The sequence below is a fragment of the Hydra viridissima genome, unplaced genomic scaffold, assembly GCF_058129835.1.
Source record: "Hydra viridissima isolate aposymbiotic clone 2 unplaced genomic scaffold, HvirCarnegie_v1 scaffold_3, whole genome shotgun sequence".
Taxonomy (NCBI): Eukaryota; Metazoa; Cnidaria; class Hydrozoa; order Anthoathecata; family Hydridae; genus Hydra; species Hydra viridissima.
Window position 1 is genome coordinate 15,896,923 of NW_028324302.1, and position 60,948 is coordinate 15,957,870.

A 60,948-nucleotide genomic window follows, 5' to 3' on the forward strand; every position below is an offset into this window, starting at 1 on the left:
AAAGATTGCTGCTGTCTGATGATGGTGTTATCGATAAAAACTATTAATTAAATAATTAAAATAATTAATTAAACCAGCGTGACAAACTGATTTCACTGAAGGTCATTAGATTGTAACTATTTAAAAATAGAAGTTGGTTAAAAAATCTTTTAAGTAAACTTAAAAAGGTTTCAAAAAAAAAAAAATTATTGGTTCAATCCATTCCGTTTTAATCCAATATGGCTACTGCCTTGCTATACATCATACATTAATGCATCACGTTGTCACACACTTTTCACGCCGTACATATTTTCCTATTTATCACACCCTGCCATTTACATCTATTAGATATCTCATTGATTATCCCTATATTAAACATGTTTCTTAGTTGTATTCCCATTTTTGAACAACTTCAATCCAAATAAAATAAAAAAAGGATAAGTTTTACAGCAAATCTTGCATCATAAAAAAAAACTGTTAGAATAAAAATAAATTGCCCTATTATAGGGGCAGACGCCAATACACTTCGAAGACGTGCACACCTTTAAAATTAATCTGCGTCTGAATTCAGATTGTTTATTTAAAACTATTTCGTACTTAAACTTGATCTTGTTAGAATTTTTTAAAAATACCTCATCAGATTAACAAATGTTGAAAAGGTCTAAAGCTCAAAACGCTGGCACGAATCTCGTAATGGTGGCAATAAAATTAAAAAAAAAAAAAACTTCGAGATGACGAAGGGAAAGAACAAAAACCCTTGATTTAATTACAAGACTTTTTCGTATCAAAAGAAAACTGTCAACTTTCATTTGCACCTCCAAGGTTTAAAAAGTTTTAAAATCGCATTTAAAAAATGATGGCGGCATTAGATTATCCTTTGTTTTTAAAAAATAGCTTTGTGTTGTCTTTATCACCCAATCATTTCATGATGCACGCATTCCGCTCCTTCATTGGATACATTCATTATTATGTCGTGATTAAGTGCATTTCTCATCATTTTGTGAGTGGATAGAGTTTTTAAAAGATGATTCATTTTTACACATCCCGCACCCCTACACCCCTACATAACTCTAGAGTTTTCTTGTTTTGAATCGTTTGAAAAAATAAAATAAATCTTTATTTACAGTTTTTAAATAATTTTATTTTCATAAATGATATTTTAAAATATTATTTTATAAAATATCATATATGATAATGCTAACGAGTTGTCATATTTATTAACTAGCAAACTTCATTAAACTTTAACCAATTCATTATCGATGACAAATCTTAAGAATATTGAGAATCTTAAGAATATTGAGAATCTTAAGAATATTGAGAATATTAAGAATCTTAAGAATATTGAGATTAAAACAACATATTTTATAGGTAAATTAGGCTGACTACAACGCGAGAAAAACGTGAATTTAAAATTCAAGATCTGAAAAGTCATTAACCCATAAAGAACAGCGGGTTATTTACTACCCAAGAAGGGTTTACTTTTACGTGCCACAGAACAAATTTTGTCCGTTTGATCTGCAACTTTAAAACATCGATCATGTTCAATTTTTGCAGATCAAACTGATACACTTTGTGTCCGTGGCATGTAAAAACAAATTCTGGTGAAATAACCTGCTGCACTTAATTTGTTAAACAGGTTTTTAAAGAGAATAAACATATTTATTAACAATGAAGATTCCGTAATACTTTTTAGTGGCTTCCTTTTTTAAACATTTCAAAGGAAGCAAGAAAGTTCCAGACTTACAGACCGACAGAATTGCCGATGATTTGCGCCGAATCAATTTTTGGATACGATCTTCATTCCAAGAACATGACAAGCATTAATGAAAATCTGTAACTAATCTCGGTTTTGTTTGGTCGTCAGGGAATAAACATTTATTAAAGTAAACACTTATGGTTTCACTAACAGAAAACATTTTACTTTAAATAAAATGTTTATTTTTTGGTATTGTTGGAACTCGAAACGAGAGTATTGTTAAACAAAACGAAGTTCAAGACCATAACAAAAAGAAAAACACGTCATTTAACAAAATGGTTAATTCTCATTTAATCTACGGTTTATGATTGTTTTGATATCCTGCCAATAAGTTTTAATTGAACCAACATCTTAAAACACTTTCCGTCTTGAGTTATCTCGAGAAACAAGTGCTCAAATAATGTTCCGGTGTAGGAGACACGGTATACTTAATCGGTAAGGATCACTGACAGTAACTCCTCCCGACGGTACAAATCGATCACGAAGTGATCCATATTCAGGTGTTAGACAATGTACTTGGGTACCGAACACTTAGCTGTTTTTTTTGCATTATAAACCAAGAAATAAACAATTGATTAGTCTTCGAACTTAAAATTTGATTTGCAGTTATTATTTAAAGTTAGTCAAAATTTTAAAAGATTTTAAGTTTTTTTTTCTTTTTATTTCGATCGTCTAAAGATTATTTTATTTCAATCAAATCATATTGTTAAGTGGTCACACTTTAAATGCTCTGTATCACAATTATAAACTATTAAAATGATATTTTGAGTTACTGCCTTTAGTTTGACTTTGTATACAGCTGATATGTAGCATGCATGGCCGCCGAGAGGGGGGGGGGTGGTGGTGGATGGGGAAGATTCCCGGGGCCCCGTGTCGGTGCAAATAATTTTTTAAAGTAATTTTTAAAAGATTTCAATAGTTTTGACTTTTAAAAGATTTAATTAACTTTTGTTTTTAATTTTTAATGAACAGAGCACACTTCTTTTGGGTATATAATTATTAATAATGAGGGCCCCTTAAGAAAACTTCCCCGGGGCCCGAATTTTCTCTCGGCTGCTATGGTGGCATGTTAATTTCAACACACACAACGCAGTCTTCGGGTTAAATCATTTACTTGAAATCTTAGTAGCAAATTGAAAAAGTTAAAAAAATATTTATCTTTCTTTAAAATTAGTAAACTTAAATTCAAGTTCACATGAAAATGTATCATTAATAAAAAGTATAAACAAAGTTATAAACAATTTCACCCCTAGTTGGCCTTTTAAATTAGAGAAAAGACTTACGATGTTTTTGCAAACGTATCAATTAAATATTAAAACTACATCCATTCGTAAAATTAAACAAACGAAACAATCAACGTCATTAATTAAATTGTGAAATGAAAACTCCAACGAGAGATTGATTCAATTAATTCGTAACTTCAATTAACTTCTCGAAATTTTTTTTTGCTAGGGCTGACGTAACTTTAATTAACTTGCTCGAAATGTTTTTTTTTGCTAGGGCTGACGTAAATCAATTAACTTGCTCGAAATTTCGCAACCGGCCATTTTTACGAAAAACTACTACCGAAAGCTTTTTCTACTTAATCATTTTTTAGTAACCTTCTTTTAAAGAATATTATACGCATACATTAAGAATTGTTTGATTCTTATTTCGGTTTTCATGAAAATATTCAGAATTTTAAAGTCCAAATAATTTTAAACTATGTAAAAAACTATTAATAATTATAATAATTAACTATTTTGTACATACTGAAATATTTTCAAAATAAATGCATTTTTGTAACAATCACAATTTGTCATTCGAATGCATTGGCCTATTTCTTCTCGCATCGTCTCACTTGTTTCTTGGCTAAGACCTTGACATCTTCTCTGTTGCTGAGAACTGAGGCTAAGAGGTGCTTTGAGTCCCAATGCTCCTTTGCTGGAGCCCTCATCATCTTCTCTTCCTCTGAATCAATGGCCTCAGCATACAACTTTAAGTATCAAATACCATCTTCAGCACAAGCACCTAGAGAACGGAAACCTGCCCACTCTAATTAATCTTACCAAACCACCGTCGTGTGGAATATGTTGACATGTTGATGACACAAGAACTATAGAATATTTGTATTGCTGAATTTGGAATTTGAAATAAATTCTCAGTGTTAAAAATTTGCTGCCAACCAGCTTGGAGGTTGGTAGGGGTATTCTCTTTTTATGGATTTTTATTAAGTTGAAAAAATGTTATAATCACATCTTAATTGATAGCATAAAATCCGTAATTTTATCTAATTTCATATCATTTACTTATACGAATCATAAATAACGATCAAAATGCAAATAATAAAAAATAGATTTTGCAAACAATACTTCAATAAATTCATTATTCTCAACAATACAAATAAAAGTAATTGTAATTGTAGCTCTTTAAAAATTTACAATAATTGATCTTGCATCTGGAACTTAATTTTGTGAAGAAATAAAGTTATATAAAATTACCATTTATAAAAAGCCCCACATCGCTAGTGACGAACTTTAACGCAATTTTAATAACAGAATTTTTTTGTTAACTGATGCAACATAATATTTTTACAATTAAATCTTATAATTTATTCCGTTGATGAGAGTAAGATCGTAAATAGTAATTGATTTTCGGAAAATTAAAATTTTCCTCGTTCGAAATTAAACTGACACGGCTTTGTTTAATCATGAATGTTAGTCTCTTTTTTACTTGAAACTAAAAAATCTGATCAGCACAAAAAAAAAAAAGAATTGTTGCCAAAAAGCTTTGATTTGGTTGATTTGTCCATCACAATAACCTGAGGACAAATATTCGTAGTTTCGTTGTTTTTTCCAAGAAAACTGTTCGTAAAGTAAAGGGACAAAATGTTTGTAATGAGCGCACTATTTTAAAAAAATCTTGCTTCATAAACCATGAACATTTCTTCTTTATTTACGAACATCCGTCAATGACGTACCTAACTTGGTTTATAACACAGACCTCTGGTAGAACCCGCTCCAAGAAAGTCTTCTTTTTTTCGCTTTTTTTTGTTCGCCTTCTTTGACTGTTCAGATATTAGTTTGCATTTTAAAATTTTTATTAATATTTTGTTTTCCAAAATTTTCTAAATTTAATTTTTCTAGTTTTTTTAAGTTTAAATTTATTTCAGATTTCTATTAACATATATCCTATTAACATATATCAATAAGAATCATATATATCTTATCATTGTATATTGTTACATACATCTATATACCCTATTAATATATATCATTATATATCCTGTTTTTATATATTACTATATATAATTTTAGTACGGTAATTCATCTTTATCGTTTATTTTTAAAAAGGTGTACAATCTGTTTTTCCAGTTCGTCCCCCTCTCTACTCCTTCCCCCTCTTTTCCTTTTCTATTAATATTAAATTTTGGGTGTGCTATTGACACACATACGCTGTTTTTGTTTACATAAGAACTTTTGATGTACGGATAGCAACATCAACAAAAAAGGGAAACTTATTTTCACTTCAAAGTAGTTTACATTTAAACAAGCATGCCCGTTTTTTAAGTGTTGCTTTTTAACTTGTTTTACCGAAGTAACACAAAATGAAAAAAGTTGAAAGAGTTGAGTTCATTTTAACAATGTTAGTAATTATTTTAACATGTGCAGCAGAAAGGAAATTAAGTTGGCATGGAAACTCAAAAGAAAGAGAGAGTTATAAACTTGCTAAAAAAAATAGGCCTTGTATTCCTTTAGAGTTTGAAGAACTTATGTCACAATACACGGCGTGGACAGGCTACAATTCTCTTTATGTAGCTGCAACAACCCAAGATGCAGTGCTTTTTCCTAACTTGTTATGGGACACTAAAACAAAAGTAGATTATCTTTATATTTTGGATCAGCTACATAACTTGTATAAACAGGTACTAAATTCCAGTGATCCTAACTCAGCCCTAATATTTAAAAACATGATAGAGTCGCATTTAAATGTAAGCCTTAGCAAAAAAACTGGTGTCAGTGTTAGTAATAGAAAAAGAGGGATATTCAAACAAACAATAATCAGAAGTTCATGTACAAAAACCGATGAGCGAGATCCAGTGACTATGAGAATCAATTTGTGTCAGCAATGTTCAGCAACAACTATAAACATAAATAGGTAATTTGAAAGTTAGTTTAAATGTTTTTCATAAAAATTTGTAAACAACGTTGTTGATAAACTACAGAATAATAAATATTGATGATCTCCACCATCCAAGATCCAAGCACAAACTACATACACCAACCAACCGCCATAATACCACCAAAACACTACCATCCACAAACACCAACCATATACTAAATTTTTGGGATAAAATTGAATATTTTGTATAGGTTTCCACGGTACGTCAATGAAGTTATATGTGGGGAGAACAAATATAGTGGAAGTACGTCGTGCTTCAAAAACGAAGGCGAATGCAAGCAAAATTCAATCATTATGGATTTTTTAGAAAGGACACAAGATTGCGTGCCATTTACGCAAAACGGAAAAACGGTATATGTTGAAAAGTGGGTGAAAACGCAGGAATCCATTGGAATATCCTGTGAGTGCCAATTAAAAGAATCTTCATTTTTTCGAAAATATTTATAGAAAAAAATTGTTTTTCGCTAAACAATACGTAATTAGTTCAATTCAAACAAACTCCAAGGAAAAATACCATTAGAGAAATAAAAATGTTACGAGGAAAAGTCACCAGGTTTTAGCAAGTTGTTTTGATCATCATGTTAATATTTTTTTTTATCTATCATGTTAAAATAGTAAAAATCGTTTTTTTTTGCTGGTGATTTCCCAAATATACTTGACAAGCTGTAATTACGAGAAAATGATTTGTTAAAATACATATCATAAATTTGAATTTTAGAAACATTATTAGAATATAAATACTTTTAGCGGCCACATTAAAAAATGGAAGTAAATTGGAGCAAAAACCAAACATTTTTTGAAAAATATCATTACTTGATTAATCGGTACTATTGATTACGTAATGAGACTAATTATTATGTGTAGGGCAAAGTGCCCTAATAATGGCCGGGTCTTATTAAGAGCCAAATTTGGGTAAGCTTTTATTACATTTATTTATTTGGCGGGGCATTTATCTAGTTGATTAATACAATTTTATGTTTCTTTAATATATCTATGTTTTATTCGAGCTTTTATAAATGTTTCTCTCAGTCTTGATTTTTTAGAAATCTTATTTTTGTCAAGGTTAGTAGAAGTAAATATTTTATACCGACGGAAGTCATTTTGGTTTTTTTCAAGCAACTTTGAGACGCATTTAACGAAGTATTTCTTCGGGTACGGGCTTTATGATATATTTTGATATGTTTTGTTAGTTTATTATGTAAACTGTTTTATTAGTCAACACACGGTAGGCAGAAGCAGAAATGTAGCCTGAACTCCCAGATCTCAAATAGTCTCAACAATAGCCACTCTTTAAACCTTATATAGTACCGACGTGGCCATTATTGTGATCTTAGTGAAATTTATATTGTATAAACCCTATACAGTAAAATTGATTTCCATTTTATTTCAATTGCATCAGCTATTTGTATATACATAACTTATAGGCAAGTGCTGATGTAACATAAATTTAGTGTATAGCTAGTAAATATATAAAATAGTAACTCATCTATACAATACATGTATTACGTAATACATATTCACATAGTATGTAACTATGTATAATGTAATGTTTGCATGCGTGTATGTAATTTAATAAGTATTTTTAATTCACAGTGTGTATGTTCATATCAAATAGATATCGGATCATTTAATATATACATATGATATCACATAATTGCGTGCGTGTGTGCGTGTGTGTGTGTGTGTGTGTGTGTATGTGTGTGTGTGTGCATAATATATAATAATATATGGCGCTACTGCAGTTTCTCTCCCCCCTCCTCCCCTTTTTTTTTTTTTATAAATTGATTCTGACAGAGAATTTTATGCTAATTCAGAAAAATATAAAAACATAGGCCTGAAAATCAACGGAAAGTGCTCTAATTCGAAGTCAAAGTTGTAAAAAATCCCACTAAAAACCCTAATATTCGCCATTTTGAAAATAATAAGTTAATGATCTTTTTGCTGACAAAAGCAATACATTAATAGCATTGTTTTTACGTTAAAAAAGTCGTAAAAGTATGTTTATCTAGCGCAATTTTTTGTGGCAATGAAAATAGCCGTTTTTTGATTTATTAGAGAATAAACTATAATGCAAGTAATGTACTTTTGTAATAATATTTTCAAAAGAATTCCACTGTTTTTTTTCCTAAAAGAAGAACTTTTGAAACTTAGTTCATTGTTGTTTTATCACATGTAAAATTTAGAAATAGTAACCTTCAAACCGTTTTTTTTAATAAAAAAAACCAGCATACAATAAAATGATAATTATTCATCAGTTTACATTCTCAAATTCTACGTTCAACCTTTATTTGAAATCTTCCATTAATTTCATTTCGTTATAACACTTTCGTTATAATACTTTAAAACAAAAATCCAAAGGCTGATGGAAACCAGGTCTGTTTATTGCGCAATGTAAGGGTAATTAATTTTCGTTAAAAATGAAAGCGTTTAGAAAAAAAATGGCGAATATTAGGGTTTTTAGTGGGATTTTTTACAACTTTGACTACGAGTTAGAGCACCTTCCGTTAATTTTCAGGTCTATATTTTTATATTTTTCTGAATCAGCATAAAGTTCTCTATCAGAATCAATTATAAAAAAAAAAAAAAAAAAGGGGGGGGGGGGGGGAGAGAAACTGCAGTAGCGCCATAATATATAATATTGTATATAATATCATTTATTATAATTGTATGAGATGTATGGTCATTTATTAAAGTTTGTATACTATTTCTTTAAGTTGATTTTAATATGGAAAGCACAAAAAGGAACAAGAAAATTGAAAAGAAAACTGCCTATAGTTTTAACTCTAAGTTAACTCAAAAAGTGACAAAGATAAAGAGATTTCAGTGGTCTAGTATTGATATGAAAAATGAAATTGCAACTGTTGAAAATAGTTTAATGTCACAATTAGAAGCTGCATTACAATCCAATGTTCCCCATTCTACTCTTGGTAAATATTTTAGAGGAGATTCAGTTTTTGGTGTTAGACCCGGACCTAGTCCAATATTATCTAGCAAATTAGAGAACAAGTTAGTTGAACATGCAGCAACAAAGGGTACATTTGGATTTGATTTGGAAAAAGAAAATTTAAAAATATGTTTCTGATTTAGCCATGAAACACAATTTAAAGTTTAAACATTCAACTCCTTCAGAAAAATGGTGGTGCTCATTCAATAAGTGACATAAAAATTTAGTTTTGTGAAAGCCTGAAGGTACTTCATCAGTTTTCCATCAATCCATGTCTGTTCTAAAAGTAGCAAAATATTTCTATTCATTGGATGAAGTTTTACAGGAAACTCATGCACTTTTAAAGCCACCTTTGATTTGGAATATGGATGAGTCTGGGTTACAGATGGACTTTAAACCTCCAAAAATAATTGCAAAAATAGGTACAAAACACCTTCAATCTTTTACATCAGGAAAACGTGAAACCATAACCATTATTGCTGCTATAAATGCTGCAGGTGGTTTAGTGCTTCTACATTTGATTGCAAAAGGTAAAACAATTCTCTTCAATCTTTCAATACTACAGATGCACCGTTAGGCTCAATTAGAATTTTAGTGAAGCAGGTTGGACAAAGCAAGGGATAGCTTATCTTTGGCTCACCAATATTTTCTTTTCTAAGATAGGTTGAGATAGGTGACAAATTCTCATAGTTGATGGTCATGATTCTCATAACTCTGTTGAATTATTGTCTGTTGCAATCAAAAATAATATTCATATTGGGGAAATGCCATCACATTGTTCACATTGGCTTCAGCCTCTAGATCGAACAGTATTTGGTCTAGATATTACAATCAAATCTGTCATAAATTAGTAAATGGATATCCTGGAGTTATTGTTGACAAGCCAAATTTCTGTGGTCTTTTCAAGAAAGCCTGGGACCAAGCCCTCACAGCTGATAACACTATTTCAGTTTTTCGATCATGTGGTATATATCCATATAATCCATCTGCTGTTCCAAGCATCTGCTGTACCAAGCTTACTTGCCTAATTCTGTCTAGTCCATACAAGTTTGCAACCCATCAAAACTGACTCTAGAATAACAACATCAGAAAATGTGATAGAAGAGGGAGTTGATTTTGTCAAATGAAGCTAATGTTCAGCCTGTTTTGACACCAATTCAGTCTTGTACAAAGGATTCGGCTAGTTATAGTGACTTATATTTTGCCTTATCCAAAGATATATACTATCAACTCAAAAGAAAATTGAAGAAAGGTTCAAAAATATTTTGTATTAACTTCACAAGAAGCAATGTAATCTAAATTGAATGATGAGAAAAAGAAAAAAAAATAAAGTCACAGCAACTAAAGAAAAAAGATTAAAAAAGAAAAAAGAAAAAGAAAAAAAATCACAACAACAACAGGAGGAAGAGATACAAAATATATCTAAAAAAACTAATTTAGTTCAAAGAGAAGAGTCAATTCAATTCCAATGTTAAAAGTAAATATCTCTTCAGATAATAAAAAAAATGTGTATTAAAGTATCTAAAAATGCAATTCTTTCGATAATACAACCAGTGAACTCATAGAAATAGATGTTCATTATCGATATATTGACAAACATTATTATATGCAAGTTCCAACCTTATAACAGCTATGTTACAGCCAAAGCTACTTTTTATTTAAAAACTTGTTTTAGGCTTAAGGCTATAAAGTAGCAATTAAAAAATTTCTCAACTGACTTTTTTTATTTCCTATTTGATACACTAGTTAGGTTTGAATGATAAATATTCTGCTAAAGTACTATAAACCAAGAAAAAAATATTTTTTAGCAAAATAGAGTATATTTTACAATACTCTTTTTTGCTAAAAAAAAAAAAAATTTTTCATAGTATATAATATTTCCTAGTTCATTATTAGGCTATAATCGTCTGATAAAATATTACTACCTCCGTTTCACACTAGTCACATTTGATGAATAATTTTGTTCCAAAATACTTGTCCCATATCAAACTTTTATAGCTATAGCTTCGCTTGTGTTAGACCGATTTTCAAAAGTAGTAGCTTATTGAAAAAGGTTACTCAAGGCTTTCTAACAAGCTCATAGCTGATAAAACATTTGTGTAATGCGTATAGCTGGTAAAACATTTTTAATCATCATATTTCGAATTTCTTCTTTGCGGATCTGTTCCATAACTTTCGTTACGAGAGTTCCCTTCAGACGATTTTTAGAGTTCCTTTTGGCACTTTTAGAAAATACTTAGAATGGTAAAAATTTAGCAAATCTTTAAAAAATATACTCAACTAGTATACATTTTCAGTATTTGGACCAAAAGTATCTAAATGTGAAAACTATTGTGGAACGGAGGTAGTAATTTTTAACATATGAGCATTCTTAGATATGTCCGTTTTAGTTTATGTAAGTGGTTCATAATAGGTACTGTTTCTCAATTTGCTGGTTACCATTTGGTCTATCCGGCCATTACTTGGTACGAGATTGAAATCTCTGTTTAAATACATTTTTCTCTGAATGAAGCATATTTTAGTACTAGCTACAACTTTTTTTTAAGCGAAGCCGTTTGTCACTAATATAACAGTGAAAAAATAAATGCTCCATTATACTAAGGCATTCTTCACGGCTATCAATAAGAAATTTGCGGGCATTAATTGTGCACTTTGCCCTAAACTTTTTTTTCATCATTAAGTTACAAAGCGGCAGTAAAACCTGCCGACACAAGTCATTGAAACCAAAAGAAACCTTTTTTGGTGTAAATGGCTTATGTCTAAATTTAACATATTTTACGGAGTAGACGTCTTCCTTCTGTTTTGAAAAAGATATCCAGGCTTATTTTTCATATCGCAGTCATAATCGCCTAACTCATTTTTTTAGGGTTTTGAGTTAGTAATACAAATGTTAGTTTATATATAGTGACTTGAACCGACAAGAAAACAACTTTTTAAATTGTCAATTAAAAAGAAACGTTTTTATTACCCAAACCATTATAATTATGTATTTGCCATAGTTATAAGTTTAGAATACCAATTGCGCATACCCTACTAAATCATCATTATCATCATCATCATCATCATCATCATCATCATCATCATCATCATCATCATCATCATCATCATCATCATCATCATCATCATCATCATCATCATCATCATCATCATCATCATCATCATCATCATCATCATCATCATCATCATCATTAAAATGGCTGTTAAAAAAACTGTCAATAAAATGACCTCAGCAAAAAAAAGGTGGTTATTGTTGATTGGTTGGTTTGTTGATTGAATGTTAATTTTTTCCACTAAAATGACTTTAGCACTATAGAAAGTCCTTTGTGAATTGAACTCGGTAGTCAACCTCGGTCTCCTGAGTTAAACGTGTCTTCTTATCTAGCGCTCCCTCCTTTGTCTTATTGAACTTATAGGAGCAAATTTCGAACTTTACTAATAATGACTCGCCTCCTTAGAACAAGAAACAATTCAATGAAATAGGGGGAAAAAATACAAAAAAGCTACTAGTTTTTTTTGCCATTTTAACTTTTAAAACAAAGCAAGCACAAACTTGTTGTTTAATCAAATTTCTTAATTTTGAATGTTTTTTAAATATAAGAAGTTTATCAAATATCGTGACAAGTGGCGTTGGTGGTGAGCACATAACAAATTGCGTTATTAGCTTCATGTTGCGCTAACACGGTCTTTTAAACGTGTCATTTACCATTTAGACCGGATTTTATAAATAACATTGTGCAGTCTAGTTCACAATAACACAAATCCTTGGGCTTAATAATTGGCATATCTTTCAAGTGTTCGACCTTATTTAATGAAATTTTACCTGATATTTAAAATGAAAAATTTTTTAGTATTAGTCCTATTTTTATTTGTTTCTCGAAGTTTCGCTTTGTATTTTCATATGGGAGAAACTGAGAAAAAGTGCTTTATTGAAGAGATACCTGATGAAACCATGATTACAGGTGAGGGGCCTTCTTTATAATGCTACACCTGGATACCACAATTACAGTTAAATGTCTCGATAGGAAAATACAAAATTGATTTTGAAAGTATTCTCTACACTAGGTGAATTTGCATAGAACTGGTTTGTAAAAAGTACTGCTGATACTCCCTGATTGTAGATGCATCCTATTTTTAAAAAAAAACATAACAGAAAGCATAAATCTATTAAAAAAACCGTAACAGAAAGCGTAAATCTATAAATCCTAGAAATAGAAACTTTTTAGGACTATAATCATTAATATATGTTGTTAACCATTTACAAAGAAAGTTTAAAATATCTGTTGGCTTCAATAAATCCTTTTAAATATTTTTAGGCAAATACCGCACTCAACTGTATGATGATTCTATGAATGATTACTTACCTGCCAGTCCTGGCATTGGTATGCATGTAGAAGTTACTGATCCTGAGAAAAAGATAGTTTTATCAAAGTTTTATGCATCTGAAGGACGGTTTACATTTACCTCTCATACTCCTGGTGAGCACCATATCTGTTTATACACTAATTCAACCCGATGGAGTTTGTTTGCTGGAGGAAGACTGGTAATTTAGTTTTTTAAAATTATTTACTTATAACTTATACAGTATGACTTCAACTGACAACTTAAAAGTTCCTTTCAACTAAGGTTATTTTTACTTTTCTTCATAGAGGGTTCACTTAGAAATTTTAGTGGGAGAGCATGCTAATGACTATGCACAAATTGCTGCTAAAGATAAACTTACAGAACTCCAGTTAAGAATGAGGCAGCTTCTTGATCAAGTTGATCAAATTACTAAAGAGCAGGCATACCAAAGGGTATGGTTTTTGTAATTAGATTTTGAAAAATCTGATTCTTTGTTTTTCTTATAGTTAAGTATGATTACTAAAACTTTGTGCAAAATTTAAAAGGAAATAATACTGTGTGACACAATTTTTCTAGCATAAATGTTACATGTATTATACTTAATGATATGGGTGTCTAACATGTCATGTTTCTTATTCAAGTTTCTAGAATATTTTCATGCACTCTTGTTTATGATATTATACAAACAAGCTGACTCTACATTTATTTTGTTAATTTGAAGTATATATGCCTAAACTGCCCTAAATATAAAATATGGAAAATATGATATTAAATCTTAAGGAAGAATTCCAATTAATTAGGTGGAACAAATGCATTATTTTGGTCATTTTAATGGCACAAGATAAAGAATAAATCTGGAAACTTTTTGTGCTATGTTGTATTAAATGACTGGTTTGACAGAAAAGCTGTTTCTGTGTCTCTTGCTGTACCAATTATTCAGCGAGAACAAGCAAATCATCACAATGGTTGCTATTTTTGGTTGACTAATACCAGAGTAATTTTAAAAAAATCAAAAGTAAAATAGAGTATCCAAATGTAGCATCATTTAAACCAATTCCTCACAGTGAGAAATATCTAGCTCCTTTTTAAAACATTTGTTGTTAGTCAATTTCACATGGTAAATGTCCCAAAAATGACAGTGTACGATATACTGCAACAAAAGGAAAATAATATAGGGCCAGAACAAAAGGTCAGAAATGGTTAAACTGTAAGACAAAATGCCTAAGAAACAGATAAAATGCCTAGAAAAATTGATTGCTAAGAAGGATGGCGAGCCAAAAAGAGTATTGGCTCAGAAAGTGGCTGTGCCTCATAAGTGCCAAAAATTTGTTACACTTTTTCAGAAAAAAATAGTAATCATTGATGAGGAGTCATATTTTCCTTAAAGCAACACTGATCTTTCTGACAATGCAGGATATGCTACTTCTGATTCCGATGCATTACCTAATGAGGTCAAGCTCAAAAGAAAAAGCAAATATGAGCCAAAATTATTAGTTTGGATAGCCTTGTCTGAGAAAGGAGTCTGAAAGTATGACTTTGCTCCTTCAGGCCAAGCAGTCGACAAGGATGTACAGATTCCTAAATGCCTAATTAAATTAAAGAATTTCATCAGTGAGGCTCTTAAAAATGATGAAATTTTGTTCTCGCCTGATCAAGCTTCTGCACACTATTTAAACAAGATTACCTAAAAGGTGAAAGTATTGAATATGAATTAAACCCTGCTAATATACCTGAATTGAGTTTTATCAAGGATTTTTAGACTGAAATTAAAAGATTAATGTATGCAGATAATTGGCAAGCTAAAAATTTCCGCCAACTAATAAATCCAATTGAGTATTGTATGAAAAAAATCGATCAAAGTCATGTAGATTGGCTTGGGGCGAATACTTTCACAAGAATTGACCATGTTCGTAGAAATGGAATTATAAACGAATATATTTTTTAAGTTTAATATAAGTTTCTTGTTATTATGCTTTTTAAGTTATAAAATTGATGACTCTGCTCAAGAGATATTCATTTTAAAGTTTTTCCAGATTTTTAGTTGTCACATGTTACAATGAGCAATTTGATTTAAGCAATAATGAAGAAGATTTTGAGCTAAACAGAAAAAAGTATTGGAGTATATATCTTCCAATATGTGTGCAGAAGGAAAGAATTAGACACTTGTCTAACCTTTTTCCTAATACTGATTCAATTTACTTTTTGCAACAATATTATTGAACTAATGGAGGAACTTAAAATACCTTATAGCAAAGGCCAATTTAGATTTTTTATTAATGGTTCAAAAAGTAGCTTAAAACTTGTATTGCTTCATAATTGAAGTCAATATCCTTCCATACCTATTGCATACTCAGTTATTTTAAAAGAAACATTTCAAAGCATGCAACTAACCTTAGACTTAATCAAAAGAATACAACTAGAAAGTTTGTGGTAAGTTTTTGCTATATTGCTTGGACTACAGGGAGGGTTTACAAAATGTTGCTTTCTTTTTTTATGAGACAGTAAAGACAGCACAAACCACTACAAAGTTAAAGATTGACCAAAAAGACCTGATTTTGTTAGTGGTAAATTTCACAAGATAATTTGATTCTTCTGCCCTTACACATAAAACTTGGTTTGATGAAGTATTTTGTCAAGGATAGAAATGATTTTTTGTATTTAAAAAGTGTTCTTTCCAAATAAGTGATCCTAAATTGAAGAAGAGATTTTTGTTAGCCCACAAATAAGGAAACTTATGAAGAATAATGAATTCAGTGTAAGTGTTACAGAGAAAGAACTAGTAGTTTGGTTGCCTCAAAGAAGAAAATTTGAGGGTTTTTAGGCAATCATAAAGCTGAGAATGGCAATCATAAAGCTGAAAGTTTTAAATTAATAATTTATTACAGAAATATGAAATGATCAGATGCATAAATATCTTTAAGATAAAATGCCAAAATGTTAGCAGATTATTTTTGGTTTTTATTTCAAGAGGATTTCACAATTTAAAAAAGAAAAACCTAATATTTTTTGTCATTTTCTTTCATAATATGTGGGATTATTTTCCTCAATAATTAAACCTGCCTTTTTTTTTTTTTTTTTTTTTAATGTATAAGTGCATTGTATAACTATATTTATATTAAAATTTTCTTGAGGCATAGTTTTTTTATCTTGTTGCAAAGATTCCAATTTTTTTTCTCTCTACCCCTTTACTAAATAAACACAATGGTTGATTATAATGTTGCCTGCATCGAAAGAAATTTTACAATTCCTTTGTCAAAAAACACCAATCAGAGGAGAACCAAGGTTTGCAGTTATTTACACTAGCAGAGGTTTTTCAATTCAGCTCGGGTAGATGGACTTGGTGCTTAATCAATAGCAGTTCCTTTCAGCAAGTAAAAATTGTTTCGGCTGGTTATTGAATCTTCTTTTAGAGTTGATTGCTAGTATTCTCTGTCAATGTTTTTACAATGTATGATGAGGAGCATTTAAATTTCTTAAGCAGCTGGCTCAAATTGTATGATTATGATTGAATATTGTTTTTAGGTGCTTGACATTCTTCTTAATTACTATTTTGATTACCTGATAAACTAATTTTGATGTCTAGATTTTTTCTCAGTACTTCAGACTATGTTAAGGCGGATTTCCACGGAGCGAATTAATTCGCGCGACGCGATTTTTTTTGCCGCGAGTGTTTCTGAGCATGCGCACAAAGATATTTTTTTATCGCCTTGCGATTTTTTTCGTTTCGCAAAAAAGTCGGATATATTTCAACTTTACATGTAGCGAATTTATTCGCGTAAATAAAGAACCAATCAGATCCTTTAAAATATGCAAACTCAGCAATTGTGTTGAAAAACAAACACATGGAAATTGTTGAAATTAAAATAGATTTAAAAATGCCGACAACAACCCGGTAATGGAATGGTTGAGAGACATCTCTGTCTCTCAACCACTAAATAATGTAGATTTAATGGTTTTATTAAATGTTTTGCAATATACTCAGAATAATGTTGAAATCACGGATGAATTTGTTAACGAAGTAGTCGAAGGTGAAGAGACATTCGATAACGATGATTCAGCAGGTTGACAAGTATGTCAACCTGCTGAATTTGATAAAGATACTTTTCTTGAACCTGTTCGTAAGTTACCAAGCTTGTGGGATGTGAATCATGTTACATACAAAGACAGGACGGTGAAAACAAATGCTTGGAAAAAACTCGCATTTTTATTTAATAAAGAAGAGAACTTTCTTCAAAAACAATTAAATAATTTGAAAGATACATTAAAGAAATGTTTAGACAAAGGTAATCGTATGACACGATCAGGAGCAGCAGCCTCGAATTTACCAAAATGTAAGTTTTTTGATTGGATGACATTTTTGCATGAAAAAAGTGCAAACAAACCAACTGAATCTAATGTAGATATAGTTTTTATATATAGTTTTTCACCATTAATTCCAAGTACAAGTTGTTGTAGCAGTGACTTAGATCCAACTGAAACTCATAAAAGATTAAGCCATTCCAAACAAACCATAAAAAAGAAAGCACGGGTCACAAATCAGAAAGAGGAGTCATTCTCACAATTGTCTCAATCATTAGTAGAGTGTGACAAGATGTTAAAAAAGACGATGGAAGATGGTGAAGAATGAAACTACTCTATTTTGTCGAAGCCTTTTATAAATATATTCCGATTATAAAAGAACTCCCATTGAAAGAAAACAGACGGGCTATGATAAAGATAAAAAAACTTCTTTTCAATATGAAATACGGTGAACAAGAAGAAATTTAGGTTAATATATTCAAATATATATATGAATATATGTTACAACTTTTAGGTTTATATGCTCCATGAAATACTTCTTTAGATGAACTGATCTTTTTAGATTGACATGAAAATTAATATTTTTAAATTCAAAATTTAAAGCTACTGTTGAAGTGTGATACAGTAGTTAATATATGATTAAAAGCATAAGTGCCAACTGTTAAAAGTTAACCTTGCAAATGAATTCCACCATTTCAATTGTTACTTATTAATCAACTGTATAAAATTTGTCTTTAAGTAATATTAGCTTTAAAGTGTCATAATATTTTGCTTTAAAGTTGTTAGACATTTTTTTTAAATCAAAAGCATCATCAGCAACTAAAACATATGGTAATACTTTTTCAGAATTACCAATATTTTTGGGATCAGGAAAATTTAATATATTATTATCAATTGCATAACCAAGACTGCAGTTATTAAAAACACCACCACCACTGTCTTCCCGAGTCACCAATGTCTACCATAGTGAATTCGTATTTAGCATTACAAACTGCTAGAAGGACAATGCTATGCGTTTTTTTATAGTTAAAATATTCTGACCCTCCATTATGGGGAACTTGCATAATAATGTGCTTGCCATCTATTGCACCTATAGCATGCAGAAAATCCTAAATATTTTCAAATTCATTTGCTATTGAGTTCCATTCATGTTTTTCTGATGAGACGTGTAGAAAATTTCTCTCTTTCAATGAATTCCAAATGGCTGCACACGTTTCACTAATAATTCTACTAATAGTGGAAGCACTGATTCTGTAACTTGCAGCAATAGTACACTGAGCATCTCCTGTTACAAGGAATCTAAGTGTTACGGCCAACCTCTACTTGGATCGACAGGATCTCTCATTATAGTTCTTTGTTTCACTGATAGGCGCTACAAACGCAAGCAACTCTTCGTAAGTTGCTGGAGACATACGAAAATGTTTAAAAAAGTATTCCTGGTCGTGCAAACGTAAATCTTGAACTAATAAATGAAACTCTCCTTTCTGTAGGCGTTCGGCATAAATTTTCCTTACCCAATATCGTTTCTTTATTTTTCTCGTTTCATTTGTAGTATCTTTAAAATAATTATTTTTCTACTAATCAATAACAACCTTTTTCTTATTAATGACATGTTTTTAGCACAAAAAAAAAAAAAAAAAAAAAAAGCGTGCCAACTTGATGATGGAAATTAAAATTCTGATTCGGCGAGAAACGAGCCGCGAAAAAAATCGCGTCGCACGAATTAATTCGCTCCGTGGAAATCCGCTTTTAGCACTGGTTATTGTTGAATATTTTCTGCTTTAAAACGATTAAATTTGAATTGCTTCCTGTTTTAACAATGCCTACTGTTTTGAACAAAGTTTAATATAAGTTTGAAATATCAAAAAAACAACAACAAAAAACCATGTTTTTGTAGAGAATTAGATTTACGGTAGCTATTAGCTTTTAACTGCTGCATGTTTTTTTTTGTCTTATGTGTGCACAAAGTTTAGTATTCATGTTATATAAAAGATTTTTTTTTATAAATGATCTTATTAAAATTTTGATTCCCTTTTCATTCATAAAAAGTACCGAGAAGAGCGTTTCCGACATACGAGTGAGAGCACGAATACACGTGTTTTATGGTGGGCAGTTCTTCAAACGCTTGTTTTATTATGTACTGGTTTCTGGCAGATGCGTCATCTAAAAGGGTTCTTTGAAGCAAAAAAATTGGTGTAGGTTTTTGCAAATTACCTTTAGGAAAAAGAATGATTGTAATAAAAAAAAGTTGTATGACGTGTAATAAATCTAATGCAAAATTTGTAAGAGGTTTTTTACAACAATCCGTAAGAAGAAGGATTCCCTCAGTGGGTTAACTATTTAACTATTGTGAAACCATTCAATTAGGATATCGGAATTTTTTTTTTTTTAATGGAATACTTTTTTACAATAGGGTGATGTAAGAATCTAATCTTTGTATTTTCTTTAAAGGTAAAAAAGAAATGCTGTTTTACAATTATTTATATGATAGAAAGGTTTGAAGCGTTCCATTTATTCTCTTTTTTAAAAAAGAGCAACAAAAAAAAGTTGCATTTTACTTTCAATAAGAAAGTGTTTTCTTTTATCCCTTTTGAATTATTTTTGAGAATATATGATAATTCTAAAATGTTTGCCATGATTTTTACGATTTTTTCTCTTCCAAAGTCTGTCTGAAAATCTTATATCAATATAAAAAAAAATAAATTAATATGAGGAGTTCTCCTACATACGTTATAAAGGATTTTTCTTTAAATCTTGATATTGATTTAAAGAAATGCATAAAAGAACGCAGATAGTAGCTAGGTGCATTTTATTGAGTGGTGTTACTTGAACTCAGCTGAAGCTATTTAATCTATTAACTGAAACATTAGGCTAAGCTATGTGATACAAACCAGTATTATCATTCCAAGTGATTAAATACTTTGCTTTACTTATAACCCGAACCAGTAGTAGACAAAGCGTCAAATGTTTTGTGGTTTGAATAGACACAACCCAATCGGCTCGGGGAAAGAGGAGAAAGAGTTGTCCACAACATTGGTGAGTACTTAAAAATTTGGATAGTAAAATTCGTCCACAACTTCCTGGCTTTCCCTAAGTATGTGTCTACTCTAATTTTGGTTTTGTGTTTTGTAAATGAAACTTTTCAAACTAATTTAAGCAAGATGCTGGAATTTATTTCTAAAAACAACGAAATAGCCCCCGTTTTTCTCTAGTCTCCTTTAAAAAATTTACAGCAAAAATTTAATAAAAACTCAAGAACCTGGCAAAAAATCCAGAAAAAAATATTTAAGTTTGCTGTTCTATTTTAGGGTATAATAAGTAACTACTCAATTCGGTCACGGTCGATTTAAAAGAGTGTATACTGTGTATACACTCTTTTAAATCGACCATCCCAAATGAATCATAATTTAGAAAAATTCTTGATTAAGGATTTCTTAATCAAGAATTTTTCTAAACTATGATTCATTTGGGATGTTGCATTTTAAGATTTGCTGGGGCTTTTTGTGAACAACAAGAGTTTCCTTGAGATAGTTCCAAACTGTCTTCTCATCAACATTTTCTTCAGCTTATTTGTGTGTGCTTGATGAAGTTAGTTATGTTATGAAGTTAATTATGTTAATTATTCTGCATGACAGTCTTAAGGTTAAAAAAAAACACTCAGTATTTTAGAGATGGGAAATATACACCAGCGTTTGGCTTTTCCATTTATGACGAATAATAATGAAAAGTAGAAACCATAATCAGCCTTTTAAAATGAATAGAAGTTTGTTAAGAATTTCACGCTAAGGTTTAAAAAAAGTCACGTTAAAGACGGTAAAAAAATAACTATATACTAATATTTTTGTACTTTTACTAAAGTTAAAAAATTGTAATACTACATATATACAAATAAGAATATGTAAATATAATACAATAAAAGACAATACGAATAAGAACTTTTGAAATTTTCTCCGTTACCTTTGCATCAGGGACAATTGAGCAAGGAATTAACAGTGGATACAAAAATAATGGCCCATTCATGACACTTTGCAGTGCCAAATATTGTGAATGAACCAATTCTTAACAGAAAAGTTTCTTTTTTTTTACCACTTCATCTTTAGTTTGGCTTTATGAAGGTCATAAAAGGCTTTCAACATTTTAACAACTAAATTGCAGAAAACTCTGCAAATCTAGTTGTTAAAATGTTGAAAGCCTTTTGTGACCTTGGATGCGAAACTAATATAGAACTTTATTTTATAAATAGAGATTTTGACCAGTTTCCTGAAAATCTTAGAGATGTGAGTGAAGAGCAAGGTGAGCGATTCCACCAAGCTCTCAAGACAATAGAAAATCATTACCAAAGACGTTGGGACAAACATGTGATGGCAGACTGTTGGAGCATCAATCGAGATGACTCAAGAAAAGTTTTTAATTAATCCCGATTATGCAATTATGAGTAAACAATATTGTCTGCAATCTTTTTCAAAACATTATCTTTTTCTAAATCTGTAAAAGGTTTGAGACTTCGATAGAATTTCGAAGTGGTGCAAACCTGTATTCAAATTAAATTTCATTTCTAGTTTCTCATCAAATCGAATATTCGACTGTTGAAAAATAATAACTGATCTCATTGCAGAACCATCTCGTTGAGAGAAAATAGGGATGCCGTTAATAGTGTTCATAAGATCTTTTATGCTTTGATTTTTAGAATTAAACACTCCAACTAGTAGAAACAGATTTCACCATTGTCTTCAGAGTTAGAATCTTCATCATCACCTGAGTTATCACTTGAAGATATTTCATTTAAACCAAAAAGAAGATTATTAGCTTCAACTGCAGCATCCATTTGGTCAACTCATGTAATTAAAATAATATATATTTTTTAATAAATTTAACAAATGATATAAGTATTAGCTTGTGTTATTCACGGTTATCATGGAATCCAATATTGCCCACCTAGCTGACCCAAGAATGCCACTTATATGGGGTGATAGTGTACACATCCCAGGGTCACCTGGTGCAAATTTTAAAATCTTTTAGGTACGTCTGCGGGAAAAAAGTGACTTTGAAGTTACAAAAATGGAAAAAATTTACCTTCTTTTTTGACATAGCAAAACCGCTATAAAATCCATACTATTAATCATAGACCAATAAAATTTGGTGGCAATGTAGCCTATGCCAATACCAAGATTTGGGTAAAAGTTTATCCCAATCCCTGCAGTATAACAAAAGTTATGGTAGTTTTAGTGTTGATTTTTTGTTAATTTTTTCACTTCCAGTGCAAAACTTTACTAATTACTGCCTATTACAAGCCCCCAGGCCGTAATGTGGCTAACACATGTGCTCTAGTTGAATATACCAACAATATTGTAAAATAAGGATTTTGATGTTCTTACCAAAATTTTTGGTTTCGGGGGTCAAAACTGTTGTTCTTCAATGAGCCCTATTTACACCATATGGACCTTTTTCTATATAAAACATTATATGACAGTACTATTAGTGCCCCATAAGCTTTCTTTTAACTAAACTACTACCTTAGAAGTTAGTTGAGACATTTTAACAGATTTTTTGATAAAAATTGTAAAAAATCTTGACATTTTTTACTCTAGTAAAATTGCGCTTATTCTACACATGGATTTAGCCCTGAGGATTTGTGAGCAAAGCAAAGAAATGTGTTGAAAACCTTTTGCATGTGATTTTTAACTGGTCAACATGTATTGTGTGTTGAAAAACCCATTTCATACATAAAATCACCTAAAAATGCCTAGAATTTCCTTTGTGTTTTGTTTTCAAAATCATTATCAAATGTACAAGTTGTAAAGTTCAATAAATTTACACTAACAGTGAATTAATTTCTAAAATTTATTCAACTCTATTCTTTTGTTGTGATATCTTCACGCTCTTTAACTTATTTGACATGACATTTAAAGCACTGGTCAGCTAACTATTCTCAAAATGAACATTTTTTCTACTCTATCATAAGATATGCTTAAATTCAGTTTCAAAGTTTTAAGTGTTTTAATTTTAGTCTTGGTCCATTTTTGCTTTTACAATGATTAGAAAAATAAAAGGGTTTTGCATAAGAAGAATTAACAATATCAACCCATCATCACTTGAATAAGAGCGTACATGATTGATTTGAATTTTGCTTTGATTTTGTACGCTGTGACGTACATATCGTAAAAAGTTAAAATCATAACATGACTTTGTTTTTGTGGCACTGAACTGAAACGTTTGCAGAAATATCCAAAATTATTAAACCTTTCACTTGAAAATCGTTGTTTGTGGTAAAAAATTTTGTTTTTCATTTTTTATAATATACAAATTGTTAGGCTGAAGTAATTGGATTGATTTAGGTAAATATGTAGCTCTACATATAGCAATATGTTATTTATTTGAAATACACCTACCTCAATGTGACGTATATGTTATTGTATTAAATTCACATTATCAAAGATGGCAGGATTCTAAAGATTATCATTATCTTGAACTCCAATCAAAATAAATCCAGGCATCTCTTATGATGACATTACAGAGAATCCTCTAGTAATGTTAATAATGGCATAGCATTGCCAGAATTCTTAATGTTTGTCTATCATATTCTTCAATTTCATATTATAGCTCAATTTGTTTAGGTACACAGCTACAATCCACTGACTCTTTAAGATGCCAAATCAGGCAAGAAACCATGAGCAGAACAGAAAGTGTGTCTGCATGCTCTGCCTTCAAAAATGTGGCCGACAGATGACTGCTTTTCAGGCTGAACGAGTTTGTCGTATTTACCAGACAAATCTTGATGGGTGTGACTCTTGTGTGCCTCAAGGTCTTTGTGAATCATGCAGAACTGCCTTAAGACGAAAAGAGGAAGGAAAGGATGTTGCTTTGCCAAAGTTGTTTGATTTCAAATCTATCCGAGTCAGAGCTAAAACACGCAGTCATGTGTGTGACTGCTTGATTTGCAAAATTGGACAGTCTAGGTTCCCAGAAAAAGCTGAACCTAATGAAAAAATGAAAGTGAATCAAATACCAGCTGTGAGATGCAGTACCTGCCTCAGCCCATTAGGTAAGGGGTTACCACATCATTGTTCTCAGTTAAAGTTCAGGGAAAATATACAAAAATTGGCTTCATTAGATCCCAAAGCTGCAGAACAGATAGCATCCAATGTGATTGAAAATAAGGTAGCATCTCCAAAAGCCACATTTCGTTTAGCAAAAGCATCTGGGGGTCATCCACTCCCTGTTACTCCAGGTACAATGTCAGCAAAAATTAGTAATAATATTATAACTTTGTAAGTGATTAATTATAAAATGATTGTTTTTGTAATTTTTGTTTGCTGGAGGTAATAAATGCAAATTTTCTATAGGGTTAAGTGCAGCAAGATCACATTCTGCCACATCAACATTGACAACCCAAGACCTCATCAATGTACAAATTAACACTGGCCTCTCCAACAATGGGATCAAAAAGTTAGTGAAAACTGTTCATCAGTCATCAGACAAGAAGATGGTTGAGCCCAACTTTTATGCCAATTTTCAAATGGCTGGTCAACAACTGAAGGAGTTTTTTACTTTTACAGACTTAAAAACCACAGATTCCAAAGGTTGTGACACAACCTATGTTGTTGTTCATTGCAAAGATTTGTCTGTTCTGGTTAGTCAAGTCATTCAATCAAGAAAAACTTCAGGTGGCTACTTTGTCAAATTAGGCATTGATGGAGGCAAAGGTTTCCTCAAGTTTTGTGTCAGTGTTATTGAGAGTTCCATAGAACAAGATAAATCGAACTCACGACCTCAAAATCAACTTTTGAGTTCCAGAGCGGCAAAAGCAACAAGTGTGAAAAGACAAATTCTTGTAGCAGTCTCTGAAGATTTGCCAGAAACTCATTCTAATATTCAAAAGGTCTGGTCACTCATCAATGCAGATGCTCTGAAATTGATTATTGCATGTGACATGAAAGTTGCCAACATTATTTGTGGACTTCAAACACACTCAAGCATGCACCCTTGTTGTTGGTGTGATATTGACTCAAAGAACCTTGCTTGCAGAGGCAGTTTAAGAACACTTGGTTCAGTCAAAAGAAATCTCAAGTCTTTTGAAAAATCGGGTGGAGTGTTGGCCAAGGCCAAAATGTTTTGCAATGTTGTTCACAAGTCAATTATCAATGGACCTAAAGATACACTGATTCTAGACATCATTCCACCAATGGAGTTACACCTTCTTTTGGGCACAGTCAATCAGCTCTTCAAAATTCTCAAAACTGTGTGGTCTGATGCTGAAAAGTGGCCAGCCATGCTTCACATTCAACAAAGCCCGTATCATGGCGGACACTTTGAAGGCAATGAATGCAGAAAATTGTTGAAAAATATTGATGTTTTACAAGATCTTGCTCAAGAAACTTCCAACACCCAAATTCTTGCTGTCATTGAAGCTTTCAAAAAGTTTAATTTGGTTGTGAATTCATGCTTTGGAAATGTACTAGAAAAGGATTTTTCTGTCAAGATTGATCAATTTAAAGCTGCATATTTGGCAATCCAACTTGGAAGCATCACGCCCAAAATCCACACAGTATTCCATCACATCAAGGACTTTGTACACATAAAACAATTGCCCTTAGGACAATTCAGTGAACAGGCTGTTGAGACTGCACATCAAGATTTTCACCAGCATTGGTCAAGATACAAAAGAGATAAAACCCACCCTGAATACAAAGGAAGGCTGTTCAGTTGTGTTGTGGATTTGAATAGTAAACACCTTTAGAAAATAATGAAAAGTTTTCATCCGTTCAGCTTCATTTTAACGGATTAATTTTACTTGTTAAAAGAGAATTTAAGCTCATAAGTAACTCATTATAATGAATTATGGTTAATTTCAAATAAAATATTTAAAACTTGTCCCAATCTTATGACAAAGTTTAGTGCGGTTTGAGAATAGTTAGCTGACCAGTGCTTTAAATGTCATGTCAAATAAGTTAAAGAGCGTGAAGATATCACAACAAAAGAATAGAGTTGAATAAATTTTAGAAATTAATTCACTGTTAGTGTAAATTTATTGAACTTTACAACTTGTACATTTGATAATGATTTTGAAAACAAAACACAAAGGAAATTCTAGGCATTTTTAGGTGATTTTATGTATGAAATGGGTTTTTCAACACACAATACATGTTGACCAGTTAAAAATCACATGCAAAAGGTTTTCAACACATTTCTTTGCTTTGCTCACAAATCCTCAGGGCTAAATCCATGTGTAGAATAAGCGCAATTTTACTAGAGTAAAAAATGTCAAGATTTTTTACAATTTTTATCAAAAAATCTGTTAAAATGTCTCAACTAACTTCTAAGGTAGTAGTTTAGTTAAAAGAAAGCTTATGGGGCACTAATAGTACTGTCATATAATGTTTTATATAGAAAAAGGTCCATATGGTGTAAATAGGGCTCATTGAAGAACAACAGTTTTGACCCCCGAAACCAAAAATTTTGGTAAGAACATCAAAATCCTTATTTTACAATATTGTTGGTATATTCAACTAGAGCACATGTGTTAGCCACATTACGGCCTGGGGGCTTGTAATAGGCAGTAATTAGTAAAGTTTTGCACTGGAAGTGAAAAAATTAACAAAAAATCAACACTAAAACTACCATAACTTTTGTTATACTGCAGGGATTGGGATAAACTTTTACCCAAATCTTGGTATTGGCATAGGCTACATTGCCACCAAATTTTATTGGTCTATGATTAATAGTATGGATTTTATAGCGGTTTTGCTATGTCAAAAAAGAAGGTAAATTTTTTCCATTTTTGTAACTTCAAAGTCACTTTTTTCCCGCAGACGTACCTAAAAGATTTTAAAATTTGCACCAGGTGACCCTGGGATGTGTACACTATCACCCCATATAAGTGGCATTCTTGGGTCAGCTAGGTGGGCAATATTGGATTTCATGATAACCGTGTATTAGTGTCATATTTGTGGCATGACAAACAAGGTGACGTAAGCATATAAGCATTACTACTTATATTTAAATAAATGCATTTACTTATAAAAAACAAATAATACATAAAAGAAAAAATGAAAAAACAGATAAAAATAAAAGCATTATTTAATGTCATTTAAATTTCATTTACTGTTATGCTAACTAAAAATGAGGAAATTTGGTTGGGATAAAAAAGTACCCCAGCCGCCAGAAACGTAAAATTGTCAATGTTGATTTACTAGTAAAACAAAAATATTATTCTAAAAGATATTCTAATGTTGCAGATCAAATTGACACAATTTGGGTTTGTGACATGTAAGAATAAACCTTTTGGGGATAGTAAAATACCCCTCCTCCGCCCTTCAAGGATTTAAAAAAGGTTTTTAGTGTAGCAAATTAACATCCATAAATATTAGTAAAATTATAGCTGAACAATTTTTGCTTTATTCTTTGAAGGATTCTCAGAAGTACCGCTTTTACAGAGGAAAAACGTAATATAAACCTCTGTTAAAAACTAAAATTTACTTTGAGCTTTCTTCCAAAAAGATTTTTTGACCGTTTTTGTAAAACATTTACAAATTTAAAAGTATTTTCCAGAACCCTGGAGAGAAAAAAAAGGAACTGGATTCCGAGCACTGGGGGGTTTAAAGCAGATATTTCATTCTGTAAACTAACCCTAAAGGTGAGTTTCCACTCATCCGTTTTAGCTATGGGAAAGGGAGAGGGATGGGAAAATTAACGTGAGAAATTTTCAAAATTAAATTACAAACTGTGCATGCTCACGTGATTAATTTTCCCATCCCTTTCCCGTAACTAAATCGGATGAGTGGAAAATCACCTTAAGAGATCACTTATTAAATATTTGCAGTGAACACCAAGGCGGAAATTATCAAATTAGTAAAACGTTAACATTTTAAATAAACGTTTACGGACCACTAACTTTTATTTCACAAAGTTTACGGACCACTAACTTTTATTTCACAACGTTTACGGACCACCAACTTTTATTTCACAACGTTTACGGACCACCAACATTTATTTCGCAACGTTTACGGACCACCAACTTTTATTTCACAACGGAGATTCGTAGTCAGATGTGTAAGCCTATTAGTATAAATACAAAGCACACAAAAGCATGATTGTGCACACTTAATAAACCAACATTTAAATTTGGAATGGTTTTAAAAATGCAATTTAAATACAAATGTTAAATGATAAAGAATTTTAGTAAAAATTTTCAATTGGTCATTTTATCAGACCTAAAAAAAAATTCCAAAATTCCTCCAAAAAAACATTTTACAAATCACAAACACAAAGATAACATTTTAAAACTATTAATAAAGTGCTGTCAAGTAAGAGATCACTTATTAAAGTCTGCAATTGTATCCTCCGCTTATTACAATCGTTTCTCCGGTGATATAGGAAGCTTCATCTGACGATAAAAAGACTGCAGCACCAGCGCATTCATCTGCTTCGCCAAATCTAAAAAAAATGTCGAAACAATTTTAAAAAAATCCAATTAGTTTTATTTCTTAAAAAAGAAAATTCGGAAGTTCAAAAGGAAAACAACATCAGGAATAAGAATACCTCTTTATCGGTACTTGGTCAAGGAATTTCGCGCTAATTTCGTCTGAAGAAGTAAACTGAAAAATAAAAATGAAGAATCAACAAACCGATTGGGAAGCTGACGTGTTTAAAAAACAGTAAGTTTAATTTTTTAAAAATAACTCACAAATGAACTAAAATCCGTCTTAATAATTCCAGGTGCCAAGCCGTTAACGCGAACACCCATCAAAGCACATTCAGAAGATAAAACCTTTACTAAACTCAACAGCGCTGTTTTAGATATCGAGTACGCACCGAGAAACTATAAACAAATCACTCTAAAACTGAAGCCTTTTGTTTTAAGTTGATCAACCTTTTAAATGATTTGTTAGTTATGCGATATTAGTATAGCAGGATACTAGCAAATAGAAAGATATCTAAATAGTCACAAAAACGATATTATACAATCAACACACACTCTGCATGGAGTAAAGATTTTGCAAAAGTTCACGAAAACTTTTGGGTTAAATAAGGAGCACTTGTAACAGTGATGTTGACTGTAATATTATAGTACAATAGTCATAAGCCAATTTTCTTTTTAAAGTTCAATTAAGATCTGAGATCTCATCTTAAAATTAGTGCTGCTCTTCGGTAACACTTGATGAAGTCAATTTATCAGGTTGAATTTACAACCGTTATATAGTCTTATTCAAATGGAATAAAACTACAAAAGGACTTTAACACATACTGGCATTGGGATAAACCCAGCAACTGATGAGACGAATAGCATAGAACCTCTAAACATATTAAAGAAATATAAAACTTCAAAAAACTAATAGCTGCGAATAAAAATTTAAAAAAGTAATACAATCTATATATACTGCACATACCTTGTTTTAGATAAATGTGGAACCGCCTCTTTTGCCAGCAAAAAACTGCATTTTAGATTTACCTCAAAAATCTTAGGAAACGAAACATAAGTACAAATAAAATTATTGAACGGACAAACATATTTGAAAACAAAATAAAATTTTGAAAAAGACGTACTTTATCCCAAGCTTCTTCAGATGTCTAAAAAAAAGAAAACGAGGAAATTTTTCATGGGGCCGAAATAAGTTCCTAAAAAATGTATATTAGAATAAAAAAAAAAAAATTGTATATTAAATTATATTATATTACATTAAAATGTCGAAATGTTAGTGTTACACCGGTGTTGATTTCACATAAATAGACTGTGATGCAATATCAACCGGCGATCTTGAAAACAAATGTTTCGCTAAGCAGCTTAATTTGTTATTTATGTACCACTTTTCTGGGTAAAAAAGTTTCTTTTCCTAAGATATCTAGATAAGATTGAAACTGAGCCAAGTATTAAAGATGGTTCTTTTGATTTACAAACAAAAAAGAGGTAAAAGGAAATAAATGGTAATAAATTTGCAAAGCATAAAGGAAGAGGATCATAAAAAATATGTTTAAAAAGAGATTAAAGTTAATCGATACAAATAAGTTAAAACTTTACTAAACGCTATCGATGCAGTCAACTACTGTTTTTTTTAAACCACCTGAGGCTACACACACACACACACACACACACACACACACACACACACACACACACACACACACACACACACACACACACACACACACACACACTGTCCTTCAAAACATTAGCAACCAAATAAAAAAAATGCTTTTTTTCTACTTTGAATACTAATTACAGCAATTTTCTTTTTTTAATTACGCTTTGAATACAAAAGATGAATATGGGATGATTGCAATTATTACAATATTAATTTAACAGAGATGAATATGGAGTGTTGCAATTATTACAATATTAATTTAAGATCGCGTATATATGCTGTTTTGGATTATAATGGCAAGAAACAAGTATAATTTAGCTTTTCGAGAACGTATTTGTAAAAGATTACAAGAAAGGAGTCAAACAAAAGGAAATCGCAACGAAATACTCCATTAACAAGCTAATTGTATGTCGAATAATCAAACGATTTAATAAAGGTAGTCCTTTAGAAACAGAACATAAGGGCGGAAGACCACTCAAAACATGTCGTTTCACCGATCGAAAAATTATTCGTCATGTTAAAAAAAATCCTTTTGACAGCGCTTATGATACTATTAAAAAACTGAAACTTTCCGTGTCTCCAAATACAGTTTGTAGACGGTTACAACTTTCAGGACTTTTGAGCTTTAGAGCAGCAAAAAAACCTTTCATTTCTCAGAAGAATAGAAAAGCTAGAATTGAGTTTGCAAATTCTCATAGAGACTGGACTATAAATGATTGGAATAGAGTACTCTGGAGCGATGAATCAAAGTACAATTTGAAAGGTCCTGATAGAAATTTAAAGGTGCGTAGACCTAAAGGTAAACGCTTAGATCCTAAATACACAAGAGGAACAATCAAGCATGGTGGTGGAAAAAGTGCAATGGTTTGGGGTTGTTTTTCTGGTTTAAGTGGAGTTGAACCTATTTATAGAATAAATGGCATTATGGATCAGTATGTTTATCGTGATATTCTCAAGGAAAAAGTGGTTCCTCATACTGATAATAATATGCCTCTTTTATGGACATTTCAACGAGACAACGACCCCAAACATACCTCTAAACTCGTTAAAGAATGGTTTGAAACAAATCAAATTAAAGTAATGAAATGGCCAGCTCAATCACCTGATCTCAACCCGATAGAAAATTTATGGTACCAAGTTGAACTTTCCCTAAAACACAAAGGACCCTTCAAAAACGCCGATGAGCTATGTAAAGCTATTGAAACCACGTGGAATGAGATTACACAAGAAAAAATAAACAAACTCGTAGAGTCTATGCCGAGAAATGTTCCTTGATCCTAAAAAGTAAAGGATATGCCATTAACTATTGATATTAACATTTTTTAGGGTAGTTTTAAAAAAGTTGCTAATGTTTTGGAGGACCACGTTTTTGCGTTAAAATACCAATTTTTTTTTCAAGTTTTCTTATTGTGTTAAAATCTTTTTTCTTATATGCTACATTAACCATTTTTTTCATTTAAAGCGTAATTAAAAAAACAAAATTGCTTTAATAAGTAATCAAAGTAGAAAATTTTTTTTATTTTATTTGGTTGCTAATGTTTTGGAGGACAGTGTGTGTGTGTGTGTGTGTGTGTGTGTGTGTGTGTGTGTGTGTGTGTGTGTGTGTGTGTGTGTGTGTGTGTGTGTGTGTGTGTGTACAGACGACTCTAAAGCGGACATGAGTGCTAAAGATACAATTAATAACCAGCCTTGTGGAGTTTATCAACTCACCTGTATGACATATCTGAGGGATATGTCATAAAAGTTTATCAACTCACCTTTATGACATATCTGAGGGATATGTCATAAAGGTGAATTGATAAACTGCACAAGGCTGTTCTGCTGTGAGCGATATTTATGCTAAGAAATCATTAACATGTGATGAAATGGCAGACTGCAGTTCTAAAAACATATATTTGAAAGTTTTGAATTTTAATTTTTTCGAACATTTTTAAAAAGTTCCAATGAAATTTTCACGCAACCTTTCAGCGTTGAAGAAGCCATAGTAGAATGATAATTTCGACACATTTGGGTATTTTTGCATAAAATTCTTTGCAAATAACTTTTCTAAATAATGGATTTATCACTTTGTCCTATTTACATACAAGTTAATAACCGGAATATTTTCATCATGCGCGCATGTCTAAAAGTAATAAGTTTATGTCTTAAGTAACAATGTACTAAAAAATTTAGTGTATATTATTAAAATTAACAAATCACATTTGTGAAACTAGTCTCTGCGATTAGATTTAGTACAAACCCAAGACCTATTTTTATTTTTTTCTCTTCACTGAAAAAGGAAGAATAAAAAATGTTGCTCGTGTAAGATTAAATGGAAAATTGTTAAAAGCAACTATCAAGAAATAAAAAACCGAGGTTACATAATATCTTAGAAAACTACTTTTGAGCCCTACTACTGCTTTAGAGAAAAAAATTTTATGAATACAAAAATATGAAAGTACAAAAAAATATAAACATTACATCCAATAGCGGAGTAGTGACAGGATTTACAGCTGCATTAGAAACAAATATATCAAGTTTTCCAAAGTCTTTTAATACCTGAGAAAATAAAGAAAACGAATTCTCGAAATAAAGTATTTATAGTAAGATAAGAAAAATCCCACATTTTTAAAGAAAATTTTTTTAAAAAACTAAAAAGTAAAAGACCACCTTTTCTATGAGATTTTTTCTATCTGAAGCTTTTCCGACATGACAAACTGTTCCAATGACGTCAAGGCCTTTCTCCTTCATTGCTGATACTGCTTTGTCCACATTCTTTTCCTTTCGACTGCTTATCAAAACCTTTGCTCCATTTTTAGCAAGGGACTCAGCAATAGAATAACCAATGCTAAATAGTAACAACAAGAAAATGTCAAGGCCAACTCTTTCAATTAGAGGAGAAACATACTGAAATTGGTTGTAATCAAACTTTTTACAAAATATAAACATATTTAGTAATATGCAATTGAATGAGGTTGTTATTGTATGGTCTTAAGCTGTTTTGACTATTTAATTGTTAAGGTTCCAAACAGATCTAAATGTTAATGGTATTGAGCAGCCTTTTACTCTTTCATAAAAACAGAAAAGGTAAAAAAAAAGTTATTCCAAAAACTATATTTTTCCCCAACATTACCCGTTTGTTGATGCCGTAACTATTGCGACTTTTCCTTCGAGTCTTGGTTTTATTGATACTGTTGACACAGAGCGAATGCAGGTATTTGCTGCAGATTTCAACATTCTATTTATCTTAACAAAGAATTACTAATACCAATAAAAATGATTTTGAAAATGACTACCTTTAATATTTCGAAGTTAATAAAACTTATAATTTAAGTTTGTAAAAAAGATAAATTATGATAAATTATGCATGTTCTTAAGCCATCGCATCTTTGCTAAGGAATTTCAGTAAGATACTGCAGTCATCTTCGAGATGGTAAGAATAAATATAACATCTAAAATTTACTTTTAACAATTCTTTGATTCTTTTACTAAATCACATTTCATCTTTATGAATCTACAGACTTCTACTTTATGTGTTTGTTTTAAAATAGCGCAATAAACAAGCGCAATAAAAATGAATTTCTTAAAAATTTATCCAGATCTATTTAAAGGAAAAAAACACAGAAAAATGTTTCTTTGTGTTTTAACTTATTGTAAAGCATTTAATGTCAATTTAAATTAAGGAACACAATATGCTAAATAAATTACAATTATAATTTACAATTTCTTTGAAATATGACAAATTTAGTTTTCTTTTCAACTACAATTTCAACAACAAAATTTTATTAAATTAAACATAAAAAGAAAAATAGCATAGACCACTGAGCATTGAATCTAAAAGTTAAATTCACAGGGGGTGCTTTCAAGATATTGAGATACATTTGAAAATTAGTTTTAAAAGTTTAAAAAAATAATGATAAAGAGTTAAAAAGCCTATAGAAAAATAAAAAAAGTAAAAACTTATGTAAAAATATTAAAAATTTCTTTTAAGGAAGACAAAAAAGAAAACTTTTGTTTTGTAAATCAAAGTGTTATGATAAAAATAATTCTTCGCAGGTTTGGTCCAAAACCCTAAAAGCAATTTGAAATTCACATAATGCATAGGAGTGACAGCCAGATGAAAGGAATTCCGCCATCAAATCAGATATAAATATGAGTTCAACATAAATTTTTGCTACATCATTTGGTGACATTTTAAGGAAAATTAATACTAGTAATGGAAGCAAATCATCAGCACTAACAGCAATCTTTGATCTATCAGGATTGAGATTGTTACGCATCCTCAGCTCTTCAACTTTTTTAACAATTATTCTCAGGGCTGTTGTTAAACACTGCATTTTCTTAAGCGGGCTATAGTGAGAGAAAATAGACTTAATTGTGCTGATGGCTGCACTAAAATGCAGTTCAAATGAATCAAACTCCTCATTTGATGCTATGCTCTCAGGAGTAACGCTTCTATTATTTGGTTTATTAGATATAGAGTTTCTACATTTTCTAAGAATTATTGGACTGTGATCAGGTGCATTTTCTTCTAAATAAGTCAAGATCTGATCTTCATACTTTGCACTTTTAACAGTTTTGGATCCAACATCCTCTTTTAAAAGTTTGTTACCTGATCTAATTAAATCTGAACTTGTTCCTTCATCATCTAAAGATATTCCATTGCTCATATTTCGATTCAGGACCTTCTCTTTGGATTTCTTAATGGTTTTTTTAATGGCTTTAATAGAATCCATTTGCTTCAAATAGGGCTTATGATCACTATTATAGTATTCTTCCTCTTCAAAATCAGAAAACAAATCGTCACTTTCTTCCAATATAGAAGAAGCGCAGTCAACATCATCTAATGAACTCTCACTACAAGATATGTTTTCATCAGACTCAAACAATGATAACCACCATTCTTTTTTAATTTGCAAGCCAAGCTTACAAATTTCAATTTGTTTTAATTTAAACATTCTTCTTTTAAGGGACTGAATATCTTCTGCATATGCCATACGATAGAGAAGTATCAGATCTCTTCCAATTCGATTATAAAAACATTTTTCATAACATAAACGTATCTTCCTTTTAAACATTAGATGAGTGTCAGTAAAATAATGTGACAGCATCTCAGTGATATGATACAGATGAATCATAATAAGATTTTTCTGATCATCAAGGAAATATTTATTAAATTCAACATCATTTTCTCCTACAATCAGGTAATCTTTATATGATGTCATAAACTGTGTTGAGTTTAGAGTAGAACTTTTAACTGATCTTAAGACACTTCTACATTTCAATTCTAACTTTTGATAGAAAGTCCTAAACATTTGACCAACAGGATGATTGGTATTATAAATCATTGAGCTTAGTCTTTGAGTCAAGGTTTGCCATTCAGGACAAGTTTGCAAACCATCCATTACTTAAAAAAGTAAAATTATTTAGTTAAAAAGTATTTCATGAAACCTTTTAACAAATTCTTAAGTTCTGCATTTATGCATAGTAAAAACAATGTGAAGGATGTAATTTATAAATATAAAATATACAGGGGATTAAAGTGAAAGATGACAATACTGTGTAAGAAAACAAGTAATAGACTTTCTTATGGTTTACCTGTTTTATCAAAAACTAAACTTACCATCTGTGGTTCTCTTTCCTTCAATTGTAAATTCTTCTCCACAAGACTCAAGACCTTTTTCTAAATCATTTATCACATTTTGTATGCATTCTCTGACGCTCAGTGCACGTAACTTAAAGTAAAACAGTGTAAAGTACTCAAAATTAAATTACTTCATGTAAACATTTTTCTCTAAATACAATAAAACCCACCTTAAAATAAGTTTTCCTTAAAAGGATTAGGGGTTTCCTTAAAATAATAAAAAATAATAGTTTGTACCCTATAATATTCCTAAACTTACAGTTATTTTACAGAAAATTCACTAACTTGTGAATCTCTATTGTTGAAATTGGAATATTGTTTTTTTTTGAGCTGAAAGTCCCACCTATAAGCAATGAAAGTCCCACCTATAAACAATTAAAGTCCCACCTATAAGGGATTAAAGTCCCACCAATAAGGGATGAAAGTAGGTACATTTCACTGTCTAGAATTGCAACATCCTCAGAAAAAAATTGATTTGAAATTGTTGAAACTTCTGTTTTTGTACCATAAAATACTAGTTAGAAAAATACTTATCAAATCTGATCTACTGGGAGCATCCACATGAAAATTGGTGGATATGTAAATAATATCTATGTTAATAAGTAGATAAATTTTATGCAAATATCTTGCATGGCTGTTGATTTATTTATACTTTAATGTTAATTTTCATCTAATTTTAACACTTTTTTGTCCAAAACATTTTTCACTAATCAATTTTCTACAGAGACAATATCAAAGGTATGTTTTTATAAGACATTTGTATATAATTAGTTAGTGAAAAATGTTTTGAACAATAGATCATTGTATTCAATCACAAGATAAAATGTTTAATGATTTACTAAATGAAAATTTTTAGTAAGATTTGATTACAGCTAACAGATTACAGAGATAGTAGTTAGCTAACAGATTACAGAGATAGTAGTTTTCTAAGTAAATATGTATTTTATGCAAGGGATATAAAGAATGCAAAAAGAGAGAAAATCTAAAAAAAAAAAAAAAAAAAGATTTACTTTCTTCAAAACATTTATCAAATTACATGCATGGTTTCTTGGCAAAATTCTTGAGAATAAAAAGGATTTTCTAGTTTTAAATAAGTTTCAGCAACAAAAAACAAAACTCTAGTAAAGAAAAATCTTTCTTCTCTAAATTGATTCTATGTTCTTACTTTTTAATTAAATTAAAACAGAGAAGTGGTTTTATACAGCTGACCAATCTTTGGGCAAACTCTGGATACCTGATTTATCATTTTTACCTGATCAGGTGATGATGAGAAACCTGGTGTTTTGCTTCAGCTACTTGTTTACTGAACAAGTCTAAAGATATATTTTTGTAACAAATAATTTCTTCCAGGTTATGAAAGACAGCATAGACTTTAGGAATCACACTTTCATTTCACATTGCAAGATAAGATACTCTGAACTAATCAGCCTTTCCAAGACATCATCTTCAGGTTAAAGCCAAAACATCCACTCATCACTTGGTTCATTTTCTTTAGGGTTTCAATAACCCCAAACACTTGCAATGCTGAACTTCTCTCAGCTAGTTGCTGAAGAGCATCCACGATTAATGACTAGTTTTTGAAACTCATTTCCTTTGAGCTATTCACCATCATCAGCCATCATCATCAGGTAGGAATTCTGCTGAATTTTTAAAGATGCATCTTTTTAGAATCTGGAACAAGTTGTTTAGAACATCCCAAAAAATTTGTAACTCAATTAGAGCAATGATGTCCAAGATTAAGGTTTCATCAGATCCATTAATGATTGGGATATGAACAACATCAAGCTTTAGCTAACACACTTTCTGAAACCAGGAAAGACCTCAGAGTTTTCAAGATTTTCAAATCCATTCCATTTTACACCATGTGCAAAAATGGATGCTTGGGTGTCTCTGGAATCCTAGCAGAATGCTTGCCATTTTCAAATCACAAGAAAAGATTGGCTAGACATCTTTAACCCCATTGAGAGACTGAACATTCTTAAGTCTTAAGTAAACTCTCTACAACAACATCTATTTTTGATGTTTAAAGCCACTGTATTTTTTGAGTCAAAAGTCACTTCTGAGTAGGGAACTTCTCTAAATCTTCAGTAAAAGGGTTCCTGTCAACTACCCAAGACAAAACTTTAGAAAGCTTTTTCCACCATCAATGCCGAGCTTCACAATGTAGTCAAATGAAACATTCCTCGATAGTAGAGCTGTTTTTAAAACACCAGCCAAATTCTTGTAGCAAACAACTGTATTGCCTGAGGTGTCACCAATATCAGAGTGTGATTTCATTTTAGAGTAAGTGGGACCTGAATAAATTATTAGATGTTTATTTAGTGAATATACATTATTCATATTAACAATGCAACTAAAACAAGTAAGAATTGTCCTAATGTTGCAATATTCATCAAATTATCAATTACCTGTCAGAAGCCTTAAGCATTTTCTTATGCATGGCAAGCACACAACTTTCCTATTTCCATCTTGATCTCATCCCTCATGAGAATAGCTTGATTAGGCATTTTGATTCTGAATTTTTCACCTAATATGAAGAATGGTTGTTTTTTTAAAATGATTTGAAAATTAGAAAATGTCCGCAAGAAAAAAGAAGTTGATATTTGCAATCCCTAAGGAATTCTTAAATTATCTTAATTTTAAATTATCAAAAAAATTTGTTTTAGCAATCCCAAAGATACACTCTCATTTTCCAGAAAACAGGCACTAATAAATATTATTAAAAAAAAAAGCGACCAGATAGAGATTTTTAAGCACAATTAACAATCTGGCAGTGAAAAGTGTTTTGGACAAAAAATGTTAAAATAAGATGAAATGAACATTGATAAAGTAAAAAATCAATAACAATTCAAGATATTTACATGAGTTTTTATGCTGCTAATAAGTCTGATTTAATAAGCATTTTTCTAATTTGCATTTTAAGGCACGAAAACAGTAGTTTTGACAACTTTAAAGTCAATATAATTCTGATGATATTATCATTGGATTTCAAAATTTGCATTAATAAACAGTGGAATGTGCCTACTTTCACCCCATATAGGTGGCACTTTTGAGTCAGCTCAATGGACAAACCCTATTTTTGGCAACAGTGGTCTGATTTGAGAATAGTTGACAACAGGGATAGTGCTCTAATTTGATAATAGTTGCCTGTTTATAAAGAGGTAAAAGAAAATTTATTATTCATAGTTAGGAATACCTTTTGATCAACAACAAACTTCAGCAATTTCTTTTCATCTTGAGCTCGGTTATACAAACTTAAATAATGGCGGCAAGAACTGTTTAGCTCACTTATGTTGTTTAAGAAAGGTAAACTGTTTTTTACAGTTGCTCTAAAAACTATAAGAGTTTCAAGTTTAGAAAACTTGATGTCTCTCAATTGACGGGCTTCTGATAGCTGCTGAGCTAGTTCTGCATTTGATGCTGTTTCAATTAAATCTTCTTTGAGTGAGTTAACCCTTTTCTGTGCATCATCTACCTTTTGAGACAAAAATAAAAATTTTCAACTATTAAAAAGCTAATTTATGCTGGACTTAATTGACACACATCTTTCATCAATCAAGTAAAACTGATTAATACAATTTTATTTACTAAGATTTGTGGCCTTGAGTTAAACTAAACTCATTATTAGTAAAATTTAATTGATTGTACATTAAGGTTATAACATTTTTACAGCTTCACGTTCCTGTTTCTTAACTCAATAAACTTTTGCCTAAAAACAAACAAAATAATTTTTATTCCAATATCTTTTTGGAAAACTTCCCTCTGAAATCAAAAAAATTAATTTTTTGAATGCTGATTAAATGTTTAGCGCACTTAAGATTAGATTATAATACTTTTGTTAAAAGTGAAAGTAAGAAATTTTAGTTATTTTAAAATCAAAATTTATTTATTTCATCTATTTGAATTACAATAAGCAAAAAAAAAATTAACATACATGCATTAACTAAATTTTTTAAATTAAAGCAACCAAAAAAAAAAACTTGAAAAAAAAGACTGCTCATAATTCTAGCATGCTTTCAATGAAATTAGATTTTAAGGCAGAGTTGAAAAACAATGTGTATGTCTGTCATTATTCTTGATACAAAGTTCAGCCTTTCTTCTGATAGAATTGAAACAACTTTTAATGGCTGTAGTTAAAATTCAATTGGATAACAGACATCTAACTGGCCACTGGAGTGACTGAATGTTGTTTTCTTAAAGTCAAGTAACTAATTTTCTTGCTTTGTGGCATGGAGGATTATCATGTTGGAACAATCATTTTGGTTCTTCAAAAATGTCCTTAATCAGAATCGAACAGTTCTTAAGCATCTCTATTAATCTATGTTAATCAATTAATCCATTACTTAAGAAGTGGAGCCCATGGCCTTCTTTTGCGATTTTTTCTTGAGATTCTGTAAACACTATAATTATTGGTGATACTTGTCACACTGGGATACCCCAAAGGCTTTTTTCTGCAGTACTAATAGTTTCTTTATACTTCTAAATGGTTCTTAATCCACATAAACAGGGTAAAAACTTGAGAGCTTAAAGCTCATTACAAATGAAACCACCAAGATGTATACCTAGCTATTGTTTAAATTATGGCATAACTAGTTTTTTCCCCACACTTTTTGGCAAATTTTTTAACAAAACTAACCAATTGAATTTTAACTACAGCCATTAAAAATTTTACACCAAAAATCAACTTTTTTTTAAACTTAGTATGAAATATAAGATGAAATTAGATAGTAGTCAAAAATCATAACAAAAAGGCAGCACTAAAAAATTAATTGGAGTGTAAATGTACTAAAATTGTGAGTGTTTTTTTTTTTAATCATCTGCAATTACTGTTTTACTATTACTTTTTTTTGAAAAAAAAACAAAAAAAAACAATACATCATACTTAATTTTTTTCTTTCTTTCTTCCATTTTATTTAACATGTTTTAATTGATACATAATAAAAAGATTGAAAAAGAAAGAACAAACTTACCACCTGAAATTCAAACTTAAAGAAAAATATTGCAATTTAATTCTTAAGTGTGATAAACTTTTGATCAGGATTGTAATTATTATGTAACATGCATGTTTTGTAACACACACGCACATGCACACACACACACACACACACACGCACACACAAACAAAAAAAAACACAAGAACTTGCAAATGTTCTAATGTTCTATTCTTTTTGTAACACTGCTTATTGCTCAGAAAAAAAATCAAAATTGTAGCTTGTTGTTTCTACAGAAAGTACCCTGCATCACTGTAGCATCCTACACACAGTATACTTCATGGTAAGTTGAGTATAGAGGCTTCTGCTTTTACTGATTCTCCGTTGAGTGCAATCTTTTTGATAAGGTATTAACACTTCAGACAAATTCTTGAAATCATTTTCATTATATAACTGATTAATAAATCAACAGAAAATGCTCTTTTTTCTCAAAGAATCTCAACACCTGTGTTGAGCTGATACTAAAAGTAGATTTATTTGGTTTCATTTACAAACTTTTATACCAGTTGAGATGCTAACAATTATTCAATATTTGGAGACATACAGTTACAACAAAGTTCTTCATCTATCACCAGATGGAAAGTAACAACTGTCAAACTGTGGTTTAGTAACACCTTAGCATTAGTTGTACCAGAAATAATGACTTTTATTGCACTCCATAAGCCGTTTTTAAGTACAATTACTTGATATTCATTTTCCTTAATGTGTTTGTCATCAACATGTAGAGACCATTTTTCCATCTATAATTTTTCAACCAATTCTTCCTTCAATTTAACAGCCTTTCTAAATATTGACTTATAAACTGCTGCTTGATTTGTGACCAAGTTAAAATGTCAATATCATCATGCAATAATTATTTGGATACTTTAGCCACTTTTTATTGATACTCTTGTGAATGTGACCAAGTTGGTTGAAACTTTATTCTTGTTGTATTTTCTGGCTGGTAGACAAATACTTTCATCTTTATATTTGCTGTCTTCATACTTAGCACAATTAGATACAAGATACTAGATATAAGATAATAGATACAATACCAGAAGATAATGAAGCTGATTCAGTAAACACTTTTAGTCTTCTTGAAGAGTAAAATGTTTTCCAACTTGCAATTTGAATTGACACTACTTTTCACATGTAGATAGTAAAGTTGTTTATCTTCTGTGAATAACTATTGGATATTAACTTTTGTAACATCAAAAATTTAGAGGAACTTTAATGAAACTTTAAAGAAATTTGATTTGTTCTTTTATTGTTTTTATAAAGAAGTTTATCCGTTTATGATACAAGACACAATTTATTTGAAAAAAAAAAAATTAAAATGTTACAACCATATTGTACATTCTGAAGAAGTAAAATACTAAAATATTCAAAGTAAAACTTTTAAAAATTACATAGAAATGAGAACCTAATGATAATAAGAGGAACTAATAACTATTAACTATAAATACTCTTAAAAGATCTTTCTAGCCTAAAAAAATTATTTTCAGCAATCCTTGAAAAAAACATTGAATTAAATCATTATAAAAATTAAAGTATTAAGAGAATATTTCAAAATTTTATTTAAATTTTTTCTAGATGCATAAGATAACATTTTGCTATAACAAAACACAAGAGCATAACTTATAAATAAGGTCATGATGCAATAATAATAAAAATCTGATGCACATAAGTTAGTCTTGTTTGTTGGGTAAACAAATTTAAAACTATCTTTAAACAGCTAACAGCAGTGCAACTCTGGCTCAACATGCAAGTGCATCCATATTTTACATTTGTACTATCAGTTTATATCTCTGAACCAAACAAAAGCAGCCAGAACTTAGAAAAACAATTAAAAAATTTTAATTGCTTGATGTATTTTATATCAGTATAGATGTTCAATTGACCAAGAATATATGTATGACCCAGTGACTAAAAATATACATCAGCTTAGATAGCTTTAAGTTAAATAAAAAAAACTTTTTCATTTTCAATTTTAAACTTAAAGTTAATGTAATGAATGTTAAGTGCATCAATCTGACACTGAATATTGAACAATAAACCTGGAGGAAGGGAGGGCAGGGTTGGGCAGGTGAGATGACCAAGAAAATTTTATTGTTGTAATTGCATTACATAAAGTTGGGAGACAGCAAACAGACATTTTTAACATTTTTAAATCTTTGGTTATCAGTTTGTGTATCACACTATTATACTGAAATAGGTACTCAAGGTAATAAATATTGATAAAAAAGTGGTTGCATGCAAATTGTATAAACTCCAGAAATAATCCAATCATGAGTAATAGAACCAGAAGAAGTTTCTAAACTATATCAGGAATAATTCTGTATTAACAAATCAATAAACAATTGATTTATTCATTTTAATAAACAAAAAGATTGGTTTTATCAAGGTGTAATTCAATTCATTCACAGACCTCAGAGAGGTTATCATCCAGTGTATGTGATAATTTGATGTCTTATATGATTACCAGAGCCACATTTTTGTGCTCAGGGTGTGAAGACGAGTGCAAAATCAAGATTTCTGAAAGTCAATCGGGTTTCTGAAAACTCAAATTTAAATCTGAACTACAAACTGTGGTCAATATTGGATAGTACTTATGTTATTAATAACATTTAAAACTCAACAATAACTAAAAATTGCTTAGTTACATATGAATAAGATATTTTAGTAATATTCAAAAAGACTTCTTTGTAAAACGTACAATTTTTAGTTATTTATGCAACAAACTTTTTTCTGTTTCTGTGATTTCAATCAAAAATAAGATAAAATCCATAAAGATAAGCATAACTTTGATGAATTCCAAAAATTTTGATTGAAAAAATCTGATAAAAAAAATTTGAAAAACTTCTGAAAACTTTTCCAATAACTCTAGAACTGCTTGAGATTGAAAACTCAAAGTTGGTAAAAATTAAAAAAATCAAAGTTGATGAAAATTGAAAAGTGGTTAAACAAAGCACAAAAATATTTCTTAGAACTTATCAACATTCTTATTGGATCTTTAAATATACTCGCTGCCCCAAATACTAGACAAAAAATGTATTTTCTGCTACTTTTATTGGACTGAACAGTGCAGTTGTATGATTAATTTTAACTAAAAGTTTGAGTAAAAAATTCCTTTATGAAATTTTTTGTTCAAATATTCAAGGTATGGTTGTTTTTTTATTTGAATAATAAATATGTTTTCTTTTTCTTATATATATAACTAAACAAGAGTAATTCTAACGCCTCCACATGAGAAGGATTATCCCACCACAGTAATCCCTAGCTCAAAGTAAAAAGTATTTTATGTAAAAATTAGAAGTACATTCAAATTTAATCCAAAAGTTAATGTAATTGTGAAAATTTTAAATTAAAACCAAAACAAAATTCAAAAGCACTAGATTCTGTCTACAAACCAGACACTTGAGTGCTTAAAGTGAAAAAAAAACTACCTAAGTGCACTGTGCAAACATTATTTTACTTCTTGGCAATTAAATTCAAATTGTTTTTCACTCTCTTAAGACAAGCTTAAAAGACTTCAAAATTGAACCACAAATGATAAAAAACTGCAATGTTTGAAAACTCAAAATACCTCTTAATAAACCCACTTCAATTTTCAATATCTAGTGCTGTTGAAAATATTATTCAACCAATGCAAGTCAAATAAGGAATATCATCTATGCTATTGTAAAGAGAAAATATCATCTATGCTATTACAAGGGGAAAAGGAAAATGAAAAATTACACAAATAGCACTTTTTTCCTGAATATTTACAAAAACTCTTTAAACTAAAAAATGCATCTAAGAATAGTATAAGACTGCAAAAAATGTATATATATATACATACATACATATATATATATATATATATATATATATATATATATATATATATATATATATATATATATATATATATATATATATATATATATATATATATATATATATATATATATATATATATATATATATATATATATATATATAGTTAAGAAAGTATTTACATTGGATTGTTGATAAGTGTCAAGAGACACTTTGCTTCCCCCAATGTTAAAGTGATAAGGTTTGAAACACTAAAGACATTTCCAAGCCTCATTAAGAAGCAACCAAGAACTGCCTTAACTCATGAGAAGTTGTTCACAGTTAATTCTGTGTCCAACAGTCAAACAAATAATTCTATTAGTCTTCAACAAATTGAGTAATTTCAAAGCATACCAAGAACACATTCAAAACTTATTACCCAGCATCTGTGATATCAAGTTTTTGGACTGGTTTCTGCAAAATACCTCCAGTTTTCAGGCCTGGTCATAAAGTTGGCTTCAATAAGTAAATTCAAATCCTGAAGAAATATGTCAAGCTCTGCTTAGTTGCCAACTACCCTCTTGCAATCCAATAAAATGGAGATCATGCTTAAACTTCAAAGAAGAATCAAAAGTGGCTTCAAGATAATCTGCTAAAACACTGGTCAAAAGAGCTTTAGCTGCCCAGCTAACTGGAATTGTATCCCTTAAACTACTAAATCTGAGGATTCATTGAGTCAAGAAATTATTGAAATCCTCACAGCTATATCAACGCTCTGTAGGCTGTTATCAAGAAAAAGTGGAATAAGATGCCCATGTAATACATCCAGACCACATGTTTAGGAATCAGAGCATATTGCTGAAAATTTTGGCGAATTTCAAAACAAAGTTTTGTTTTAAAAATTTATTTTATCTGCAGAAAGAATTTTTACAAAAGTTGCTGTTTCATTTGGTATTGAAATCATTACTAAGCCGTTTGCGCCAAGGGTTTTAATTGGATGGATTTCTGAAAATCGTTGAATATTTTTTACAACATGTATAAAAAATAAACATTTACAACAAACAAAACATATTAAAAAATAATTTTAGACAATGTTTGTTTAAACAAACAACAGGTACTATATAGGAAGCTATTTATTATGGCAAAAAGCATATTGTTCGTTTAAAGAACATCAAAAATATATTTTTCTATACAATCAATCACTGAATAAATAAATGTACAGCAATACTTATTTAACTAAAGTATAACAAGTATTTTTGTTCTTGATGAAATATGGATGTCAAAAAAAGAGTTTGAAAAAGGGATAGAATAGCAATTCTACAAACATCAGTTAAATTCACTTATCATATAACATACTCTATCCAATTACAACATACTCTGATGAACCATGAATTAAAGAAAACAATACAATGATTGTAAGAAAACAAAGACTAAACTTACAGATATTTGACTACTAAGAAATAACACAGCAGAAAGGATCCAATGACAACTGCTAAGTCTGAAAAAACAGGAAAAGTAATAATCAGAACTGACGAATGTGTTAAAAACATGCCAGAAGACATAAACCTTTGAATGAAGAATCAGAATTAATGGTGCAGATCAGATAAAACCAGAACAACTACCAAAAAAAAAGCAACAACAACAAAAAATAAATCAACTGTTTCTAAGGTCTACCCAAAGCGTACCAAATAACGATAACTGGAAAAATGGAAGACAAAACTAAATAGCTGTGAAAATGAAAGATAAAAAAGCCTATGTCGAAGTTGCTAAATCTTTTATAAACATACTGTAAGATTAACCTTAGTTAATAGAAACTCTTTTGTAATAAGTTGAAATAAAAAGTTTTGTTTACAACATTATTTTTAAGTTTTAAAATGAAATTAAACAAAATTACCAAGCAATAAATAATTAAATATTAAAAAAAAAATTACTAAAGTTGTAAAAGCAAACAAAAAATAACCTTGGTTTTGAAAAATAGAAAATAGAATAAAAAATAGCAATCAAAAAAGAAGTAATTGAAAGTTAAATGTTTCTGGTATTCTAATATTTTATCAATTTAATCAAAAAGTATTGCTCTATGCATGAAAAATTTATATTATAAAGGAGAAATGTTGGTTAGGAAAAAGCATCACACACAAATATACCAAGGCAGATATATTTATATCTGTTCAGTAATTAAAAGATAAGTTGATACAGAAAAGAGAGACAAAACCACAAAGTTTCTAAGAAAAGCTAGCAGAAGCCCTGACAGCTTTGTAAGAGGAAGAAGGAAACTCGTTTAAGAAAAGCAAACAGAATATTGACACAATGACACTTTAAACATCCCCTCATTTCATCATTAAACCCCCTTATGCACTTAAAATTAATTCTTATAATCACTCACAATCACAGCCTTCTTGTACTCATTATAACATTCTCACAAGATATAACTATTAAGCTGAAGCTGAAAAAAATATATTAACATTTATTATCATTAAGCTGTACCTCTTGTCTTATCAGTGTCTCTGCTTTTATTACATCAGATAACAGTATTTCAGCTAATTCTTTAGTAATCATTTTTGTTTCTGTTAAAGTTTCAATTGAAGGTGCAATTTCAGAATCTCTTATGTTTCTCATTTGAGAAAGGTAGTATTCAGCAAGCCTCGAATGCACAAGGGTTTGGTCATCTAGTTGAGATATGGATTTATTTTGAGTGTTTAAAGCTTTTACAACACATTGAAGATCTCTAGGCTGAATAACAATCTTTGATAAAATATAACAATGCATCATACGGAATAAACTTTGTTCAAATTGATATACTTTTTCTTTTCTGATATCCTAAAAAGAGTAAAATAATAGATAATAATTCTAATTGCTTAAAAACTAAACAAAGGAAAACATATAATACCAACATTAATTTTTAGTTCAGGAAAATAAACCTTTATAATTAACCTCATTTAATTCAGCCAAAGGATTGTTTTCAATTAACTGTATAGCAATTGTAAACAGCTCATCAATATCATCATCGAAATCATAGCAAGATGCAGCATTACCAAAAACAGAGTAAGTTGTTGGTGTACTATCACCTAAAGAAGTCAAAGAAATAATAAGAGTTCTAAAATTCATACAACCACTTAAATTAATTTACAATAGTAAGATAATACTTGTATTAAAAACATAATAATAAACAGAATAAAATAAATAAAAATCAACTGAATAATCTTGAATATCGCATCTCTCAAACATCCCTAATTATTTGAAGAGTCCAAATCAGTTTTTCTGTCTGTGCTGATAGGATAGGGTGGGGTAGAACATCCTTCTAAGACTTTTTTAAAAATATATTTTAATAAATATCAAAACTTTTAACCTACTATGCTCGATTAATATATATTGTATAGCTTTAGGTTCTGTATACTTCATAACAATTACTATTTTTTAATATTTCATTAAAAAAAAATTGTGCAAAGGAGCAACTTACCAAAAAATTTTCCACAAATTTTTCATTTTTTGGTGTTTTTCAGTACTCCCATTTCAATGTAACTTTCTATGTGTGATAGTGGGTTTTGTTAGAAACTTTCTATGGTGTGATAGTGGGTTTTGTTAGAAACTTAAGAAGTTTTTTTTTTCAATTTATGAAGTTTTAAACATGAAAAATCAACAATTAGTAGTATTTTCTTGGCGCCCAGCTTTTAAGACATTTTCCATAACTTCTGCATCAAGAGATTTGTGAATTGATTGAAACTGAGGCCAATATCTGCAAACATCTTTCACATGTTTTAATGTTGAAACTTTTCTTTGAAATATCAATCAATTTTGGCTGAGATTTAGTTGCAGCACAATCTTTTGTTTTTTCTTATTCGGATTTATCTCTTTATATTTATTTTGAATTTATCAATTATCAATTACCAATTACATAAATTGCATAAATTGCATAAATTGCATAAATTGCATAAATTACATAAATTACATAAGTTAAATAAATTACATAAATCTCTAGAGAAATAAATCTGAGAGAAAGTGAAAGTCAACCTGAAATTTCTTAATGAGGGGAGTGCAAAATTTTTTCAAGAATAAACTTTATTTTTATATTCATTATTTTTGTTTTTTAAAAAATCTTGTTAAATTTCATTTTTGATTCTTTCTGATAATGAAATCTCCTTTTAACCAAGATTCTGAGCCTCATTAGATCTGGAAGTATAAATTAAAGCTGAATTTCATAAGAGTTATTGAAATTAATGCATTAATTTTGCAACTCATAATTTTAAAATTTTATGAAATTAGAAAAAAGTTTTACGAAACAGAACAATTTCTGACTAAGTATAAATACTTGATTTTAGATCATACAGGTTTTAATACAAAGTTTATTACTTTATAGAAATATACCTTCATGCTGCTTGCCATTGGTCCAAGACACAACTCTAGTAGAGCAATCAATGCTAACAGATTCCAAAAGCATTACCTTAAACCATATTGCTGGTTCTAAATTATCTGTTAGCAGACTTGTTTCTTGACTTGATAAACCAACAATTTTAGGAATGTTACCATCTATCAAATTAATAACTAGCCATCTTTGCTGGTTCCCATTTTTCAAGTACAAATGCATTGTTATATATTGAACTCAATCATTATAGGTTAAAAAACTTTTCAGAAAAAATATTTTTTTTAAAGGATAAAGTAAAAGAGACAAAATAAAAATATCAAATTTATTTTATAACTATGTAAAAACGATTACATTATATAAATACGAATTTACTAAATATAAATACAACAAAAGAGGAACTTTTCAGATAATGTTAGTTTCTCTTAGTTTAAATATTATTACAAGAGAAATAAAAAATGAGCATCAAACTAATAGGTAGCAAGTCAAAAGCAAATTATATTTTTATTAAGAGAAGTTTGAGGAAAAACAACAGCTCTAAGCAAATAAAGATAAAATGTCAAGATTCAATTGAGAAAAACACTTCATATTTTACAGTAACAACAACAGCAAAAATAAACTCAAATGCTAAATTCATAATTAAGACTGCCATACAATTTATAATTTCTGGAAATCTGTACTACCAAATTTAATATTTACATGCATAATATAACAATATTGACATAAAATTATAAAAGAAAGGGCATGGACCATATTAACATAAAAATAAAGAAACGTAACAAGCTAAATTTGTAGGCAACAAGGAAAGAGCGCACATCATCACTGCATTGAACAAAAGTTGTTTTTTTTTAATTTAGATTTTATCAAAATTTACAAAAATATTAATCAAATACATCAACGATAAAATTAAAACAACAAAGTTCAGTAGGTAAGAAAAATAAAAAGAACAACATAACTTCTGCTTATAATAAATAATAAAAAATATATAAATACATAATATAAATTATATCATTGTATCAACTTGGAGTTTTAATTTTCATGCTATAGTAAATATATTGCATACAACAATTTGGTCAATTTGTTGAAATTTTCTCAGGGATTTTCCATTTTGGGAAAGGGAATTGTTATTAACAATTTACAGGTAATTAAAGTGCAAAAAAAAAAAAAAGCGAATTATATTCGTTATCTATAAAAACAGTAATAATATATATTTACAACGTTATAAGATGCCTCAGACTTCTTTAAACCCAAAAACATCAATACGTTGAATTGTGAAGTCCCCTTGAACACTAGATGTTAAAGGAGCATTGCAAAATGTTTCGCACCATGTTGATCTGCCATTTTGAATATCAGCATCAATCATTATGGCTTCACCATCCCTAGATTGAAAAAACAAAAGACTTAGAAGAAAAAACTAGGCTCTGAGGCTTTTAATACTTGTAAAAGGTAATTGATACAATTTACATGAGAAGTTACTTTAAATCAATTTCATCAGATTTGTTTTTTAAAGTTAACATTGCATTGTCAAATAGTTTCTAATCAACATGCTAAATCAAATAATGAGTGTGAAATTTTTCATTTAACTTAGTATAGAATCTTGTTTCATTAGAGTTGCTTGTTAAATACAAATGATTAGTGAATTCAAAAACAGAAAAAATTGGGTTAAAGTATTCTCAAAGAATTCTTAAATTCTATCGCTTTAGCCACAAAAATGTATTTTTCTTCACGTTCAGGGCCTAGTTCAAAATTTTTGAACATGATGTAAAAAAATGTCAACAAATAAAATTAGTACAAATACTTCTGCCTGGCAATCAATCTGTTAAAGTGGACTTTAAAGTCAGCTTTTTTTTTTACAAAAGGTTCTAGAAACTGTTAATTTAATTAAATGTTTGAAAGGAGGTTATAATTACTTTTTGGATCATGAAGGCTCTACACAATTTAAGCCAAATTTAGCCAAAAAATACTTCTAATTAAATAAAACCAACCACCAAATCAAATACTTGAAATAAACTTTAAAATTTTAATTCATTTAATTAAAATTGATATCTTTTTCTGTTCATACTATTGTAATTTGATGAAACTAGAAATATCTATGAAATCTGTTTTCTTACAGCTTTTAGTTTTATAACATGGTTTCTACAAGCCTCTAAGTGCAGAAAGGATTTGGAACAAAAAATAAACAAATAGCAGTCCATGTCTGATATTTTACCTCGCATACAATAATTCTTAAATTTAAAGTAACATACAAATGGCTTTGGATTTTAAAGTTTAAAAAGTTTAAACCAAAAAAATTATTACCCTCCTCCGATGACTATTCGATTGTTATCACAAGAAATAAATAGCTCTGCTGATCCAGTTTTCTTTTTTTGTTTTACTTCATCATGTTTTAAATTTTTTGTTTCATCTTCAATTATAAGATAACTGTCAACATGTGACAATTGCTTTCTGGCTTGGTTAAGAACAGCTCTTGTAGATAATGGCGTATCATCTCCTTTTTTTTTCACCTCCTCGCTTTTATCATCTCTCAACCTTGAATAACGTTTTTTATTACTAAATGAATCCACAATATCAATTTCATCTTGAACATGTAATGGGTTTGAATATTCATCTCCTCCGAAATGCATGTTTTGTGGTACAGAAGCTGCTAATGGAATTAAGCCATCTTGTGATGAGGAAAACTGTGAATCCATTCGTGAAAATTTATTTCCCAGATTTATTCCATCATGTTGTGAATCTCTGTGTGAGAATTTATTTGACAAACTACGCCTAAAAGAGTTTCTAACATGCTCATCAGATTTATTGGAAAATGTACGTCTTAAAGAATGCCTTAAGGATTCTTCATATCTATGAGATAAACTACGTATTAATGAATGTCTGGCAGATTCATCATGTTTTATTGGAGGTATGTCCTCATTATCTAAAGATTGTTTTTTAACAAACACATATCGACTTATATGATGCTCTGTATCTTCAGACATATTCCAATGGTAACATATAGAAGAAGGTAGAAGCTTGAACACAAAAGTTTCACCAGTACCAAAAAAAGAATTAGTCTGTTTACCAAAATGACGTTCCAATAAAGGGGATGAGAGATATGCACCAAAAACCTATATTCAATATAATTATTAAAAAGTTAGTTATTTCATTACAAGATGGTATATTAAGATATAATAAATGAAAGTTTCATATGAAGTCATAAATAAGAATATTTAAGATACCTCGCCCCTTGTTGTTTTGATGATAAATATAGTTTGTTCTTCTTCTTCACATTTTGCATAAAGCGTCTTTAAACTAAAGAAATTTAAAAGAATTTAATTTGTAATAATTTATTACTTTTTAGACATTTTTTACCAAAAAAAGGCATTTTGTAGATAAATAGCAGTTAGGAAATCACAAATTTGCTACAAACTTATGTATGCTAACTCTAGTTTACCTATTCTGAGTAAAAAAAATATATGCAGCAATGCATTTCATATAGCATATACAAAAAGTGGTTAAAAAGATGAGAACATCTTTTTAATTGCTATTATTTTGACCTCTACACAGTTTGCAATAAAAGCTTTTTAAATTGCAAAAAACCACAATAAAGATAAAGAAATCAATCATAATCAGTAAATAGTACTAACAATTACCTACCGAAAAAATTCCTCCAATATTTAAAAGTAAATCTTGAAGTTACAAAGCAAAAAGTGATAAAAAAAAGGTGGTTATCTCTTTGACTGCCACTGTATAGTTAGCACGAACATTATTATCATTTTTTTAAATTGAATTACAATACTATAATTTTTCAAACTGTTTTAAGAAATAATTTGCATTTTTAGTTAAAATAATTAATCAAGTTTTTTTTTTTTTTTTTTCATAGGAACCAGATTTAAAATTGATTTCTTTACAAAAATAAATTAAGTTTTTGAAAACTCATCTTTATTTTTTTTATAAAAATACAGTTTGTTCATACACACTGCATAATTTTCACAATTATTGTCTTAACAGACAGGTTTTATACATGATACAACCTTGAAATACAAATTCTTACAATTGCTTATTTGTAGATATTTTACAAAAATCTAATAATTATTTTGCATTAAAGTACATTCATTTTATCTATTTAACAGGATAATTAAGTGTTGGGAGTTTCTTCTCTTTGTTATGATAAACCCTATCTTTTAGTTGAGAATTGAATCTGGCTCAAATTTCAGTTTAATTCATTATACAACTTTTAATTCAAACTTTGTTGCTAAAAATGAAATAAACTGTTGTGACAAACCTTTTTTCTCTCCTTGTCTTTTCTAATTCCAAAGTGTATTGTTTGGAAAGCTGTTTTAGACAGTTAAGACTGATTTTTGAGGCGCAGTTTTATCATTTTGAAAAATGGTCAAAAATTTAGCTTATCATCATATTGCCCATTCTTTTCAAAATGATTTAAAAACATTCAACCAGACAATATTTAGCAGTGTTTAGCAGGTTATCAGCTTTGCAGGCAATTAAGTTTTTAAGTGGCTTTTCTTTGCCAAAACTGCATGATTATGGTAAAAAAAAATTATAAGGTGCTTGCCAATCCTCTTGTTTATTGTTTTAGCTTTCTGACCACTACTTTTAACTCTTTGGTGTCCAAGTTCATTCTTAGCACTTTGGATTATGTCAACAGAAATATTTAGATTAGATAGATATATAGATATTAGACAGGTGGTCATTTTTTCTGGTCAAAAGTGAATTTGTTTGAAATTAAAATTGCCACAAGAATATGGCAACTATTGTTTAAGTCAACTCAACTATTACATATTCCTGTCCTAAAGGCACAAAACCTTTGTGACCATATGTTAATTAGATAGTCCTTTTCCTCTGACAGACTTCAAGGAAATCTGTTTTTGAAGTTAAGCATTAGTTAATTCAAAATTTTGTAAACCTAACACAAAGTTATATCCATACTTATATCCATCATTACTGCTTGTAAACAAAAGATGTGGCTTTTTAATTTGAATTCGATCTGGCAACCATTCACATAATTTCTGCCACTAAAAAAGGTAATAAACTTTACATACCTTCATGTAAAATTCATGAAACTGTCCCAAATAGAAAACATTATTGTTCAAAGTTGATAAGACATATCTAAAATCACAGCCTGACCTGGATGGGTTCAATGATGTCAGAAACTTCTCTCAAGTCCACTGCTACAATTTGATGTGTGAAAATTACCTCTGTAAAGTCAAGTGTATGTGCATAACACATTTTAATGTTTAAGCTCTTTAGTTTGGAGATCTGCTTTGAAGTTAATTTCACCTTTAAAACATTCTAAAGTTAAAAAACATAAGTAAACAATTTAATGCCTGCTAAATTTTATAAAATTTTAGTAATCTTGTTTGTGAATTTTAACAATCAGTTAAGTAAAAACTAGAATGGCATATTCTTTTTGAGTAATTAACAAATACCAAAGACTTAAAGAAAAATTTTTAACAAATATCTTGGATTTATAGAAAAATATTTAAAAACACATCAAAAAACTGAAACTTATTTGAATCTCTTACGATAACTAATTTCAATGGGTAGAGATCTTAGGAATAATTTAGTTAAAAAAAAAAAAAAAAAATTTAGATATAAAATAAATAATTTACTACTTTTTTGCAAGTGGAATTTAAAAACAGACTAAACCAAATCCATTAATGTAAAAAAATAGAATACAATCACTTTAAGTTTTTTGAAATTAAACTTCCTATAGAGATATGCAGATATTTTATCATTACATCTCACTCTTCAATACATAAGTAAAACTAAATCACAAATTTGTGTTTCCCTAATGTTTTGCACGAATAGAAACATGTTACATCATAAACTTATGTTATCTTAAATGCATAAAGAGTTCTTTTTTAACAAACTTCAGAAAATTTGATTAATTTTAAGACTGGTATAGAAATTTGTACTTTATTCTTTATAATTTGTTGTTGAATTGCAAAACCAAATGCCAATCCTTAAACACATTCATAGAAAAAATGAAATATTTTTTGAATTGCAGAAGTATACTTTACAAGTGTTTTTTAGCTGGCATAATAAAAATGTTAAATATTTATTATGAAACTTTTTATCAGTTTTCTCTAAAATTATATAAATGAGAAATAATGTTAATATACAAATTTGTAACCAAATACATCCTTTTAATTTTTTAATTATTTTTTTAAAACCAAAACGCTGATTTAAATCTGGTTAAAAAATCCTGAAAGTATGTTTTGTCACCAGCATAATATTCGTTTTATTTTTTGATCATTTAAACTAATGTTTCTAAAAAAAACTTCAAAACACTCAGGATCAGGTGCAAATCAGAATCTTGATATTTTTGCAAAAATTCCTGGAAACTCGGATTCCCTTATTAATTGATGGGAAAAAAATGTTGAGCTGAAACTTACAGTAGTATTCTAACACTTTTGCATTAACCAATGAAAGAAATTTTTAGAGAATTAAAAATTAAAATGTTTTAATGTTTCACTTAGTGAAGCACATTTTTAAATTGAAGCCTGTTTCACTTTTGTAACTTTGTGTGGAGTTCAATTTTATCACTTTTATATTACATGTGATACCCTTAAAAATTACAATAAAAGTTGTGTAGGTATTAACTTGTGTGTTACATTGGTGATATTACAGATGTAAGATTGCCTACGTGGAAAAGTAATAGAGCAGAAGAGGACCACAAAACCAAAGATAATTTAAAAGTTTACTAAATCTTGAAGTGCTGATGACAAGCCACAGATAAGAAATCATTATAATTTTTCTTTTTTTATGAAACTTTTTTATATTATGGAGTAAAAAAAAAAAAAAAAGGGCTGACTGAAAATTAAAGAGACTACTTATCTAAAATTTTATGTAAAGTTATCTCACTGAATTTTAAATACCATTATGAGTGATAAACTTTTTAAAATGAAATTCTGACTTCCTTGATGCTTTTCTAATTTGTTTGATTGATTAAATCTGTTTGTTAATATATATTAAAAAGAATACCTTAACAAAAAGTTCTGGACCAATTTTTAGCGACTGAACGTATTGCACAATAGTTGTAACAAGATCTTGTGGAGAGGAGCATACTAAGAATAATTTTTATACTTTTGTTAAAGCAGAATTCATTGATGTTCAATTAAAAATTTAATTCAAACATAAAAATAACAAAACTTACAGAGCTGCTGAAAGCTCAATGAGTAGGAGTAAAACAGGGTTAACAGATACAAACCCACACGGTAAAAGATCTTTGGCCCTTCGATTAGGAAACAATCAACAATTCGAACCTATAATTAAACTTTAGTACTTTACATAGTTTGGGTAAATGATTAAAACTTAATTAAAAAAACTTATCTTCAATATTCAGCTTCTGAGTACATGACAAAAATGGTTTAGCACTGCACGGCCACCTATGAAAAAGACCTAAATCCTTTTTCAACAATTACCTTGAAACATGTGCCCAGCACATGTTGATCTAATGCAAAACAGGCTGTGCACAGTAATAACATGATTTTGGCTGGGTATCTAACTCTAAGACAAGTAGAAACTATAAGACAGAGAATTATCATTGGGGATAAAGTACCTGGTAGATTGCAGTCACCTTTAACTTTGTCATGAACTTAGCAAGCTATGTAACTTACCAAGTTAGCAAATGGAAGTCTATCAAACAGCATCTTTTTTAAAGATGGGAAAATGACCAGTTTAGATCCCTCAATATGTGAAGAGATAAAAGACTCAAGTCTACCATAGATTTTTTTCTATAATAACAAAAATTTTATTGCAAGTACTTTATTGCTTGATTTTTATTAACAAAAAAAAAACAAAGAGAAACAGGAAGTATTTAAGATTGAATTATCAAGATTGAAATACTAACTATTATAACAAAAAATGTCGGTGTTTATAATAAGAAAACATCTATAAAAGTAATTTTTATTTGCATCCAAAACCATTTTTCAAATTTCTTTTCTATGAGAAGCTGATCTGGAGCATTTAGGACAACAGTATATTGACTTGGGGTATTTATATGACTTAATTGAGTGGTTATCATAGTCATCAGTGATAAGCTGACAGTGAATTTTTAAACCCTTGGTATAAAAATTTATTAGTTCATAAAATCATCAGTTTTAAATTTTTGGAAGTTTCAAAATTTTCATGAAGAACATCATCAATAGAAATCAATTTCATAACTTTTCTTTTTTTGTTTGGTGTATATGATATAAATATATGGTGCCAAGATATATGCATAAGAAACATTAAAATCAGAATTGTTTGGTTCAAGTGATGATAAACTTAGATAACTATGAGGCTAAAATTTTTAAAACATCTTTTTTGAGAAGACAAACTTCATTGAGTGTCTATAATAATTAGGATTTATGCAAAATGTTATTTATATTTTCATGATAATGTATAGTTTCACAATAAGTTTTCTTTATTCTAATTCTTAATTTAATATAAACATAGTGTCCACAATATTTTCATTTAAAATTCTTTCATTTTTTCAAAAAAAAAAAATGTTTTTCAAGCTTTCTACTGATTCAACTCATTTTTCTTAAAACCATCAGTTTAATCTATACTATTCATCACAGCAACAACTTTTTTTGGCATAATTAAAAATAACTCATTGCAAAATAACTTTTTTCTTAACTTTTAACAAAAGCTATACCTCCTTAAAAAATTATATATCTTTACAACACCCTGAAGCAAAAAAAAAAAAAAAACATCTCAGTAATTTGGCACCATACAAAATTAATTCTTCTTTGGACATCACTTTACTTACCATGTATATAGAGAGACACAGCTTATTTTTTTTTACTACCAAAGGACTTAAAAATTTATTTACCTTTTATATTCTTCATCTCTCATAATTTTTCCTTTTATCTTTAGCTTTTGTTTTTAGTAAATGTTTGAAAATAATATTCCTTGTTTAAAAAACAAAACTTTCAGTTTCATTAAATCAATGGTAATGAAAAATTTCTTATGAGCACAGCAAAGAAGACATTAAACATTTTTTAAAAGCTATACAAATATCTGAATAAAGAATGCTAGTATTTTTAATCATCTGCACCACTCTTCTACTGACACCTAAAATATTTTTCTAGATCAGCCCCTGTCTGTTATAGATAGTAATTTTTTTTACAAGTGGATATCTTCTGAACACCACATACCACAACTCAACAGAAAAGAGATCAAGAAGGACAATCAAGCTCTTGAAATCTAATGATTTATCCAGTACCAATCATGTTTTACATCTGTGGGAAGTTAAAATGTATAATTGACAATATTAATTTTAAAAAATATAAATTTTGAAACTTAAACTTACATCCCTTGCTTTTAGGAGATCTTGCATCGTACAATCCGAGGCAATATTTTCACTTTTTGTTTCATCAAGAACATTTTTGTTCAATATACCAGACAAACATGCAAATGTATCTTCCTCACTCATGAAATGAAGCATTACAGTGGCAATTGGCTCTAGCATAGGACAATAAACCATGTTTGGATTTAATTGAGAGATTACATAAAGTACTTTGCATAACGAATAGCAGCCAGAAGGTGTAAGGAAGTGAGAATTAGTTGCAAGTTTCTCAAGGTTATAGTGAAAGTGAGCTAAAAAAAAGTCATATACTTTAGAACAAATAAAGAAAAAAATTATTGTAATAGATTCAAAGAAGGATAAAAGTCCATGAGTGAGATTATAAAAGATTTGTTGCTAGACACGTTAAAACTCAAAATCGAAACAAAACTTTAAGGTTTTTAGTTATCACTAACAGTGCCTCTAACCTTCTTAAATATTTACAAAAGTGCCATACATGATATGTAAATTTTCCTTGCAAAACAGAGTAAGTCAAAATAAAACTCCATATATAAACTTAATTTAAATATTCATGCCTTGGTGAAAAAAAAAGAATAAATGTTGTGAATTAAAAATATATTAGTTTAGTGCTTAATAAAACATTTGAAAATTACTTGCAGCAAGTGTTTTTCATACTTAACATTCTAGTCAAAAGTTTACATAATTAATAAACTGATTTAATTTGCTATTTTTTTGATTACTAAGTACTGAAGCAAGTTATTTCATCTTCTGAATAGCAGGTTAACTCCCCCGTGTTTGAACATGTCAATAAATGTGTTTTCAACCTGTAAAGTTATGTATTAGAAATGAACAATTATGTATATAAATGAGAAAGAATCATTAGTGTCTAAAATAAATAAGGTATTTGTAGTCAGTACAAGAATGAGAAAAAAAAGCAATTTTCAGTCTTTAACTCATGTTTAAAAGAAAACAAATTTGCTACAGATTCAGAAGAAGCTTATTGATTATACAAAGTTATATCAATCACAAGTGTGAGTATAAAATGAAGAAAGTATTTAATTGGGAATTCTATTATTGGGAATTCTATTAAAAAAAGAAGAGTTCAGTACAACAGGAGTAGTTGAGACTACTAGCAGTATTCTTACAGTATTACAATAAGTCAAAGTTTTAACATTTGCAATAGAACTCACAACAATGTGATTAGAACTGCCTACATTAGATACAACTTCATAATGCAACAAGTTATCTGAAGGGGTAGTTCCAGGTTCAGTACTTTACAAAATCCTGTTACTAGGCTGTGATAGACTGTGTAATAAAAAGATTTTATTACACCTATACTATATATTGGGTAATTTCTAACTAAGTGTATTTTCTTGCCAAAAACTTTTTGTGAGTTAGCAAAAAATCAAGTGAAATTTAAAATTAAAAAATAAACTTGCTAAAGATTGTGTTATCTGAAAACAGCATTAAAAAATCTGTGAGTATATATATGAACTTACTTTTTCCAAGGAGATCATCACAAGTTTCTTTATACAAGTTAGGAGTATTCTTTAAAACTTCTACCCCACCAGAAAATAAAAGCCAGTACTGCTTTCGTTGTTGCAATGGAATATTTTTACGCACTATCTCTTTAACATGACTATAATCTTTTGATGTAACATTACCAAGATTATGTTTGATAAGAATATTCTTAAGTGTAGCACTTTCTCTGAGATCAAGCTTAGGTTGCTCTAAAACTTTAATAGAATCTTGAGCACTTTTGTCAACCCAATCTTGTAAGATGCCAGAATCTATCATGCTATTATTCTTACATATAAACAACTATGTCTACTATTGCTAAAATAAGATATATATATATATATATATATATATATATATATATATATATATATATATATATATATATATATATATATATATATAATATATATATATATATATACAAACACACACACACACACACACACACACACACACGCACGCACAGACTTAAACACACACACATTACAACACATTACAATACAATACAATACATACACACAAGCATACATACATACATACATACATACATACATACATACATACATACATACATACATACATACATACATACATACATACATACATACATACATACATACATACATACATACATACATACATACATACATACACACATTAATGTTGCTAATACTTTGATATAGTATGTAAATCCTTTTATTAACACACATACACAGAACATGCTATAAACTTATGGTTTCTTTTTTACCTGATAACTTACTGTTACTGAATATTTTGTCTGTAAATTTTGTTGCTGTTTTTAACTGTTTATGTGATAAAAAATTTCAC

At 29.6% G+C, this 60,948-nt stretch overlaps 7 protein-coding genes across 15 annotated transcripts; 4 read left to right on the forward strand and 3 right to left on the reverse strand.

The window, feature by feature from the left end:
- The first annotated feature begins 5,203 nt into the window (after positions 1-5,203).
- On the forward strand, positions 5,204-7,093 carry LOC149891189 (uncharacterized). Its single transcript, XM_090083465.1, has 2 exons — positions 5,204-5,872; positions 6,088-7,093. The coding sequence occupies exons 1-2, from the start codon at positions 5,322-5,324 to the stop codon at positions 6,341-6,343; spliced, it is 807 nt and encodes a 268-aa protein (XP_089939591.1). The 5' UTR covers positions 5,204-5,321; the 3' UTR covers positions 6,344-7,093.
- Positions 7,094-12,534: 5,441 nt separating this feature from the next.
- Positions 12,535-19,956, forward strand: LOC145202433 (transmembrane emp24 domain-containing protein 9-like). Its single transcript, XM_080075379.2, has 4 exons — positions 12,535-12,799; positions 13,154-13,380; positions 13,487-13,633; positions 19,530-19,956. Exons 1-4 carry the CDS (start codon positions 12,649-12,651, stop codon positions 19,677-19,679), a joined length of 675 nt encoding a protein of 224 aa, XP_079931505.2. The 5' UTR covers positions 12,535-12,648; the 3' UTR covers positions 19,680-19,956.
- LOC149891190 (uncharacterized) lies at positions 17,077-18,054 on the forward strand. The gene is given in 4 exon segments (XM_090080994.1): positions 17,077-17,209; positions 17,252-17,804; positions 17,806-17,833; positions 17,835-18,054. Coding segments are annotated over 4 exon segments (828 nt in total). The 3' UTR covers positions 17,949-18,054.
- A 4,095-nt stretch (positions 19,957-24,051) lies between the features above and the next one.
- Positions 24,052-27,404, forward strand: LOC149891191 (uncharacterized). Its single transcript, XM_090080846.1, has 2 exons — positions 24,052-24,708; positions 24,824-27,404. The coding sequence occupies exons 1-2, from the start codon at positions 24,126-24,128 to the stop codon at positions 26,215-26,217; spliced, it is 1,977 nt and encodes a 658-aa protein (XP_089936972.1). The 5' UTR covers positions 24,052-24,125; the 3' UTR covers positions 26,218-27,404.
- Positions 27,405-28,299: 895 nt separating this feature from the next.
- LOC145180315 (uncharacterized) lies at positions 28,300-33,947 on the reverse strand. 3 transcript variants are annotated; one of them, XM_090080857.1, is made up of 10 exons: positions 33,672-33,947; positions 33,209-33,386; positions 33,020-33,097; positions 30,024-30,047; positions 29,867-29,937; positions 29,725-29,773; positions 29,164-29,298; positions 29,019-29,074; positions 28,796-28,913; positions 28,300-28,535 (listed from the first exon to the last, which is right to left on the reverse strand). In XM_090080857.1, exons 1-9 carry the CDS (start codon positions 33,773-33,775, stop codon positions 28,799-28,801), a joined length of 810 nt encoding a protein of 269 aa, XP_089936983.1. In that variant the 5' UTR covers positions 33,776-33,947; the 3' UTR covers positions 28,300-28,535; positions 28,796-28,798. The 3 variants fall into 3 exon arrangements, with proteins under 3 accessions (XP_089936983.1, XP_089936982.1, XP_089936981.1); XM_090080856.1 differs by having other exon boundaries at positions 28,356-28,535; positions 28,754-28,913; XM_090080855.1 differs by lacking the exon at positions 28,300-28,535 and having other exon boundaries at positions 28,639-28,913.
- A 170-nt stretch (positions 33,948-34,117) lies between these two features.
- Positions 34,118-49,593, reverse strand: LOC145180327 (uncharacterized). 4 transcript variants are annotated; one of them, XM_090080847.1, is made up of 6 exons: positions 49,313-49,593; positions 47,882-48,015; positions 47,435-47,767; positions 39,379-39,657; positions 36,162-36,273; positions 34,118-35,945 (listed from the first exon to the last, which is right to left on the reverse strand). In XM_090080847.1, the coding sequence occupies exons 1-6, from the start codon at positions 49,530-49,532 to the stop codon at positions 34,570-34,572; spliced, it is 2,454 nt and encodes an 817-aa protein (XP_089936973.1). In that variant the 5' UTR covers positions 49,533-49,593; the 3' UTR covers positions 34,118-34,569. The 4 variants fall into 4 exon arrangements, 3 of the variants coding, with proteins under 3 accessions (XP_089936973.1, XP_089936974.1, XP_089936975.1); XR_016450432.1 differs by lacking the exons at positions 34,118-35,945; positions 36,162-36,273 and adding exons at positions 37,946-38,476; positions 38,591-38,709 and having other exon boundaries at positions 49,313-49,592; XM_090080848.1 differs by lacking the exon at positions 39,379-39,657 and having other exon boundaries at positions 34,442-35,945.
- An 801-nt stretch (positions 49,594-50,394) lies between these two features.
- LOC145202432 (GTPase-activating protein skywalker-like) lies at positions 50,395-60,455 on the reverse strand. Of its 4 annotated transcripts, XM_090080853.1 has the most exons (11): positions 60,099-60,437; positions 58,606-58,892; positions 56,927-57,043; positions 56,732-56,814; positions 56,464-56,572; positions 56,292-56,374; positions 54,432-54,596; positions 54,234-54,319; positions 52,526-52,598; positions 51,606-52,414; positions 50,395-50,686 (listed from the first exon to the last, which is right to left on the reverse strand). In XM_090080853.1, the coding sequence occupies exons 4-11, from the start codon at positions 56,792-56,794 to the stop codon at positions 50,539-50,541; spliced, it is 1,536 nt and encodes a 511-aa protein (XP_089936979.1). In that variant the 5' UTR covers positions 56,795-56,814; positions 56,927-57,043; positions 58,606-58,892; positions 60,099-60,437; the 3' UTR covers positions 50,395-50,538. The 4 variants fall into 4 exon arrangements, with proteins under 4 accessions (XP_089936979.1, XP_089936976.1, XP_089936978.1 ...); XM_090080850.1 differs by lacking the exon at positions 56,732-56,814 and having other exon boundaries at positions 60,099-60,455; XM_090080852.1 differs by lacking the exons at positions 56,732-56,814; positions 60,099-60,437 and adding an exon at positions 59,067-59,256.
- Between the last annotated feature and the right edge of the window lie 493 nt (positions 60,456-60,948).

Bases quoted from the DNA above. Each gene is read 5' to 3' on its own strand.
- LOC145202433 (XM_080075379.2), top strand. From the start codon at position 12,649: ATGAAATTTTACCTGATATTTAAAATGAAAAATTTTTTAGTATTAGTC. The intron at 12,800-13,153 runs GTGAGGGGCCTT...AAATATTTTTAG, and splicing joins TGATGAAACCATGATTACAG to GCAAATACCGCACTCAACTG. The intron at 13,381-13,486 runs GTAATTTAGTTT...TTTTCTTCATAG, and splicing joins TGTTTGCTGGAGGAAGACTG to AGGGTTCACTTAGAAATTTT.
- LOC149891191 (XM_090080846.1), top strand. From the start codon at position 24,126: ATGCCAAATCAGGCAAGAAACCATGAGCAGAACAGAAAGTGTGTCTGC. The intron at 24,709-24,823 runs GTACAATGTCAG...AATTTTCTATAG, and splicing joins TCCACTCCCTGTTACTCCAG to GGTTAAGTGCAGCAAGATCA.
- LOC145180315 (XM_090080857.1), bottom strand. From the start codon at position 33,775: ATGTTGAAATCTGCAGCAAATACCTGCATTCGCTCTGTGTCAACAGTA. The intron at 29,774-29,866 runs GTATGTGCAGTA...TAATATGTTTAG, and splicing joins CCACATTTATCTAAAACAAG to AGGTTCTATGCTATTCGTCT. The intron at 29,299-29,724 runs GTATGTGTTAAA...ATTTGTTTATAG, and splicing joins CTGGGTTTATCCCAATGCCA to TTTCTCGGTGCGTACTCGAT.
- LOC145180327 (XM_090080847.1), bottom strand. From the start codon at position 49,532: ATGCATTTGTACTTGAAAAATGGGAACCAGCAAAGATGGCTAGTTATT. The intron at 47,768-47,881 runs GTTAATTATAAA...TACTCTTTTTAG, and splicing joins CTTTGGCTGAATTAAATGAG to GATATCAGAAAAGAAAAAGT. The intron at 36,274-39,378 runs GTATTCCTAACT...TTTTACTTTAAG, and splicing joins AGTTTGTTGTTGATCAAAAG to TTACGTGCACTGAGCGTCAG.
- LOC149891189 (XM_090083465.1), top strand. From the start codon at position 5,322: ATGAAAAAAGTTGAAAGAGTTGAGTTCATTTTAACAATGTTAGTAATT. The intron at 5,873-6,087 runs GTAATTTGAAAG...TATTTTGTATAG, and splicing joins ACAACTATAAACATAAATAG to GTTTCCACGGTACGTCAATG.
- LOC145202432 (XM_090080850.1), bottom strand. From the start codon at position 60,396: ATGATAGATTCTGGCATCTTACAAGATTGGGTTGACAAAAGTGCTCAA. The intron at 58,893-60,098 runs GTAAGTTCATAT...ACTTTTTTTTAG, and splicing joins TGATGATCTCCTTGGAAAAA to CTCACTTTCACTATAACCTT. The intron at 56,573-56,926 runs GTAAGTTACATA...GTTTAATTATAG, and splicing joins GACTTCCATTTGCTAACTTG to GTTCGAATTGTTGATTGTTT.